General features: G+C 38.9%; 6 protein-coding genes across 6 annotated transcripts; 5 read left to right on the top strand and 1 right to left on the bottom strand.

The window, feature by feature from the left end:
* The first annotated feature begins 9,510 nt into the window (after positions 1-9,510).
* LOC120111915 (nudix hydrolase 17, mitochondrial-like) lies at positions 9,511-12,102 on the top strand. The gene is made up of 5 exons (XM_039130161.1): positions 9,511-9,897; positions 10,605-10,716; positions 11,302-11,385; positions 11,485-11,613; positions 11,710-12,102. The coding sequence occupies exons 1-5, from the start codon at positions 9,824-9,826 to the stop codon at positions 11,824-11,826; spliced, it is 516 nt and encodes a 171-aa protein (XP_038986089.1). The 5' UTR covers positions 9,511-9,823; the 3' UTR covers positions 11,827-12,102.
* Positions 12,103-15,766: 3,664 nt separating this feature from the next.
* On the top strand, positions 15,767-25,822 carry LOC103701087 (ubiquitin-conjugating enzyme E2 variant 1D-like). The gene is made up of 5 exons (XM_008783048.4): positions 15,767-16,015; positions 24,556-24,695; positions 24,819-24,944; positions 25,060-25,186; positions 25,295-25,822. Exons 1-5 carry the CDS (start codon positions 15,988-15,990, stop codon positions 25,351-25,353), a joined length of 480 nt encoding a protein of 159 aa, XP_008781270.1. The 5' UTR covers positions 15,767-15,987; the 3' UTR covers positions 25,354-25,822.
* Positions 25,823-26,102: 280 nt separating this feature from the next.
* On the top strand, positions 26,103-27,608 carry LOC103701093 (plasmodesmata-located protein 6-like). Its single transcript, XM_008783059.4, has one exon. It carries the CDS (start codon positions 26,620-26,622, stop codon positions 27,421-27,423), a length of 804 nt encoding a protein of 267 aa, XP_008781281.1. The 5' UTR covers positions 26,103-26,619; the 3' UTR covers positions 27,424-27,608.
* An 8,924-nt stretch (positions 27,609-36,532) lies between these two features.
* On the top strand, positions 36,533-39,773 carry LOC103701099 (probable inactive receptor kinase At1g48480). The gene is made up of 2 exons (XM_008783072.4): positions 36,533-38,029; positions 38,832-39,773. Exons 1-2 carry the CDS (start codon positions 36,706-36,708, stop codon positions 39,509-39,511), a joined length of 2,004 nt encoding a protein of 667 aa, XP_008781294.3. The 5' UTR covers positions 36,533-36,705; the 3' UTR covers positions 39,512-39,773.
* A 4,302-nt stretch (positions 39,774-44,075) lies between these two features.
* On the top strand, positions 44,076-62,278 carry LOC103701107 (phosphoglucomutase, cytoplasmic 2). Its single transcript, XM_039130160.1, has 18 exons — positions 44,076-44,287; positions 45,188-45,269; positions 48,876-48,931; positions 49,727-49,840; positions 49,964-50,026; positions 51,216-51,335; positions 51,418-51,518; positions 51,939-51,998; positions 52,095-52,194; positions 52,294-52,451; positions 52,532-52,627; positions 57,618-57,681; positions 57,759-57,840; positions 59,294-59,469; positions 59,581-59,657; positions 61,326-61,458; positions 61,679-61,795; positions 61,887-62,278. Exons 1-18 carry the CDS (start codon positions 44,207-44,209, stop codon positions 61,956-61,958), a joined length of 1,752 nt encoding a protein of 583 aa, XP_038986088.1. The 5' UTR covers positions 44,076-44,206; the 3' UTR covers positions 61,959-62,278.
* A 2,293-nt stretch (positions 62,279-64,571) lies between these two features.
* Positions 64,572-68,947, bottom strand: LOC103701116 (glutamine synthetase cytosolic isozyme 2-like). Its single transcript, XM_008783094.4, has 13 exons — positions 68,645-68,947; positions 67,860-67,899; positions 67,640-67,743; positions 67,508-67,556; positions 67,190-67,296; positions 66,970-67,057; positions 66,184-66,312; positions 66,013-66,087; positions 65,804-65,857; positions 65,582-65,619; positions 65,295-65,454; positions 65,139-65,199; positions 64,572-65,035 (listed from the first exon to the last, which is right to left on the bottom strand). The coding sequence occupies exons 1-13, from the start codon at positions 68,716-68,718 to the stop codon at positions 64,941-64,943; spliced, it is 1,074 nt and encodes a 357-aa protein (XP_008781316.1). The 5' UTR covers positions 68,719-68,947; the 3' UTR covers positions 64,572-64,940.
* Between the last annotated feature and the right edge of the window lie 1,660 nt (positions 68,948-70,607).

The following is a 70,607-nucleotide window of genomic DNA, read 5'->3' as shown; positions in this document are numbered from 1 at the left end:
TTTTTTACCATGCTTTATAGTTCAAAAATATTTTTTCCTTGCAAGTTCCGTCCAATCAGCCTTATAAATAAAAAATAGTTTGATATGAAATTTGGCTTGCAAACCGACTTAGCCCAAATCAGCCTTATAGATAAAAATTAGTTTAATATGAAATTTGGCTTGCAGACCGACTTAGTTGATTCCCGATTGAGTTAGGGATTTGGCATTGCGTTCCCATCTCCTCTCCTCTCCTCCACCTCCCGCCTCTCCTCTCCGGCTCCCTCTTGCCGACGATTTTTGCCTCCCCGTCGGCGGCGACCACGGCACATGACGCCTCCCGATCGCGGCTACATCACCTCGTCGACGCCCCCCTCCTTCTTGCTCGTCGGAACCGGTTCTTCCCGGAGGTAAACCCTATCCTACCGAGGGTTTCATTATTTCTTTGCTCGGCGGCGCCTGTGTTCATCTCCTTCTCAGCCAGGACCAAACGTGTGGCTACATCACCTCGTCGACGCCCCTCTCCTTCTTGCTCGTCGGAACCGGTTCTTCCCGGAGGTAAACCCTAACCTACCGAGGGTTTCCTTATTTCTTTGCTCGGCCAGGACATGGCGTTAATTGAGCTTTTAAAACTTGTTGACAATGTCCTTTAACTATATATGAGATATTCATGTTGATGCTAATGATGCTTATCATGTGTTTCTTCCTTTTTTTCTATTTTATTATTTCCTGTTTTTATTACTGTAATGCTTGCCCTTCTTTACAATCTACCTTGCTTCTATTTTTGTCAGTTACCATACAACATACCGACATGAGTCTTGAGGCCAGGGCATAATATTAAAGATTGTTTGGGAATTTGATTTCATTTTTTCCCCCCTTCTTCCTGCCAAAGAAATGGGAGCCACTTTATCATAACCAGCCAGTTAATCTTAAATGGTTCTGAGATACTATTTGAATATATCATATATAGGATCCTTTACACATTATTTTGCCTTTTTCTTTTTCTTAAGCTAGCTAATTTCTAATTTTGCCACATAAAATTGTCTTTCATGGGACATTTATTTGCAGACTGCTTCATATTATTGTATATCTGGTCCACATGATGCTAACTTTGTTTGCATCCTTAGTTTTCCCAGTCTAACTATAAAATGTATTCAGTCATTCACTTCTACACCATGCATTGTGTGGGGTATTAGTGGGTCTGCAACACATTGATGATGTTTGAGTTTTGTCAGGAGTGCTCATTGTGGCAAGTAATTGTCACTTACTCTAGAACTAATCCTCTCTCAAATGTCAGTGACGAAGCAATTGCTGCATTCTTGGAAGCATCTGGAGAGTCATTGACTGAACTTTCACTCAACAGTATTAAAAAGGTATGGCACAAACTTCCATTTTAGTGTCATTACATGGTTCTCTGTAGAAATTATTCTTTGCGATGCCAAAAAGAATAAAATGTCTTTCAATATATGTTTGCTTCAGAAATATTTAGGAATTCATTTTAAAAAGGCCTATTGACCCCTCACACACTACACATAAGTATTAACAGTTTTATACTAAACTTTGGTCACATCTCCGAAGCAATGCAAGAGTCTATTGTTAAGCACCCGATGTGGCTATTAAGGCTTTCAGGTTAAATTTGTCATGATGTTGCAATATGATGGATGAGTTCAAACACTCATAGTGGTTAAATCAGAAATCATCAGGCTGTCATGCAAAAATTTCTTTTACACTATTGCTATACATCCTTCTTAAATTTTTTCTGGACACCACAGCCTCCACACTCCACCATTTCCTTCATTAGTCAAGTTTATATATTTTACCCCTTGTGATGCCAATTTTGATGTCCGTATTCATAAATGGTATTGCCATTGTGACCTCAGGTTTCGCAGCAAACAGCCATATCTATTTCTCGCCGCTGTTATTTGAAGTTGCAGAGTCTGGATCTATCCTTTTGCCGGAACATTACGGATGAAGCACTTGGTTTGATTGTTGACAGCTGCGTCAATCTAAGGATCCTCAAACTATTTGGATGCAGACAGGTATATATGTCCATTTAAGAGCTTTTTTCCAGTTGGCAATCTATATCATGTAGTGTGGACATTTGCCTCCTAGTGAAATCATTGAATGAATGCCTTTTCTTTTCCCCCTGCTTAGGAAATACCTCCCATCAGTATCTGTTCAGAACGCATCCAAGTGCATTTGAATGTTGGCATCTGCTTGCCATAACTAGGTACTGGAGTCATTTCAAAACAGAAAACCCAGTGTATACAAAAATGTTTCAGGAGCCATATTAGGGAATAGGGATTCTATTAGCATCTGGTTATGTTCATACTTGAGTTCCTCATCCATGGGTATTATTTGGTAGATTCCCAGATACCATTTCAGATAAATGGATATATATATAATCCTTGTAGATCAAAGAATTTTGTTGATCCCTGATTATAACAATAAACATTATCACTTTACATTTCAATAATTGTCCATTCAGAGGACAAAAGTTTGTGGTTTCTAGGCATGATTTCAGGACACTTGGTTCTGTTAAGGGTTAAGTCTCTCTCTCTCTCTCTCTCTCTCTCTCTCTCTCTCACAGAGAGATTGAGAGAGAGAGAGAGAGAGAGAGAGAGATGTTTATGCTATTACAGTTTTACCTTTATGAATTTATTTATGAATTTTTAAGTTTGATTTGCAATGAAAATATCTGATAATAAGTTTCCCTGCAGATTACAGAGATGTTCCTGGATGGCCATTCCAATTCCCAAGTTATGATCATTTGACTGAAGGGGGCAATATTGGAGGAAATAGAGATGCCCAATTTCATATAAGTTTTCAAGTCCTTTTGTTCGATTCCTCATTCTTGTTCTGAACATAGCATTTGCATTGTCTATACTTCTTGTCCCCAAATTAGTCCAATAACATTCATATATTGAACCCTCATGAAGGTGATTGTTATTTGTAAGAAAGAACAAGGTATACTCAATAAAAAAAAAAAAAAGATCAAGTGATGATCTACAGTATTCCTTGTTTGTGTCTGTGGTCGATGTTTATATTTCAGGTTGCAGACCAGGGTGCACTTGGGTTTGGCTAGATCTATGCTGCCAGATCATTAATGGATTTAAGTTGGTTCCAGTCTAAAATGGATTTTGATTCTAGAATCATATGAACTAATAGTTTCAATTTGTAATTCGTTTATTACTTTGTTGAGTTTTGGTTGTGGTGGACCTACTGCCAGAGCCTGCTGGTTTGTTAGATAGCATATGCTGACCCTGCTTTGCTGAATCTGGGTGCCTAACCATACTTTAACATACCAGACATCGTGAATCTTGTGAAACGAATAAATTATGAAGGCCAGAACAAGTCTCACTGGAATTATTGGGCAATCATCATCCTCTTCCACCTCTACAAGTCAAGCTCCAGAGCTGTACACTCATGAAGACCTTCTACGTATTCTTGAGCAGGAAAAGAAAAAATGGCAAGAGGAGGTTCTTCAAAAGATGAGAGAAGAGATTGGCTTTGGACCAAGGCATGCAGATCGGGGGAGTAATGGTGATTCTGGTTCTGCTGATCATGCTTCATTATAATTGTTTTTGCCTTAGATGATAGGTCTTTGCATTCCTAGGAGGAATGAAATCTCTGTTGATCTTTATGACATATTTTTAGACTTTGATTTTGATGGATTCAGGACATGTTGATGCCAATTTTGAATGACATTTAAAATGACTTTTGCCTAATGTTGAATGCCTTTGCTATTAATGATATTATTATTATTATTATTATTATGAGCCAATCAATGTACCAAATGTACCAGGTTATTAGATTGTGATCGGTGACCAAATTTTGGTTACTAAATTGTTTACCAAGTATTGTGACGAGCAGTCATAAACTTAGTGACAGGATTTTGGTTAATAAAAATTGATTTTGCTCAGCGCGTTTGTAACCAATTAGTGACCGTAAACTTATCACTAGGTCAGTGACGGGATTAATGACAAATGTAGTGACAAAATGTGTGACCATGTCTGTGACGACTAAATCTGTCACTAAAGGTTGTGACAGATTAGTGACCAAACTTGTGACCGCATTCTGTGACAAAATCAGTGACCAAGTTACCTTCGTCACTAACTCCGCAACTGGATAGTGACGGGAAATACATAATTTCTTAAATATTTAATTCTTGAATTTGTAACGGCTTAGTGACAGCGGTTCTGTCACGGAGGTTAGTGACGGGAATCGCCGCCGTCACTGAGAATTTAGTGACGCGTGTTTTTGTAACGAAGTCAGTGACGGGAGCTCCGGTCACAAATTCCATATTAGTAACCGGAAACACGGTATAGTGACGGGAATCTCCGTCACTATACGCGTGTTTTCTGGTAGTGAATGTCATGCCATAATAGCTTTTATCAATTATCATAAAATTAAAGAAACAATAACAATAGCAAATAACAATGTAATTTGACTATTTTGGTATTGATCACCAAATTAAATGTTATGACTTGGGCTACATACTATTTTTTTTTTATTTTTTTGCTAAAAGTTTGATAATTCGAAACTCATTGATAGGTCATTTCGATATACATGGATCATTTAAATACGAAAAAAATCAAAAAAAAAACTATACATTTTAGTTGTCTCCTATCTATGCATCAAGAAGATGTAAGGACGCAGCTCTTATAAGCTTGAAGTCTGAATTCTAAATTTCAGAATTAGGTTAAGTCTATATATTCCAAATATTTGATCATTTTTTCCAAAGATTACAATTCTATATAATACGTTGGTTCTACTGAGAGAAACAATATTTGATCGATCATTAGGAATAATACAAATTTATTGCACAAGGGATGGTTAAATGTTACGTTAACCAGCTCCAGCACTAAATAGCTCCAGAAAACTTCTCTTGTATACTAATAGGCACCCTATGCATTTTCCTTCTTTTTATATATATCGGGTGTTGCTGCCCATCCTTCTGACAACAGGAACATTCATTGGGTGTTCCTGAAAAAACTAATTTTAATTTCATCCTCTCTCTAAACCTTTTTCAGCGGATATTTACATAGAATCAAACCTGACCCACAAACGAATCTGATCTGGTTTTGGCCCTTATCTTAACTCTTAAGTCCATGGTCTACCAGGGACCTAAACCCACATCTATGGCAATATGCATGATCCCGAGGGAATAGACCAAAGTAAAAACACATGCAAACTCCATCACCATGATATGTTCCAATTCCAGGCTTAGCCTCCTAAATCCAGCAAGCACCAGACACAGACCCCTTGAGCCAAACAGATCAAATCTTTGTTCACCATACACCAGGGGCGGCCCAATGCGTTTGGGGGCCTAAGGCGAACTCAGTAAGAGGGGCCTTTTTTTTTTTAATTATGAAATTTTTTTAATAAATGCAATGAAACCCAAAGACCTCAATCTTTGATCAAAAAAGTCAAATCTTTGAAGAAACTCATCAGGAGTAAGCAACAAAAATTGCAAGCAAAAATTGCTTGTTGGAACTTGGAAGTGCCCAATATGGTGTGGCTACATCCAGCAACTATGACTCCTTTGTCCACCTAATGATAGACTTCATAGTGAAGAGGCTCGAAGTCATCATGATGCAGAAAAGGTTTAGCCAGCTGGGTGGCCTTCAACACGATAGGGAGGTGAGGGCATTGGTCAATTATTTCTCTGAGATGTAGAGACCTGTGCGAGACAAATTTGCCCGGCCCTAGCTCTCTCAGATGACAACCATTCTAAACTTTGAAAGGACGTCTGAGAGTTTGGACTTCTGGGGAGAGAATGACTTTTAAAAAAAAGCCAGCCTCAACTCAATCCAAAGCGTGATCAAAACCGTGAAGAACCCCAAAACTCTCCAGAAAAAATCAGATACAGGAAAAAAGATTCAATCTTTATCAAATGAACGCCAAAAAGAAGAACAAAAAGATAACCCTAAATGTCAAAAACAAGGTATGAGAACTAAATGCTCTTACTGACCTCAAATGAAACTATTCTCTCCTTCAGCGGCCCCTGCCCTCTGGTATCTCATTCCTCCAAATCTAATATAGTTGAGAGAAGTCAGAGAAAGAAAGCATTAAAAAAATTAGATTTTTAAGACTCTCGCAGCAGAAAGAGGGGGATTTGATGGCTAAAAGATTAATGTGTGGACTGTGGACAACCCAAACAAAACCCGGATCAGAGACTTAGAGCGACGGGTATAAATTTCAATAAAGAAGGAAGGATTCAGTAGGATTAGCAAGCATAGGAAGAGGCGAAGAGCTCAACTATTTAACATTTAATAAGCACAAATTAGGGTCTCACGGTCTCACCTTCCCTGTCAAAATTGAAAATCCAGTGGAGTGGACTTTAGAGCGGAGCCGATGAGGCCGGAGCTGCGGAGCGGCGGAGCCGACGAGACCGGAAGCCGTGGAGCTCGGAGTCGGAAGTCGGGACTCGGAAGGCCTCGCCGCCTCGGTCGCCGCGGAGTTGGAGGTCGGAGGAGCCGAGGACGGCGACTCGGAGTCGGCGAGGAGAGGACGGGACTCTGCACGGACGCACGGTGGACTGGAGCTCGGAGCTCGGAGTCGGAGGCCGGAGCTCGGAGCCGAGGACGGCGACGTCGGTGAGGAGAGCTGGAGAGGGTTTTGCGCTCGCCGCTCTGCATCTTTGCAAGCCGATTCTGCCGACTGCCGAGTGCCAAGAATGAAGAACCGGAGAAGGTTCCGGCATTAAAAAGGCAGAGAAGGGGGGAGAGAAGAGGAGAGCCGGGGAGGAAATAGCCGTTCGCCCGTCGCCACGTCGCCCGTCGCCATCGCCCGTCGCCCGTCGCCAGTCCCCGTCGCTCGACCACGCCATCGCCCGTCGCCAGTCCCCGTCTGCCGACTGCCGTCGCCCATTGCTAGCTCAGTCTCAGCCTTTCATGTCGCCGCCCAAACCCACACCCCGTCTCATCTGCGGTCTGCCATAGCGCCATGGTGGAATAAAAAAAACAAATGGCTGGGTGGGGGCCTTTCCTGGGCCGGGGTCTTAGGCGACCGCCTCGGTCGCCTAAGGCTCGAGCCGGCACTGCCATAGACCTAGGCCTGACCCAACTCACTTGCAGCAACAGGACAAGGCCGTTGCCGACCATGAATGATAAATGATGACAGTTCTGTGGAGTCTCAGTTGGCTTCCCATGATCCCATCCCATTAGATTCCTTCTTCGTGAAAGACGACTACTAGACAACAAAAACAACGAGAAATCTTCTATATTACAACGAGTTTCCTGGAGAGTTGTTCAATTACTCTCTAACTTACTAAAGAACAGATGGGATCACACAAAAGAAAAACATCTTGGTGCCATCGTGCATTGTGCGGCTGGTTGCATCCTTATCAAACATGTCAACGACACGTGCGACGACGTGGAAACGTTCTAATGAAGTACGCAACGTAAAAGTAGTTATGTTTTCCCATGTCATCTTTTGACTATGAGATGACCAGCATCCAACTTGGATAGGGGAATCCGAGTCCCCATTTTCCTGTCATCCACTCCCTCATGCATATCATAATACTGCGGTAGGCCAAAAAGCATCCCACGTAAGCCATGTTCTTGAATAGACATTATGGCATTCAGAGGACGTCAACCTCCTCCTCATTAGAATACTCATAAAATGCAAACAAGAATCCATCAACCATCGAGAGCTTTTGATAAGGTTGAGGCATTGGCTGAGTGGATGTCTTTATATAAAAGCATCTCTCGCAATGGCCATACTGGCTCCCGGCCCACTTGAAAGTTACAGAATCAGAGGATGTTTATCTTTCTGCCTTTGATTCTTTGGAGACATTTAAACTTTTATGAAGGAAAGAAATCAAAGAACAAATGTTTTTAATTATGTGTAAGAACTTGTACAGACTGTATTTAGTTTCATATCGATTATTCGTTTGATAGATCTTAGGTACTTATACATATCAAGAAACTCATGTAATATTTTTTATCTAGCCTTTTTGGATGAGGTTCTAGAATGTTACAAATAGTTTCAGAGTGGATCCAACCAATAATCTATGTGGATTAGAGAACACTGCAGGATTAATCTATTAGGGCTGACCACGGGCCGATCGGGATCCTTGTGATTAAATTTGAAACTTGGGGAGAATGTCAGGACTTAAATAAAGATAAGGTCCTAGCTGTTACAAGTACCATCTATAAGTATGTGATCATATAGAAAAAATAAGAGACGGGGAGGTACCAAATAATATTAACCAAAATTTGTTTTGAAAACGTAATCTCTTTGCCTAAAGAAAAAGAGCTAAAATATGAACCGTGCCACCACTCAGGCATTAAAATTTCAAATTGGCAGACTTGAACAACAAAGATTGTTAAAATGAAAAATCGATGTTCCTTTGAGACATCACTTCGAGCCCGGATTTCTCATTTATCTATTTGTGCCCCTTATTATTTGCCTACGTAAGTAGAGTATGAGAAAAACCTGCGCTCGAAAAAAAACAAACGCAATGCTTTCTCTTTTTAACTACATTTTGAAATCTTATCTTTGTTTTATATATCACTGCTGTATATAAAATTGTAGAAAAAACAAACAAATAAAGTAAAGACAAACGGGCAATTTATCATGCCATGATGAAGGATGCAATCTCAAGAGCCAATAGCTAAAACTCAGCCGCAATACTTGTACTTTTACACTATCACTCCATCTTTGTACTAGTCATTCAGTATGTTACTTGGCCTGAGGTGCTAATAGGGCAAACGAGAATTAAAGCAATTTTTTTTGACCCTGCACTTTTCCCAACTTCTGCTCCTATTGACTGGTGTACCCCTTGATTTCCTCAGAGAGAGGAAGAAAGATAGAAGCATTGATTTATAACTTAGGGCACGTTTGGTTCGCGGAAAGCATTTTTTCTTTTAGAAATATGATTTCTAGAAAACAAATTTATAGAAAGAGGATGCCTGGAAAAGTACTTTTGGCATGTTTGGTTGACCATGAAAAAACGACAAATTTTCAAAGTGCTTATGTTTGGTTGGCTATCTACTTTTTTGGAAAAGTTATGTACAATTTCTATTATGCCTTTAATAAAAATTAGGTCTTTAATGTCTTTTTAATGCTTCTTTAATGCTGAAGAAATTTTTTGAGATAGTAACTTTTTCATGTTTCTCAGACTTTTTTATAAAATATAGAAATCATATTTTCATAAGAATACAGCTTTCTCTTTTCTCTCTTTTGAAAATTTTAACTAAATAAAAAATATTTTATTATTTTTTTATTGGTCATATTTTTTTTCTTCTTTTTATTTTCGCGAACCAAAGGAGTCCTTAGCATTTTTTGTGGAGCCCCTCCAAGCCAATCTCCATCGTCGTCATCATGATCACTACCAATCAACATCATCATCATCATTATCGCCCACCAACAAAAGCCCGTTCCAAAGTCATAACAGTCTTCCAATGAGACAGGGGCACGTGGCGGTGGTACCGTCAGCTGAGATTATTAAACCGTTTTCCCGTCCCGTCTCGCCCCAGAAGGAAAGAAGTGGGGGCTCCGCACGCGCCAACCCGACCCTACTCCCAAAGTGCCCCTGTTCTAATCTAATAATTCCCCACCTCCCTCTCTCTCTCTCTCTTCTCTCGCCCGTTCTATTTATATCCCGTTTCCGTTCGTCTCGAAAACCAGAACCGCGGCGCCGCTGGTTCCTCTCTCAAGGGATTCGACGAGATTTTGGAACGAGTCCGCGTGTTGGGTTCGGCTGGGCGCCCGCCTACTCTTGTCCTTCTTCCTCCGTTGTGCGTTTTAAATAAGGGATCGTTCGGGGGCTGGGCGAGAAGGGAGAGAGGAGAAGGGCATTTTGGGTGAGGATTTTTCTTCGGAGAAGGGAGAGAGGAAGATGGTGTCTTTGGTGTCGCGGCAGGGGAGGCAATTGCAGCGGTACAACAGGAGCGGGTGCCGGCTCGTTGTCGGGTTCGTTCCCATTCCCATGATTTCTGGAAGCCTTACGCGCTTGGTTTTGGCCTGGGTTCTCGTCTTTCGTGATTTTGAGGGAAAGATGGGATCTTGGGGTTGGTTTTGGTTATGGATTCCGGCGGCGTTTCGCTCTGTTTTTTTGCTTCTGTTCGCGTGCTGTGTGGTTTTTCGTTCTCTTGGGATCTTTGGCATGGGTTTTCTTCGTTTGCGGTGATTTTTGGGGAAAGGTGAAATCTTGGCGCGGTTTGTTCATGAATTTTTTCAGGCATGCTATTGATTTGGTTCTGGCCTCGTGCTTTGATTTGGTTTTTCTCTTCCGAATCCGATGCACTTGCCAGGAAGGGAAAAAAATATTGTTTGTTTCTTTCGAATTCCATGAGAAAATTAAAATAAAAATTTTGGAACGTTATTTGGGCTCTACCTTTTGTGTTTTCTTTTTAATCTTTTTTGATGATTTCTGTTTTAGAATCTCTTCTCCTTGAGGTTTTTGCTTTCGCCTTTCATTTTCTCACATTGTTTGGCCCACTTTTATTTTAAAACAAATTTTCCATCTTAACTTTACCCCAAGTTTTGGGATTTGACTACTTTAGTTTTCAAGCTCTCCATAATAAGATTCTTGTACGTTAAAAAGTTTTCTAGTTAACAGCAATTTCTATTAAGTTTGCTTCTTTATTTTTTTTTTACAGATTTTTTTTTTTTGACAGATGCATTCCTTACAAATTCATCATCGACAAGCCATGCAGTGATGATCTCGATCAAGCAGTCGAGGTCCTTGTCATTAGTTCTCAGAAAGGATATGGGATGATGTTCCCAAAGGTATAGACCATCTCCGAAGACAATCCGAGATCTCTCTTAACCCTCAAAACGGATAATATATTAACAAAATTCCAATTTTCCAAAGTTCATGATTACACTAGTAATTGGTATACAAACTTGAAATTTTTCACAACAGCAGGATTATCACCGCTCGTAGTTTGAAACTTAGGAAATTGCAGAAATATAATCAGTTTCCAGTATATCTACTTGACTAATGTCATATATTGGTATGATCCATTTTTAAGAATTAAGTTAGAAAAAGATTCTTCTCGTTTTGTAAGGAAAATAGATATGAATATTTTATGACTCATGGTCTTGAGACTTTCAGTGGCAAATATAACTTGTCAGAAATATTCCTGGTTTTGAGTGTTTCAGGGAAAAATCAGTAATTTTGTTTAATCTTCTATCGCTGTCTTCTGTCCACAAAGTGGCCCTAGGATTTTGTTTGTATACGACTTCAACTACTTTGTATTTGATTATTTGTTTGCAGCAGACATTCATCTGGTGCAGCAGAAGTGGAAAATTGTTTTCTTTGGTACTGTTTTTATGATTTTAATTCTGAATTATATGTTGTTTTTTTCGCAGGGAGGTTGGGAAACTGATGAAACAATCAAACAAGGAGCCTCAAGGGAGGCATTGGAGGAAGCTGGTGTCCAGGGAACTGTTGAGGTTAGCATGCAAACTTTCTAGTCTCATGTTCTGTTTCCCATGATAAACAATTGATTCCTGTGGCAACATTGCTAACTAAATTTTTATGCCTTTATACAGCGTAGACTTGGTAGATGGAAATACAAGAGCAAAACACATGATGCATTTTATGAGGGTATCATGTTCCCTTTGAATGTGACAGATGTACTAGTAGACTGGCCTGAGATGGATGTGCGCAAACGGAGATGGGTAAGTGGATCAAGAACATCATCGATGTAATAATGTTTAAGTGGTCTGATAGAGTTTAACGAGACTTAAATCTCTTATGATGATTTGGTCGTTCAGGTGACGGTGGCTGAAGCAAGAGAGGGATGCAAGCCCTTGTGGATGAAAGAAGCCTTGGAGAGGTTGGTAACACGGCTCGCAAATTCGAGCAGAAATAGGACAATTTCAGCGGCATAGCGTATCTGTTTCAGCAACAAGAACAAGATCTTTCATTTTGCTTGTATATAATTCATTTTTTTTTGCTGTTGTTTTACTGTTAGGATTCTTTTTTCTTTTTTTTTCCTTTTCTTTTCGGTAACAATTGGCAAATAGAGAACTTTGCCTTCAGTTAACTCCAAGTTAGCTACATCTGTTCATGTCCTCCATTTGCCTGAAAGTGGTCCAATAAAATTGAGGACAACTCATAGCACTGAAGTGTTGTAAGTATGAGCCTGTGCCTTCTTTTTCTACCAATGTTCTTTGTCAGAAATTCATATGTGTCTTCCATGTGGCATATGTTATGAAACTGGAACTCACCTTGGTATCTAACACATATTGACTGTTAGGGGGTTTGGCTGTTTGGTGAGCTATTGATATTGAGAGGTTGATATGGAGAGGTTGGGTTTAAGTTGTTTTGTTGGTCAGATGGTGGAACTACATGGGGAGTCCATAATTTTAAAGTGATGCAACTCTGTCACTTTGTTCGGCACTCAAATACTACTCCCAGGCAATTTCATGAATTCTTGTATTCCCATGCAATGGGCTGTGTCTGCATGAAGATTGTGTGATTTACCCATCTGTAAGGGGGGGAAGTGATGCAACCCTGTTTTGATTTCTCTGCTTTTGAGGTGTCTAATTTGGATCCTTCCTCCTACTTAGGTCTTTGATCTGGGTTCTCCTTTTATTTATCAATAAAATGAGGGGTGTGACAGTGTGATTTTGCTATTAACAAAAAAAAAAGAAGAAGACAGGGTATGTGATGCTTTAGAGCCCTTGTTCTCTAGCTTATGAATAACTTTCAGTTGTTTGTTGGTCTTGTATTAGCTTTCCTCAAGTTGTCAGATATTCTAACATTTCTGTTTATTTTGTGATGTAAAAATTACCTGTATCCAATGCCTGAGAAAATAACAAAAGTAGGAGCAAAAATGAACCAGATAGTATCATTTTAAGTCATTTTTTTGATAAATCTATCCAGATATTAATACAAATTTCAATATTCAACTAATATTTATAACTATATTTATATTCCTCAAAGAAAAAAAAAAAAGGCTATGAATACGGATAAGATACGACATTCTGTTTTGTTTACAATACTATTTGATGTTATATAGCTCAGATATTTTTCTTCAAAAAATAAATAATATTATTAATATGTCTTTAACTCGATCATCTTCTATACAATAATATTTTATTTTGAGGGTCTATAAAATTTAACTATCTGATTCATATATGTAATTAATCGTCAATATTTTATTTGTATCCATATAAGTTATAATGGCTATTGTCATTTGTTCAAGCAAGTACTTCACTGTCTCTATGAATGATAAGACACTTATTACCACATGTTTGAATTTAAAATATTAATTTAAAAAACTGAATAGTGAAGAGATCTCGGATAACTACCATTATATAATGTCCTAATAAAAAGTTTTATATAAGTTAACATGTAGGTCCACATGATTTGTTATAACAACTATCATTTTTACCCCCATAAAATGTGTGGCTATGCACTTTTTTTTTAAAAAAAATCTGTGAAATAATTTACTTTTAAACACCCCTCCGCCAACAATGTTGGAATTCCAAATAAGTTAAAAAAATGCGGGTCCTACATGACCGGCCAAATTTATCTAAGCCCAGAATTTTTTTTTTTTGGCATGTATATTCTTTTAAATATTCAAATTTGCATAAATATTTTTTTAAAATTTATATTTATTTTTTTATTCTCATAAAATACTGTTTTTGTACAAATATTCCAGATTTAACGGTTCTTCTAATACTGTTAATAGAAATCATATTCATGTTAAATAAAAAATAAAATAAAATTTAAAATTATTTTTTTGTCTTCCATCACGATCGCTTTATAAATATATTTTTTTAATCTACCTATTAAAGCTATTTTTTTTGTCTTCCATTCACACCTCCGTCCCAAAGAAGTAGCAGCACGGCGCAAAGCAGTGAGTTCCAACCCCCCGTAACTGAACGAAGTGGAAAACTTCACCGAAAATGCAAGCAGGGATGGCTGCGAAGCTTGACTTTACTTGTACGGGCGATATGCTTCTTGCTTCACGCGGCGGGAAGCACTAAATACGAAAAAAGACTTGGTTTGTTGGCTGTTAGCGCTTCCTTCCCCGCCTACCGCCCTTGCTTCGACCCATTTTTCTCAGCATTATTCGGTAGCGGTGACGACTGTACCCACGAGACGCGCTCCGCGTGTCAAGGAACCTACGAAATGGATGCCTCTCAATCGACGAGGGCTTGAGTCCCCTACGGCCAGTACAATGCGCTAGCAGCATCTTCTATAAAGAAAGCTGTCCTTGGGGACTCCGTCTCGTCTTTAGGGACTATATTCATTGTAATTAAGCAATCATTTCTTGCGTTATCCGCTTTTTGCGTATAATAATCGCTGAACGTACGGCTTGCGGTACGGACTGCTCTTCCTGCTGTTAACAGCGCTTTCCTTTTCTCTTTTGGAGGTTTCAGGCCTAGCTTGACGCGGCAGTAGGGACTGCTTTTCTTGCTGTTGCGGGCTGGGATTGCTGTTATGCTTTTAGCTGAGTGCTTTCCTTGCTTGGTGCTTTCCGACCGTTCTCTTCCCGAAGTCAGACTACTACCGAGCTCCGCACCAGGGCTCAAACCATGCCTCAAGGAAACAATAGCCCCACAACCCAAAGGCTTTCCGAGAGATCCGAGAGAGATGGTTCAACTAATGGTGCACTATCCTTCTCCCAAACATTTCTCAGCGAAAGCACTGAGTACAACTTTTTAAACGGAAACTACGAACAAGATCTTAGAGCTGTCTCAATCACACAGCTCCGGGATTAATGTCATTTTTTTTATGCTGGAGTCATGCATCGCCTCTTTGCACAATTTGTTTCTAATCAACCTTTTTCCGTGTTCCTCTTTTTAGTATAAAGCGAAATGAGAATAATGAGAATCGTAGTAGTAGTTCCACGCCCCCTCTCGCCCCTTAAACCAACCAAAAAGGGGAAGGCGCTTTCCGAAAACGATCAAGGCAGGGATTTCCGGTAGTCATCTATCGCGACAATGGATCAACCCGATTTCCAAGCTAGAATAAAGAAAAGAAAATCAAACGTCGGAAAGACAGATTTCGCTCAAAAAAGTAGAACTCCAACCATTCTCCTTATGGAAACCGCTTGCCACCGGGATCAGCCAGTTGCCCTTTCATTTTGCTTCGGCAATAGATCAAAATAGAGGCAACAAAGCCACCCTACTTAGATCCCCGGATTACGTTATTGGATTAGCGGACGCCACAAGAAAAAGTAGTCGTACAAGGACATTCGGCTTATCAGAGGCAATGGCCTTCGCCTACGTCAAAGACAGCCGATTCGTCCTACTAACATGTCTTCTGCTGGGATTGGGTGTCTGGTGGTACCTTCTGCCAGAGCCCCTATTGGTTCAACCAACGGCTTGCTGCTCACCTGAGTGCGCTAGTGCAATTAAGGAAGCCGCGCTTGAACCAGATAACAATCCCCAAGCTCCTGTTCTTCAACAACCGGAGTATTTAGCTATTGGAAAATCGCCTTCGGTTAACGCAGCCCCTAATACCGGCGGTAGCTCTGCCTCACGGGGACAGCAGGAATTTGAAACTATTAATTTTTTAACGATGTTAGATGATATATATATATATATACACACACACAAAAATAAGAATAAAAAAGATAAAATAGTAAAATAATATTTTATGAAGATATATATATATATATATATATATATATATATGTAAATATTAATTTTTTAAAAAAATATTTATGCAAAATTTAATATTTTAGAGAATATTTATGTTAAAAAAAAACTTCAAAAAAAAAACGTCTTGTTTTTTTCGCTTACATTATCCTCCGTTACCTGTTACACACTCTCAGTATTACTTTTCCGTTGTCACCAACTGTTCTACGCTCCAAGGCAACCTCGTGGGAGGACCTTTCCTTTTCCTCCTCCCCTTTCCTTTTCCCACTTTTTCTTCGGGACGGGAGAACACAAGCCCCGAATACCGTAACCCCCCGTGACGGTTTCCTGCCCTTATTTCCCCCACTCGCCGCAGTCCCTATCTATAAGAGAGAGAACCCCAGTGTCAGTCCCCTGACCCAAGCTACAGAAAAAGAAATAGAGAGAGAGGCCGCAATGGGTTCCGAGGGATCGCGGGTTGTCGGTGAGCTCTCATCATCAATTTCTTTCCATGCGCTTCGATTTTTCATTTCTTGATGTGCTCTTCGTCACGGGAATCGTGCTTGATTGCGGCGCTTTTAGGGTTTCTTCTCTGATTTGCCTAGGGTTTGCTTTTGCTTTTCCTTGGAAGGAAATAGGAAATGGTTGGGTTAATATTTCCTCTTTTCTGAGTTCTTTGATGTTGTTTTTGAGATGGTTGTCTTTCGCTCGTAATGATTTCGGAGTTGGGATGATGGTGGTGGTTGTGTTCAAAAAAAAAAAAAAAAAAAAAGAATTTTTGACCTGATGTGGTAGGTGCAGATAAAAATATTGTGCGAACTTCTGCGGCTTCTGAATTGTTTTTCTTTGCATTGATTTTTATTTCTGGAAATTAGATGCCGGTGTTTTGAAATGGGGCAGAATGCACTGATAAGAGTGCGGTGTATTATAAGGCAAGATCTAACCTGGTGTATACTTTGCTGGTGAACAAACGATATTGAAGAACTCATCATCGTTTAATGCTAGTTTCTTGGGATATTTGGCTACTCTTGAGGGTTCTAAGATGGGCATAAAGTTGATATTGGCTCTGCGAAGTTGAGTATTGTTGGCAGGGGTATGTCCAAGGACATAGCAATTTGATTATGAGCTCGGTGCCCGTTTCAAAACCAAAGTAGCAAAATTAAGAGGAAATAAGAAGGGGAAAACTCAGAAAAGCGGGTTCTTCTCATGTGATTGTCGATACAATGCACAATTATCTTCTTTTCTTTCCCTTTCTATTTAGATGTCTATTGTGTATGCATGTGCATTTGTGAAGGAAGAAATGGCAATTTTGGATATGTTGCCTATAGACTTTTACAGGCTCCAGTTCTCTCTTCCATCTCTTCTCATTGAAATACGATAAAATTGTAGATTAGCTAGGATTTAGATAATGTGGCTTCTGATTTTTACTCAAGGCAATTTAATATGGTACCCCCATTTTGTGATAATCCACTCTTCGGCCCTGCAAAAACAGGTTACTATTGTATATTGTTAACTAATTACTTCCAATTGGCCATCTGAATTAGCTATTGATGCATGAAGATGGAAAGAATGGTTAGATTTGGACATGTGTCGAAGTATCTAACTTGGCAAGATGCATACTTAGAAGAAAAATACAAGGTTATAACATGGAAAGATACCAAACATTGATTACTTAGATACATTAATTAGAAGATACAGGGATACTGGAAGAAACCCAATAACTTTAAGTAGGTTATAACATTAATTACTTAATGTTGCAGAATACAACACATTGAAAGGTTATATCTATTGAGTTGTTTCATCTATAAAATTGACAAATGCTTCTTTGATTTTAGTGATAGTATATTAGAAATTGATTGTCATTTAACCATGAGTCCATGATAATGCCACTCTAGTTGTCATACATAAAAAAGTAGTCAATAATATGTTAGGAAGGTGTTAGTGAGAATAATTTTGGTCATGATTAATACTTTGAGTTTAAAAAGTGGTCACCAATATAATCATGAACTCTTAAATTGATCATTTCTTATCTTTGTTTACTATCATTGTAAACATACATGTTCTTAAATAGAACCCCCAACCTTGCTCAAACACAAAACTGATATGACATTTCATGAGGTTTCAGTGCCTTCATTCTTAAAAAAAATGTAAAGAATCCAAACCCCAATTTTAATTATAACAAGATTTTTGTGAGAACCATTTTGGCCTTCATGTTGGAAGAATTTAACGCTCCATCAGCCTTAATGCCAATAATCCAAGAATGTGGTCCTTGTCTAACATGTCTGACATGTATTGTTGATGCATGTCAACACGGTCTTTCCAAGACAGAAGCAAGTGTCTAGGTGGGTGGTGACATTACAAGCTTCCTTAATATTATGGTTTGAGGTTTCATGGCAAAAGTAATAAATGGGGCTAAATTTGTTGTATAGATTTGTTATACTAACTTTTTTTGCAATTCCTTGATTTGTTTATATATAGGGAAGGACTTGTTGAAGGTTAAGCATATATATTGAGAGTTTTGGAAAAATTTGGAAGTATTGCAACCTTATCTTCCTAAAATATTTACATGAAAAGTAATTTTTTTTGTCAAAGTTTCAGCTATCATAGAACTAACATTTCATAGGCATTTAAATTATCGTATGTTGTATTGCCATAAGATGGAAGAACTATCTTCTGACTTTGAATAAAAATCTTTCGATATTCTTTTTAACAGATTTTCTTTTGGACTTTTGCTATTGTGATGCAAAATCACCAAAACTATATTTGGAAGTAGGTCTGAAACATTAACGAAAATTTGATGTGAAACAATTATGGATAATATGATCATTAAGGTCAATCATCTTATTGAAATAAAGAGTAACAATGTTACTAATGTTTATCCATCATAATATCCACTTTATGACTTGCGACATCTTGGAATGAATCTAGGTAATCAAGTCCAACAAGAAAGAAAGAGAGATTATTGGGTGAGGTGAGAAGGTGGCGTATATCATTTAAGGAGGTGCTAATGGGTAGTCTTGAGGGATTTTAGGGGTTGTGGCATGAAAGGATGCTAAGGTGTTTTTGAGCTACTTGGTGTCTTATAACAATCCAGAACCTCACCCAATAAGAGTAGCTAAAAGATATTCTTTGAGTTTCTTGACCCTGTATAAGTACCAAAGATCTTTCTAGCATATAGCTGATGTGGAACTAAACATATGCTCGCACGGATCCTCATATATTTTTTTAATTTAAACTTTGGAGTTCTTGTCAAGCTAAGGGTCCAAATTCAGTCAAATCCAATCACAAACATGACGATCAGCCAATAGTCAGCCTCAAATAATCTCATGCTGCAGTGTCTCTTAATCCATATGGACCATAGGTTGAACCCGTTTTGATACCATTTATGTTTGGACTTGTGTGAGAATGTGTTTAGTCCTGCATCGGCTATGCATTGAGGAGACTTTGGGTACTTATATAAAGTCAATGGATCGAAACAATACCTTTTAACTAGGGGGCATTACAATATGGGCTCTTTTGGGGCTGACCATAGATCGATCATATTGTTTGTCATTAGATTTGATGAAATTCATACACTTAGACTAGTGAAGATGCTAGGTCTTAAATAGGGAGAGTATATGAGAGATCGTGCAGGCGTATCTTTAGTTACACATCGTTTGTGTGCCGAGAGATTTTGGATATTTATATAGGACCAAGAAACCCAAGTAACACTTTCTAGCTAGCCTTTTTGGGTAAGGTCCTGAGTCGTCACAATGTCGCTTGGAGGAGAGGGAGGGGGGGGGGGCAGTGAGCATGGACATAGCGTCTGGCATCACCTTTTTAGCTCCTAAAATGGATGCATTAATTAATAACTTGCTACCATATTGGTCGAAATTTTTCTATATTGGTTCAAAAATATTAGCTGAGATCTCGAGAAAATCTTGGATCTCTCCAAAACTCCATGCTTTCCATCTCAGCCGAGATAAACCATGAGCTTGGTTCATCTCAGACTTGGACACTCATCTGAATTTCTTAGGTGTGTTAAAAGCAGGAAAAGATGCTTGCCTTACTTGGCTTTTTGGATTTTCTTATTCATGAATCGACCCACACTAAAAACAAATCTGTAAAAGATTCTATTTAGTACATGTAGTCAATAGAATGCTTGCTTTCTGTTTCCTTTCCATAGTAATATTTTGCCTTTGTTCTATGCTACTATATTTATAGTCCTCCTTAGCTGTCTACCCTCTTTATCGTTTACCACATGTTCCACACTTGCTTCCCAAAGCCCTCCCTTTCTCTTGTAGGCTTGCAGCTAATGTTACTGTTGCTAATATGACCCCTTTAGAAGCTATTCCAATCTAGATGATAATTACATTTTTCTTTTTTATTGTTGTTTGATTTTAAAATTGTAGCCACACATTTTCTTGGGACAACAATTAAGTTAAGGTTTGCTGTTACACTACAAGTAAACGTTAAATTGTAATATGCTTTCTAGTCGCCTTCTGTAGTTGGAATAAGGAAACTACTTACCTGTGCGACGCACACGATTGCTCTACATTTTGCTTGAAATCTCTGAGGTTACTTGCATTCTTTAACTAGCCAAGGAACTGGATGAAGGCTGATATTAATTGCAAATTCATAGAAAAATTATGGATGGACACAAATTATCAAGCATGTTTCAACAATTTATCCTTGTTTATGTCATATTAACGAGCTCTTAACTATTGATTTTTACATAATATTTTTTTAGGCCAAAATATATGCCACATTCTGGATAACATGCTTTCATTCTTTTCACTTTGTAATATAATTAACTTGAAGTTCTGTGGTATCTATGTAGAGGTCCTGGATGTATACTGATTATAGCACTCTTTTGGTGTTTCATATGGATGGAGTTGAATCATACTAGATGAAACTTGGTTTTATGTTGCTTTCATATTTCAGGTGGGCCGCTGTCTTCCTATAAAGTGGTCAAGAGATGTATGATTGTGGCAATTGAGAAATGATGAGTGCTAAACTGACATGCTTGATTAGGTTTCCCTCACCTGCACATGGCATGAACTGCACAACTCCACCCACTTTTGCAAAGTTTTCAGACAGGGGGCACACTTAGTGGGAGGAGGGTGTTCACAAGGCGTGGTTGATAAAATCCTACGTGCCATGTATTCAAAGCACATATCTTTGGTGGTGGTATAGGAATTGCATTAATATGGCTAAAGGCCAGTTATGAAGTCTTGCAACCATTAGATAATATGCTTCATGATAAATTGTTTCTTTAAGATGGACAATATGGTTACAAGCAAGAGTCAAAACATGCCCGTTGCTATTTTCTCGTGTTCTATCAACCACTAGGTCCTTTGGTGATCCATATAGTTATTTGCTGCTATATTTGCAGCAATGGGGCCTTAATTAACCCTTGCATGTTTCTAACGAAGATAATTCTGTGGATAATGGAGATCAAGAAAAAGACAGCAAAGAAAAGGATTGGTCTTCTTCTCAATTCTTGAAAGCACTCGGCCCTTCAAAAAGTGCAATTTTTCGGAGTCCTCTATAGATCCAATTTTTTGAAGATCTAGGTTTTTGTAGCATTTCTCCATTCTTGAGAACCTAAGAAATTAGGATTTAGAATGGTAGCAGGAGCTGGAGTGAGATATGTTGCAGGAATAATGAGTTCTTTACTGTTTATGGTTCAGAGTGCTACAGGGTGCAGGAGTTAGAGAGGTGGGGAGCAGGAGTATGGCTTAAGAACATGTTAAACACCTAATTTGCGGTCTTTTCTTTCAACTCCAAAATTAATGACCCGGGATGAGAATGAATTGTTGATTTCTTCATTGGAACGTGGCACTGATGTTCAAGCAAAGCAATTATGGCACAACGAACACTAGGGCTCACACCGTAAATAAAAAGTACAAGGGGAAGGTAAAATGAGAAGGGAGATGAAGAAGATTTGACATTTGGACTTTGATATGATCTGGATTTTCTTTCCAGTTCTCTGTTGCTGTCATGGTAAATTTTTCCCTTTGCTTTGGACAGGTTGGATACTTATACAGGGGAGTCAGAATAAAACATGCCATGCATTGTGTATGCATATAAGCTCAGCACTTTAAATGTTGTTACTTAAGCTTTTAGCCACGGAGTTGTAAGCACATATATCTATTATAATATATTAGATGACTGCCAAAAATTATTTATAGGAGCAATTTGCATTCTTTCCTTGTAAAACAAAAAAATTGTAGGTATAATTATACTTTTGGACCAGGAAAAAAAAGATTAACTTGCATTTTCAATGAAACTTTCTTTTGTCATTCTAAAGTGAGCCAAATTGATTAGCTTCTGGCTTTTGCTGATAATATACAAGAATTGGGTTCCCTCAATCTCAAATACAAGACACAATGTTTAGCTCCATCAAAATCATTAGATTGGTGATATGTTTTACGTGGAAAATTTTGAAAATTGAAGCTCAATTTGAAGCTTGTTCGGTTTTAATTTATTCAATGAATTCTTGAAATGGGTTATTGCTGAATTGTTGGAGTTAGTATCTTTATGCAAATTGTTAGAAAAAAGTGATGCACCAATCTGAATAATCACTGAATCAATTTTATAAGCTTTAGTGTGAGGTTTTGTGTGAGCACATTGGAACAAAGATGGAGACAAATGTTGACAATCTTGAAGAACCAAGTTGACTACACACTAGGAAGGCCAGTTACGGAGATTGTTTTCTTGTTGAAGGCAGATGGTGGAAATGTATAAAGAGGAGAGAATCCACACCTGTGTTCTTGCTAGCGGGAAAAGAATCGACAATCATGATTGATGCAAAGATAGCATGTGTATAAAGTGCGACAGGATAGTGGTTGTCAAGGTAGAAAGGTGCATATAATAAAGTATATCGAGTGTGACTAATGCTCAGACTAGCTATGATGAGACAAAATAGTTTATTACAATAGTGGTGTAGCCCTTGTTAATTGTAACCTGGGTCATAAGTTTATATTACTTCACAGATATCCCATTGATCGATCTTAATATATAGCGGTCAGACGTTGAAGCTAAAGTCTTATATTTTTTAGGGAAAGGAGGGGGTGCAAAACCCTACACTCTGTGGGACACTAGCTGATGATGATGAACTACCTCAATTTGATCCTTTTGCTGTTTTGATTTTATTGCATAGAAATTGAAGGGTGGGGTCCTAAGTGCCTTTGGATGTATTTGGTGCTCATTATGAAGAGTGTGGCAACATAAGTTAATTGTTAAATGATGAGAATGTGCAGGTGTATCTGTGATAAAAGCAGAAATATGAGTGCTTGAAGTGAGTATATTAGAGCTAGCATTGGTGATAAAGTTCAGGATAAAGTAATGAATTTCAGTCTTTGATTCTAGGGGGCATATATGTTACACAAATATGAATGAAACAGGCTTAATAAGGAGAGGAGCTGGTAAGGAGAGGATCTTGGATTACAAGTGGTGCCAAATTGCCAATGGTTCAAGACATGAAATTGAGGTAAAAGTTGTCAGGATTTGTTGAACTATGGTGGCATGTAACTGTGTCTGGATTTAATGACAAAGGAAGATTATGTAACAAGTTCCAACCATTGGGATTACAGTGTTGCTCTTACTTGGAACTTATCTATTCCATTCCTCTTGTCAACCTTTTGTGTAACTCTAGTTAATTTTCTTCAGTGAATTGATTATTAAAAATTTACTCATATCAGGGGGTTGTAAAATGTTGTGATTTTCCAGTGTAACCATCTAGATATCACCAATTTGTCAATCTTCTAATGAACTTGGTTCTTGTATAAAACAGATGGAGCAAAGTTAACATGTATCATCTGAAAATAAGAACAAATTGGGTGGAGCAATTTTCATGTTGCAACATGCTTGTTTTTCTATAAGCTGTTGTGAACATTAGGCCATTGGAATTGTATTTTACAATGTACAACACCAAATAGCATAACTAGAGCTGGCAATTGGTTGGTTTTGGTCAGTGTCAAGTTGGGTCAATCTCCATCATCAAAGCCCAACTGGCCTGAGCTGAATCTAGTACAGATTGCACTTCTGTCTAAAATCCTTTGACAGTCCAGCAAAAAAGATCCAGCCTAGGAGAAAAAGGAAAGAAAATGGAAAAGGAAAGGAAGGAGAGGACAGCAAGGGACTATAGCTGCTTGTTGGTCTTTGATGGTGCAAAGTCAACATATGGCAGCGAGATGGTGGCCTGTTGTGAGGCAATGGGAAGACAGTGATATGGGGACAGGGTGGTAGGGTGTGGCAGGGCTACAGGTGACGGTAGGACACTCTGGAGGTGAGAGGGATGGAACCAGTGGTTGGGATGACTGGATAGGTCAAGGAGGGGAGGATGAGGAAGATGGAAGCATAGAGAGAAAAGAAGTGCAGGAGAGCGAATGTAAGAGGGAAGGGGAGAGTGGAAATTTGGAAAGGAGAAAGAGAGTTATGGATTTACCATTTTTGAATTTGGTATCATATTATTAGTATCTCTATAAATATTCTTATTGAAATATTGTACATGCTGATTCCTGTGTCAGGCCATGTTAACTCAAATTTGATGTTACCTGATAAGTTCAGCCTCTGTTGATCCAGATCCAACACTATGGTTGCAAATGGGCTTGGTTAGGTGGATCAGGTTGGGTTAGATCTATTAATTGGGATCCAGATCACCAGCGTTAAGCATAACAAGGTAGCGTTAATAATTCTGTAGTCATATGTCCTTGTACTTAGGGCAATTGATAGCCTACTATCAATCATGAGTTTTCAGTGCGTTAATTAAGATTGACAGTCTATTCTCACAATATCTGGATCATTGATTTCTTGAAATTTTCCTATTGTTTATTTGTTTAGCTTTCAATTCAGGCTGTTTCGGAGCAGAACTGCAGCTCATTGTTTTACGTTGCATTATAATCAAATTATATGCTTAAAAAAAAAGCGCGTACAAGGTTATGTTTCTGAATTTTTTGATGCATGTGCCAGTGTATATTTCTGATAAGGTAATTGATTGTGCATATGTAATTATACCATTGCATTTGTTTTATTTTTCAGTTCCTAGGAACTTTAGATTGCTGGAAGAGCTTGAGAGAGGGGAGAAAGGTATTGGTGATGGAACCGTGAGCTATGGAATGGACGATCCTGATGATATCTATATGCGTTCCTGGACTGGGACAATTATTGGTCCACACAATGTATGTATTGTCCTTGCTACCTTGTTTAAACTAATAAAGATGTTAGCGGTCATGCTATCCTCTCTGCCTTAAATACACATCTCTGATGAAATCCAAATATTTATTGCTTCATTTAACATTCAGACTGTTCACGAGGGACGGATATATCAGTTGAAGCTATTCTGTGACAAAGACTATCCAGATAATCCACCAACTGTGCGATTCCAGACTCGTATAAACATGACATGTGTAAATCAGGAAACTGGAGTGGTAAATATTTTACGCTATCTAAGACTTTATCATATAGCATATGCTAGCTAAGATTTTATCATCTCTAATACTGATGAAATGTTGTACTTAGCTAGTTATAACTTAATTTTGCCAGGTTGAGCCAAGTCTTTTTCCGATGCTTGCACACTGGCAAAGGGAGTACGCCATGGAGGACATACTAGTCAATTTGAAGAAAGAAATGTCAGCTCCTCGGAACCGGAAGCTTTACCAGCCTCCAGAAGGTATGTCTGTCAGATTTTTAGCACCCAGCCGCTGGATATTTAGATCCCTTGTATATATGTTGCGGTAGCTTGAGTTGTACAGTTTAATAAATTAATAAACATTTGCAGGCAACGATGACCAGAGGATGGAGCAAAAGGGTTTGATTCTCAGGTGCTCTATCCTTTAAGTGAAAGAGATGAATGCAGTGATGTAAATATCATCTGGTTAAGATTGGTGGCGTCACTAAGAGGCACCCTGAATTGCAAGCCAATGCCCAACCTGTGAAGTTGGAGCTGTAATCTTGTTTCTATAACTAGTAAGCTACATGCACTCAGCTGTTATTAGCAATGATGCTTGTGTATATTGTACTTTTGAGTGCACAAGGCATTCGAGCTTTAAATTAGCCGTTAACGTATTCTCAAGTCTTCTTGACTTCAACCTTCATGAAAGAATAGCGCAGTGAAGGTGCAATAAAAAACAGTGCTAAGAGACCTATTTATTATGTTTTCTCCTTTTTCTTTCTTTTCTTTTAAATAAATGTCTGCCTCGAGTGATCAATTATACTGTTATTGAGAGAGAGAGAGAGAGATTCAACGACTTGTTGATTAAGCTCTAACAGTTTACATCCTTAAATCAAATTTACCCGCTTTAGTTCATTCTATATAATTTGTACTTGTAATAGTTGTGTAACTGTGTTTATTTAACGAGCTGTAGTGAAAATAATATTAGTTTACTCTGCTGTAATCCAGATTTGTCCTGCTTCAGATAAATGCTTGCTATGTCAATGATTGCATGTCAATGATTGCGGAATCTTACAAGCTATCACATCAATGTCGCTCACTTCTTTTATTATTGTTATTATTATTTTTTTTTGAGAGAAAAGATTAGGCAAGGGTAACTGCTTTTCATTAAGAATAATTTCTCATGTTAAGTCTAACATCTAGCCTATAAAAGTCCTTGTCAAAAGCTTCTGAGGAATCAACACTGGGCGAACACAATGCTCTTAAAGACTGCTATCAATTCGGCATCTTCATCCTCCTGGACACATCTTGGGGACCTCAGGCTACAATCTCACCATGCATCTTCATAGCTGGTCATATCCCCCTGGCTGCTTGTGCGTCATCAATACAATCAAAAATCCGCCTCTTTCCTCAACTAATAAAATTTTCTGCAAAGAAGATTGCAGAGATTGCACCTACGAGAATTTGTCCATCTAGTTGTTAAAAAAAGTTGATGCATCTTATACCTTGCACGTGCCTAACCAAAGGTATCAACCACTGATTTCGCCCAAAGATTCGAGCTGTCTCTACTCTCGAACCTCTCTGCCACCTTTACTTCCTCCCACTTCTCTCCCACGCCGGCTCGCTAATGTTACTTCCAAACTAAGTATCCATCACTTACATAAACCACAAGCAGACAAACCCAAAGAACGCAGCCACCACAAAAACCACAGATGGAAATAATATCTCCCCTCTCCTCCCCGTCACTCCTCCTCCTCTACTCCCTTCTTCTGTCCGCCGCCGCCGCCGCCGCCGCCTCCTCCGGCGACGACTCCACCTTGGTCTACGCCGCCTGCTCCAACCTCAAGTATGATCCGAACTCCCCCTACCAGTCCAACCTCAACTCCCTACTCGCCTCCTTCGCCAACGCCGCCGCCCTCTCCACTTACTCGAACTTCTCCTCCTCCTTCGCCGGCTCCGTCGCCCCCATCCTCGGCCTCTACCAGTGCCGCAGTGACCTATCTCTCCCCGACTGCGCCTCCTGCGTCCGCTCCGCCCTCCCCCAACTCTCCGCCCTCTGCCCCTCCGCCACCGCAGCCACCCTCCAGCTCCGCGCCTGCTTCCTCCGCTACGGCAACGACTCCTTCCTCGGCCGCCCCGACAACTCGCTCGCCTTCAAGCGCTGCGGCCCCGCCGCCACCTCGGACCACACCTCCACCATGAGCGACATGGCTCTCTCCTCCCTGGCCGCGCCGGGTGAGGCGGTGGGGCCGTTCCGTCTCGGCGTTGCCGGGCACGTGCGCGGGGCGGCGCAGTGCGTCGGGGACTTGAGCCCGGAGGACTGCGGCACGTGCCTCGCCGACGCCGTCGGGCAGCTGAGGGCGGACTGCGACGACGCCGAGTCAGGGGACCTGTACTTGGGGAAGTGTTACGCGAGGTTCTGGTCCGGAGAGGGTGATGACTCGTCTTCGGCTCACCGGCGGTGGCTGTACCGGGCTCTGTGGCTCCTTTCCGGTGTGGCGGTGGCGAACATCTAGTTTACTCGAGCGCTTTCTAAAGTTGAGATGGGCTCTTGCTAGCCGCTATTAAACGACGAGCTTGAGGTGGCTTTGTGTGGTTTGGTTGTGTTTGGTCTTGCGATTGTACACTTCTCCTTTTTGGACCTTTGCTTGTGTGCTATGCTGTACATAATACGAAATCGGTGTCTCCTTTGATGGGTTCATCTACGATTGCCAGATGATTTCTTCCATCAACCTTGCGGTGTGATGGAGATTGAATTTCTTTTCCAAAATGGACTCGTCGGGGTTGACTTGCTGCCCAAGACTTCATAGTATGATTTGACACTTGTTCAAGTTAAGCTTGGGATAGCCAAACCAAAAAGTGGGACGGTTCGGATGCTTATTAATTGAACCATGGTTTGGATTGGCCTACGAAAGCCAATCTGATTTCAAGTTAGTTTGAGCTAGGGTTGAAGGCTTGCAAAATCTTATTTAATTAAAATGAAATCTAAATTGATATGGTTTAACTTGTACATCAATCGAACGCAATCTTAGTTGGAGGTGTTTCTAGTACCCGTAAAACCGGTATAAACAGAATCCAAAATTATTGAAGGCATGGCTACGCGTCAAATGTGCCACATGTAGATGTGCATGATTTAGTGTATATACATATATTACATATATATGTATGTATGTATGTATGTATGTTCGGGTATGTGTAGCTTGCACTATATGTTATACTACAAAGGTCATTTAAACAAGGGAAAAGTAGATGGACTTTAAGGGTTCCATTTATGCATCCAATATTGAATTTAGCGTTGTCTTACATGCTCACAGTTGCGTTCCACTTCCCTTTGCACAATAGCATGAAATTAGATCCACACATACAGGTCATATATTCCAGCCATGCTGCATGGACCAAGCGATGCATACACAATAATATTTCTCTCGTTTAACTTGTTGTGGTGATCAAAGCCATAAAAAAAGTTTGAGGAAACCAAATACTAGGGGCTTATTTATCTTTAAAATAGTAAAAAAAAAAAATCCCAGGTTTAGTTATTTAAGTGCATTTCAATTCAACGGGAATTCAGGTTGTATTTTGCCAAATTCTACCATACTGGTTCGAGCCTGGAGTACAAACCATCTAAGTTAGTTAATATTTAAGCTCTGGGAGTTCTCAAATGCAATGAGATTGTTGATCAAGCCCTGAAATAAAACTAGGCCTAATCTTGTTTTCAAAGTTCAATTAGTTCTATTGATTCAGGATTTGTTACGATTGTTCTATAATAGTAGAAATATTGTTTGATACAACATATATACATTAATCAAAACTTTTAATTATTTTTTGAAATGATTAGATTATTTTTGACAAATAGAATTTTACATAACACCTTCTATTGTTGCATAATTTTTTAAAAAAAGACTCCTTCATTAGTATCGATCAAATGACCCAGAGAACCTATAATATTCCAGCTGGCTGTTCTAACTTCTGGTAACATGGAATTTATATGTGGATCTTATTTCAACTCACTATTAGTTATATAAAAACTTTTTTCTAGATTGAACCTCGGCATTAGCTCTCGAGCCTTGGATATTTCCTTGGGAAACTCATGGCAAGATCAAAAAATGTTTTAAGGATGGTGCCTTTCAAGACACAAGCCCTTGACCCTATGACCGTCAAGCTAATGCTCATGTTATGAATCATACATTTTCATGTAGTTTCATATATTGGGTTGAAATATTAAGTTTACATAAATAACATAGAAAATGAATTACTTCACATAACCTGATAACCAAGAGAAGAGGTCAAACTTTTTTCTACAGGACTCTGCATTTTAAAATTTCTAAGTCCCTGAGATGATTTTAACGCTCTTATAGAAAAATTGGCTTCCTTATGGTGATATAAATTGTCGTATCTGCCTGCCATGTATATCAAGTTGTTTGGGAGGGATAAGTACAAATTGGTTTTCTGGTATTATGGTCCTTGGTTTTTAATGGAAACTATTTAATATCCAAAAATGGAAGACGAACATTGCATTGATCCTATGTTTCTATCTAGTTCCATAAATTTGTCGAATTTCCTTCACTCATCCCCATTAAGTTCTTAAAGATATATATTTTTCATGAGTTCGGATCCTTTACAATGCAACAGAAAAGTCCGACGCTATCACAAATAGCCCCTACATCATCTATCTCGAAGATGGATGGTTCTCATTTATTTTTGGAATACTGCGAGGCACCATTAGTGCGATACACTCGCGGTGATGAAGGAGAGCTGTCTGTCTCCGAGGTGGATGATATGGCGGCCATCCACGGTGGTGAAGGACTTTATGGTACAAAAACCTCATTGCAAAGGATCCTCATCCTACTCTTCATTTATATGCTTCTAAGCCTGCCCTAACTAGGCAAGACTGATAGCAACCAATAATGCAGAGCACTCAAACATGTGTATGGAAGGTGATTGTGATACTGCAACTGCGTACCTAAGAAAACTATCCTTAGCTGGAACTCTGAAAAGTTTCTGGCATGGTCTCTAAATGGCTTTAATGCAAAGCAAATAAGATTCCTTACCATCTGCTTAGGATGATTAGAAACATGTACCAAAATCCGAACTTAGAAGGGGGGAAGGATTTTCACTTGTAATTATGAGACTTATCCTATTGACACAATCTTAATATGCAAATATGTAAGATCTTAGAAATATAGATCTGTGTTATTTAGCCACTAAAATATTGTGCCAGTGTAGCATTCCAGGCATGGCAATGAACAGAGGGAATAGGATCTCTAGCTATGTTGATTGATGCTACAATTTACAGTTGTCTACTTCCATGAATTAAGAAACTATATTCACTGTCCACAGCTTTTCATGTTCATGGAGTTGCTGATGAGTGAAAATAAAATGTATGGGATGACAATTCATAACTCTGCATCTTTCTGAGCTAGTTGCTTCCGGTGCTGATCCTTCGCACTTCTTTTTCACATGATGTTGCGATCGAAAGAAAAGAAGGAAAGAAAATAAGGAAACAACATGAATAATCTACATGCATGATTCATTTTGATCCTTGTTTATTGCAGGATATTATTGCTAGGAGAAAGCCTGGAAGGTGTAAGCGTGGCCTTCGATTATTCATGTAATTTGAAAAAAAACTACTTCAACATATCAAATGCTGTGACTTGAGAGGCTGGTCTAGGATGCCCTGCCATTACATTTTCTTCTGTGTTCCATTTTGTTAAGTGGTTGTTTTAGACTTGAGTTGAAGGCCTGCGTGCTGCAAGCCTAGTTAAGATGCACAGGGCTCTACGTAGAGATCACAGTGATCGATCAGCTAATTGGTTTGGATATCAGCGAACAAATACTAAATATACCCACGCCTATCTGAGAATGGGGCTTCTTCCCTGAGTGTATTTGCTGGCTTGTTAAATCTTGACCTCTAATTAATAGGTGATGTCTCTCGGTTGACACAATGATGGAATCATTCACTCCACAAGCAAAATAAGTGACATACAGAAAAAGTTCTATATTAATATGGAGGTTGATGCTATATTACTATTACAATGTTCGCTTGATGAGTTCTTTCATTACCTAATCTCAACCCAAAGATATAATCTTCTATGAATAATAATGACTGTTTAGATGATTTGTAATCAATCATACGGCTATCTAAAGAAGTATCCCATAGGTAATAACTAAGCAGCTACTTTCGTTAGGCTGCCATCCTTGCTTGTGGACCATATTTCGCGTCTTTCTATATGGCAGCTTTTATGTGGATTAGTTACAGTTGTTTTATAACTTCCTTTCCCATGGGAGCCATTGATCTGTGTAACTTGGGATGTGAAACCCCTTGGGCTGCGTGAATGGTGACGAATCATTGCGTGCTCGCGGTCCAAAATGGCCTCTCGGTATCCACCCTCTCCCTTAACTTTGTTGGCCTATACCAATTTTTGAATTAAACAAAAAAAAAAAAAAATTAAGGGCTCGTTTGGTTCGCGAAAAAGAAAGAGAAAGTATGGTCAATAAAAAAGTAACGAGATTCCTCTTATTTGGTTAAAGTTTTTAAAGAAGAGAAATGGAAAAGTTGTATTCCTATTGAAATATGATTCCCACATTTCATGGAAAAATTTTTTATATAAAAAACATGGAAAAATTACTTTTCCAGAGAATCACTCCATTTTTATTTTTTTTTCAAAAAAGTCCTTCAGCATTAAAGAGGTATTAAAAACCTAATTTTTATTAAGGGTACAATAGAAATTATAAATAACTTTCTCAGAATAGTGGATGGTCAACCAAACATAAGCACTCTGAAAATCTGTCACTTTCTCGTTGTCAACCAAACATGCCAAAAGTACTTTTTTAGGCATCCTCTTTCTAAAAATCTGCTTTTTATAAATTATATTTGTAGGAGGAAAAATACTTTCCGCGAACCAAACGAGCCCTAAAAAAATGAGGGAGAATACCCGAAGTCCTACAACTTTTGTCTTGCCTTGGAACTTCAAAGGAGAAGGGCCATTCTTTTTGGTAAGAAGAAGGGCTACTGGAAGGTCCCAAAGTGACGGAGATAAGGTGAAACATGCTTCGCTAGAGGAAAGTAGTCTCTTATCTTTCCATTGTTCACCTCCTGAGTGTGACCTTTCCTTCCATGCATGAGTTGAGCAAGCTGAAAACTCACCCATCACAAGGTTTCTGTGGAGAAGTTAAAGCGACATGCAAGCTGTATTATGCCTTTTTATGTGGCTTTTTGCCTCACGTGAGTTGCGGCCTTACAAGACGGGCACCAGTAGATATGAGAACCCAAAACCAAGGATGATGTGAAAGAAGATGACGGAATCACTCTGTTTAGTTGCACTTCAATAATCTTATATGGCAGTGATCCTAAATCACCTCCACTCTTAAAGTCACTGTCCAAACTAGTGATCTTTAAATCAGTCATTGAGTGCATATAGAATAAACTCGAGCATGTTTAGATGACTACTATTGCCATTGCAAAAAATCAACATATCATCAGCAAACTGTAGGCACTGGAACTAACCAGTGACTTCAAACAATCTAGTACTAGAGATAAGGCCTTCAGAACCTGCAATCTTAAAGATTCTATTGCCACGAGAATCAAGAGCAGGGGGGATGGTGGGTTACCTTGTTTTAGCCCTTTTTAGTTTCGAAACCATCTTCCACGTGAGTTATTAATGATAAGGGATGAGCTCGAAGAACAGAGAAGAAAGAATATCAAAGCAACCCATTGCTGGTCGAATCTTCTCTTGTTGAGAAGCTTAAAAAGAAAGTCCCAAAAAATGCTTCCAAATGCCTTCGCAAAATAACCTCATCTAAAAAAAAGCTAATCGAAAAGTAATTTTTAGATTCCTTAATCCTATATAAATATCCAAAATCTTCTTGACGAATAACCGATATGGTACTAAACACACGCTTACACAGGTACTGTTGGGCAAGTATGAGTTTGAGTGTGCGATTCTTCCATATCCCTTCTTCGTATACACACCGCATGCACCGAGGCAGGCATGTTGTGGGCCTCGCGTTTGTCATGTGAGAATCAAAAGGAGGCTGGTGGATGGAATTAGAGTGAAGTGAGAACTCTATTTCCGCTACGTACATCATGATCTATTTCTAAACAGGATGATCAAAATTCACCCAGGTCTCCAACTTCATTTCTTCTTCCATCCATTTTACTGTCTTCAGTATCTCCTCTACAATATCTAGCTATCATGTTCCTTCTTATGCTTCTTTGATCTTAAAATATATAGGTGGTTGGATTAATCTTGTTGTAACAACAACTCAACTCTGCTGACTTTTTTTGATCTTGTAATTTTTTTATCTACATTAATAAAAGCCGGGCGGCTCTTTCCGGCCTCCTTTCTCTCTCAAAAAAAAAAAAATCTCCTACATACCGGAAGCATGAGGACTCACAGTAGCTGCATGAGGGGAGCTGCTACTTCTTGTGATCCCCTCTAATAAGTTCGCCCCCACCACTTGTCGATACCCTGCCCAAATTTTAGACTTTTTTATATTAAAAGCAAGATGTGCATAAATAGCTTTTCTAAAATAATTTGCATTATATACCTACTGCCGGCCAACTTGTTGAGTCAACGAAACCAGCATGTGCAAGAGGGTTAGATTATTTGGATCGTCGAAAGATAAAATACCTACACCTCCATAGTGATATACATCTCAGCAATTAGAAGGTGGTGCACAAAAATGGTAATTTATGACCTACTCCGACTCGGCTCGCTTAAAATGATTTCAGATTAGGATAAATGAGTTTGAGTCATAACTAGATCGACCTAACCTAACTTATTTGTTAGACAAATAATGTTCGGATTTAGAGCCCTAACATATTTCTATCTATTCAATAGTTGTGTCAAATTTTGATTGGACCCATTTAACACCCAACTAATACATTTAATTTATTTAAGACCTAATTAATCCAATTAAATTCTATTTAACATGATTTGGCCTCTTTATTGATAAAATTGTATAAATCAGATCAGATTACTTATTTAATAAAAAAACAAATTATAAAATTTTTTTAATTACAATTACATCTAATAATTTAAAAAATCTATATTTATCCTCTCTAACATTTATTTTCATTCAACATTTTAATCCATAATTTAACAAAATATTGGTCAAACTATTAGTCTTTAATAGAACTCAAATAACATGCCAGAAAAAATTTTAAAATAATCAAAATAATCTTAAGTGGCATAACAGCCATATGAGGATGTAAGAAAAATGTGTATTCTCTTCTAATTTTTTTTAAAAAAATTGATCTTTTTATTTCATTAAGGCTATTAATTTAAATGAGTGTATGCGTATATTTTAAGTATAAAAAATATATTTTTTTAAAAAATATAATCTATATTTTATATTATATATATATATATGTTGGATTTTTGATCCTGACATGTATTAAATTTGACCCATGTTCCACCCGACCCTTGCGGTACCCGCAAAAAGGCGCGAGGTAATGGTTTTTAGGACTGTTTGTACCCGACCAAGAGAATTTATGATCTCTAATCACGTGCGTAGATGCTACAGAGCGGTGGTGGACCCTACTGCATCATTAAGGGCATCCTATGTTCCATTTCTATATTCACGTCTCCTTTGGGAACAACGGCGGAAAGTAGAGTTAAAATAAAGTTACCGACCGCTTGCTTTAATTCCCCCAACTGCGAGTTCCCTCTAAAAACGGGGAAAAGATTTTTTCAAAAAAGGGCTACGAGTAGGATGACGGGCTTGAATTCTACCCACATTTTACCATCACTTTCCAGTATGAAGCCGATCAATTCTTACCGCAGCTAATCCTGCAGTCACGCTTAAGACGTGATCGTGCGGTAGATGTTACCGCCATCATGGCCGTCCAACGGGATTTGGAACAGCTGTTCTCTGTGTCCCTTCCACATGGCTTGTGCACCCCACCCCCCAAAAAAAACAGCCATGGTTGGTTGGCTGTCAGGCGTGGTGGCCCACCTCGTCTCCTCGTCATCCCGGGTTCTTCGCGTGTCCCACGTCATCCCCCACCCACGTTCCTCCGGTCCCTCGGGTCTCCGTCAGGCGGCGCATCTCTCGAGAGACATGTACTCCTGCTCCCACGGATGCAACGGCCATGGTAGCATCACGTCCCAAAGAACGGTCCTGATCAACAACCTCCTTCTTGTCTTTTCTTTTTTTTTTAAAAAAAAAAAAAGAGCAAGATGCTTCTAGAAGTCCCACGGCACAATGCAGCGGCGATTCCTTCGCCATGGTCGCGGTCGGAGCGTGGACTACTACCGCCAACTCCGACGTCTGCCCTCGAACCGCCGTCCCATTCCCATCAGCCGCGAGGAAAAGAACAGCGACAGCCTCCCGTATCTCTGAGGCCAATAATTTTCTGACACGTCGTTTTGCGAAACGACAAGGGACACGGACGCCGTTTCGTCAGTCCGTGACGCATCGTGATCGGGCGGTTATAATTGGAACGTGAAATTACCCCGCGCCTCGGCGAGACAAATTCTAGGCGGTAATTCTTTATCCTTTTAACCGTTGGGGCACGTGAAAAGGAGACCGAAACTTGGAACTTCGTTGCACTAAGGGCCAGACTATCGCTTTAATCCACAAAGCCTCCTCATTATATGACGAACCCCTACATTGTTACAACATCATTTTAATTAATATTCATACCTAAGACACATCATCCACGTTTTTGTTATGCAAATGGATATACCCTTCTTGAAACGTGCCATCTTTTAGTTTTCGAATTTTCTTGTTGTTCTCAAAAATTTATTTCCTTCACATGGAGTGTTTCAAGTTCCATTTTGATTTCATCACTGACCATTGATTCAATATCTAAATGTTCTCAAGTTTCTTTATCTCGCATAATCGAAGTTTGTTCGATTTAAGCTAAAAAATCTATTTCGCTCAATAAATTTGAGATAAAATTATTGTTTTTGGAAATGATATAAAAATACTTAAGTAATTTTTATAAAATTAATATTATTTTCAAAAAGCTATAAATAAATAATTTGCCATTAGACCTAATTTAGTTCTTCAATGATAAATCCACTGTACATGTAAAGTTGTAGCTGATAAAGAAACCTTAAATCTGTGGTACTCAAGGCACAGAAACAATATTTGGTTGTTGAACGATTGTAATAAGAATTTGTTGGAGGACAAAAATGTCATCCCATCTCTCTCTCTCTTAACAATTTTTTCAGTCAATAAAAGAGAAATCTTACAAAAGAAAGCATAGGTGGTGATCCTCACGTGTTCCATTGCATACCTTATGGTCCTTATCTAGCTGACTAAGAATAACCATATCTTCCAAAAATATCTTGCAAAGCTCTAAACTAAAAAAGCCTCTCTTTAGCTCTCTGAGTTCATCTAGGCTTCTCTTTGAGAGTTCCATAAAAAAAAATCCTTGCCTTTTTTTTTTTTTGGGGGGGGGGGGGGGGGGGGGGGGGGGGGGGGGGGGGGGGGTTCCTTAGGCTCTTTTGAGGTAGCTTACATTTACGTAGAGGCAACAATATAGTTGATTAGATGGTAACCTATGCGGCTTTTTATTTGCAGGTTGTTTATGGGTGTATTTACGCTAGAAATATATAATATATCTTGCTGGCCAAAAAAACCTTAAACTATCTCCGCTTAGCAAACTTTACTTTTTCAAGCGACTAATCGATTGGTCAAGGAGCCAAGCTGGAGTTCTATAGTACCGGGGCAAGCCCTCCAAACTTGGCTACTCTGTCCTCTGTCTCCCTCTCTCTCTCCTCTTCTCCAAGTGGGTGAGTGCTCCATGAGCTAGTCTCAAGTGACCCCGGAGTCCGGTCACCGCCCCCATGGCTTCCCCTCTCTTCTTCCTCTTCTTTCTTCTCTCCTCCATCCCTGGCGGAGCACCGGATCTGGTCTCCGACCGGGCCGCCCTCCTCGCCTTCCGCTCTTCCGTTGGCCGGGCGGTGCTCCCGTGGAATGACTCCACGACGCCGTGCTCGTGGCTGGGCGTAGCCTGCGTCGCCGGCCGCGTGGCCGTCCTCCGCCTCCCTGCCGTCGGCCTTATGGGTCAGATTCCGGTGGGCACCGTCGGCAACCTGACGGCGCTCCGGACGCTGAGCCTCCGCTACAATGCCCTCTCCGGCGGCCTCCCGGCGGACCTCGCCAAGTGTTCCCAGCTTCGGAACCTCTACCTCCAGGGCAACCGCTTCTCCGGCGAGATCCCGGCATTCCTGTTCTCGCTTCAGAACCTCGTCCGCCTTAACCTCGCGGGGAACGACTTCTCCGGCGGCGTCACGCAGGAGTTCAACAACCTCACCCGCCTCGGCACGCTCTACCTCGAGAGCAACCGGCTTTCGGGCGAGATCCCGGAGCTGAACCTCCCGAATCTGGCCTGGTTTAACGTATCATTCAACCAGCTCAACGGATCTATCCCGTCCAAGCTCCGGAAAATGCCGGCAGAGGCGTTCATGAAGACAGGGCTCTGCGGCGGGCCGCTGGGCCCCTGCCCGGGCGAGATCCCGCCGTCGCCGTCGCCGTCGCCGGCGGCGGAGGGCCCGGCGGGCGTCGAGGGCGAGGCGAAGCACGACAAGAAGAAACTCTCCGGCGGAGCGATAGCCGGAATCGCGATCGGAGCCGCCGCCGGAGTTTTAATCATTCTCATCCTGGTGGTCCTTCTCTGTTGGAAGAGGAGCAGCAGCGCGGGTAAGACGAGGTCGCTGGAAGCTGTGCCGGTGGGCGCGAAGCCGCCGGAAGTGGCGGCGGCGGGGGGGGATGGGGGGGCAGGGGAGGGAGGGAATGGGAACGGGGCCAGCTCGTATACGGCCGCGGCGTCGGCGAAGGGGGAAGCGGCGGGGAAGAAGCTAGTGTTTTTCGGGAGCGGGGAGAGGCCGTTCGATCTGGAAGATCTATTAAGAGCTTCAGCGGAAGTACTGGGGAAGGGAACGTCCGGGACGGCGTACAAGGCGGTGCTGGAGATGGGGACGACGGTGGCGGTGAAGAGGCTCAAGGACGTCAATCTTGCGGAGAAGGAGTTCCGGGAGAGGATCGAGGCCGTCGGCGCGATGAACCACCCCAATCTGGTGCCCCTCCGGGCCTACTACTACAGCAAGGACGAGAAGCTTCTTGTCTATGATTACATGCCCATGGGCAGCCTCTCCGCCCTCTTGCACGGTGAGCTCCACCTTCTAGCTTTCTTTTCTTTTATTACAATTCTGCTGACCACTTATGTCCTCCTTTTCTGGGCAAGGGGGTGTGACCTTTGCCTGGGTTTTTTATTTTGATTTTTTTTTTTTTGCCATTCAAATGGATAATGTAGATCTATTGTTGGATATGGTGCGTTAATTCGAGTGATTATAAGTTTTTTATTGACAAGGTGTTGCTTTAGATGTTTGTTTTGCTTAGTTCATGTGTCCAAAAACTGTTTGTGTATGCGAAGGATTTTTAGTAATATCACTGCAATTCTTCTTGTATTCATGTTGTGAATGGAAAATGGTGACAAGATTTGAGTTTGGATCTTCTCTTAAATTCGCACGGCTGAACTGAATTGCTTGGTTCTCTCCTTGGATATTATGTCATATGTTGTGTTCTTCTTCTTTATCAATATACTCCGGTCATGATTTTTGAAGATGTGCATGCATGAAAATATATGCTGGACAGTATGGAGGCGTTACTGATTACATTATTCTGTCATTAGGAGCTTGTATGTATTCGAAGATCGTAGGTGACTTGTTTTATTAATCCTTCTTATTTGCTGATGCGAATTCATGGAATGAGAATCTCGAAACATTGTTCTTGGTGCGACATTTTACAGGCAAATCTATTGGTCTTTGCATAATTTAAGATTCATTTCTCAAACCGCACAATTCTGTGTTCGTATCTGCTTGCAGTATGTCATGCATGAGATTGCTTCATGCATTCGCAGGATTTTTTCAGGTTATCTATCTTATCTCCATTTCATTCAACAATCATGCAGGGAACAGAGGATCTGGTCGGACCCCTCTCAACTGGGACACACGATCCAGCATTGCTCTTGCCGCAGCCCGTGGCATTGAGTACATCCACTCGACGGGCCCTTCAGCCTCTCACGCCAACATCAAGTCATCCAACATTTTGCTGACAAAGTCATATGAAGCCCGGGTGTCGGACCACGGGCTTGCCCTCCTTGTAGGTCCAGCCTCGGCTCCTACCCGCGTTGCTGGATACCGGGCTCCAGAGGTCACCGATGCGCAGAAGGTCTCCCAGAAGGCCGATGTGTACAGCTTTGGAGTGCTTCTGTTGGAGCTGCTCACTGGCAAGGCCCCAGCACAAGCCCTCCTCAATGATGAGGGCGTCGACCTCCCGAGGTGGGTGCAATCGGTTGTTCAGGAGGAGTGGACATCGGAGGTGTTTGATCTGGAGCTGCTGCGGTATCAGAATGTCGAGGAGGAGATGGTGCAGCTCCTGCAGCTTGCTATAGACTGTGCTGCTCAGTATCCAGATAGGCGGCCTACGATATCGGAGGTGGTGGTCCGGATTGAGGAGATCCGCAATTCCAGCATTGGAGCTGCAGACCGAGGCCAGCAGCAAGACCAGAGCATGGATGATGGTGATGACCAGTCCTCAAGGAGAACCAATTCCATCGAGGGGACCAAGCCCTCTGGGTCTGAGACTTGAGTTACGACCGATCGCGGCCGGCATGGACTCATGGGCGAATGAATCTGGTGTCTAATTGTCTGGTTGTGAGATGGGAGGTGTTTATTTTTCTTTCATTTCTTATGATTAAGCAAACTGTGCATGCTGTATTTTTTTTTTCTCCATAGCACATGTAATTGTTTTTCTTTCTGTTTTTCAGAAGGGGATTGGCGTTTGTGTCTAGGATGAATACCTTATGTTGATGTTATTGATAGCTTAAGGAATCCTTTTCCTTCTTCTCTTATCTTTTGTGTGGGTATTTTTTATTTCTTGGAGGTTCTTCTTGTGTTGGAAATTTGAGTTGGCTGCTCACTGGTTAGGTAGCAATTGGACTGAGGGGGACCTCTCTTTGTTCTGTTTGGTGAACAGGCATGGTCGGGGTGCAGCTTGTTGGAGACATTAATGGTGTCGATTATATCTGATAACGAGGCTGGTGACTGACCCCATGCTTTTGTACCTCATAGAATCAAATTTAGGTGATTTCAACATTTTAGTTTGAGGAAGTTATTTGATATAAGAGATCCTTTGTCTTGTATATTTCATTCGTTTATATATACTTTGAGTTCTTTATAATCTCACGGGTTTCATGCTACCTAGTCTTAAAAGAACCTGAGCCTATCTTATGCCTTTCAAGAGACTAAGCAAAGAATAAAGTCGAAAAGGGATGGAGTTATATAATTCTGGCGACAGAGAAAAAATACTGGAATGAAGACAAACCGGCCATTCAATCATTCGAGTAGCTTTGGATTTCAGCTAGGCCTGGTCCAGTGGTCGATCCATCACCATCCCATCGAACTTTAATGTTCGCGCCTGATAGGTTTGTGTCTTGTAAATTGTTACTAGCATCCTGACGTTAGAAAGGGAAACAATTCGTGGATTCTACGTCAAATACGACCACTAGTTTGGAGTGGAGGTGAAGTTTATCGCGAAGAAAAGATTTGAGTGTGATGTGGTTAATGTAGTAGTTAAGAAATGTATTAGGCCCTGTTTGGGGGAGCTTTTGGAGGGTCAGAAAGTACTTTCTGGCCCTCCAAAAGTATTTTTAGATGGAAAACTGTGTTTGGTAAATTTTTCAAAAAGCTGTTTCAGCTTTTGCGGGAAGCTGAAAACAGCTTTTGGGAGGAAGCTCCAATTTGGAGCTTTTGGGAGGAAGCTGTTTCAGCATTTTTGGAAAGCTGTATTTTTGACAAAAATGCCCATATTAAAATAACATAATTACATAGTTTGTCCCTTTATAAACCTAAAAATCTGCTGGAGCCAAGAACCCTAGCCGTCAGACTCCCTTTCGTAAGAAAATGTATTTTTCTTTTCAATTTTTGTATGCATCTCTTCAACCACATTTTAGAAGAAAAAAATTTTAATCCTTTTCCATACCTTCCAAAATCAATCTATTGTTTTTTTTTATCATCAACCTCGCGGCCCACGCTGAGGTCCTCCTCGAGCGTGGACCACAAAGAAGAGCCCCTGGACCGCGGAAAATTATTTTATGAAAAATTATGAAAAATTATTATGGGAAATTATTTTATACTAATAATTATAATATTTTATACCTTTATTTTTGTGTGATACTATAAATATAATATCATATTATATTATATCATAATACATTAATATGCTATGTTAAATAATTTAATATTATGTTATATTATGAAAAATTAATTTATACTAATAATTATAATATTTTATACCTTTATTTTTGTATTATACTATAAATATAATATCATATTATATTATATCATAATACATTAATATGTTATGTTAAATAATTTAATATTATGTTATATTATGAAAAATTAATTTATACTAATAATTATAATATTTATAACTTTATTATTGTATTATACTATAAATATTATATTATATTACATTACATTATAATACATTAATATGTTATTTTAAATAATTTAATATTATGTTATATTATGAAAATTAATTTATAATAATAATTATAATTTTTTATACCTTTATTATTGTATTATATTATAAATATTGTATTATATTACATTACATTATAATACATTAATATATTATTTTAAATAATTTAATATTATGTTATATTATGAGAAATTAATTTATACTAACAATTATAATATTTTATACTTTTATTATTGTATTATACTATAAATATAATATATATTACATTATATCATAATACATTAATATGTTATGTTAAATAATTTAATATTATGTTAAATTACCAAATATTAATTTACTCTAATAATTATATTACTATTATGCTATATTAACATAATATTATTTTATATTACAATAATATTATACTATATCGTATATTTATGTATTAATTTATGTTATGTTTTATTATGTTCTGTTGTATAATACTATGCAATGTCCTTTATGGTAATTTTGTCATACAAAATACTTTCTCAGTTTGTTTACCAAACACAAAACAAAGTACCACAACACTTTACGAATGTAGTTACCAAACAGCAAACAGCTTTTTATAACAGCTCTACTTCAGACAGCTCTACTTCCAACAGCTCTACTTCTAACAGCTCTACTGCCAACAGCTCCCCCAAACAGGGCCTTAGTGGGAAGTGGAAACAAGGCTGTTTCTTTTTTGTGAAGGAAAGCCGAAAACAAAGCAAAAGAGATAGAAAGACTGTGAAGGGTCAGCTGAGATGCGGAGCAACAGTGACATGCCATGGAGAGAGTTTAATGGAAAAGAGAATTCGGTCTGCCATCCTTTCATCAAAAAGGAATAAAGAAGACGATTCCATCTATAGTTTGGAAATCAATCAAAGAAAAAAAAAGAAAAAGTAACCGACCCACAGGTGCTTCTTTTGTTGCTGACCACTTAGGAGATCATTTATGGATGGGCGAGGCGAAGTTGCTTAGTGCTTTCCATGATGTATTACTTTTTGACTTTCTTAGATGTATCAATTCAATGTTGGGAATACCCATGTATATGCAGGAACTTGATCACTTCAAAATCTTCCGGTAGACATAGTCTTTCAATTAAGAGGTCCAATTCAAACAGTGATAATTACCAAACTCCAAAATATATCAACGATGACGGAAAGACTGAGCTAGCTCACAAGTTTTCTTTACACATAGGGTTTATTTGGTTGGGGTTTGTCAGATTATAAAGTAATCTAACTATTTTTAAAAATTATTTATTTCAAAAAATAATTGTAAAAAAATAAATTTTACTATGTTTGATTGGAAATAATCTTATATGAAAATATTATAAAATTTTTAACTATACTTTTAAATAAATAATTCAAGTAATAATATTTTTTCTCAGTCTACTTGTCGGCTATTTATAGCCTACTTACGTTAATACTATCAATATTGACTATTTCAAATATTAAAATATATTTACATGAGTCGTACAATAGTTACATAAACACTATTTAATTTAGATATTCTTAAACTAATTATACATATATTACAAAATATTTTTTTATTATAAATAAATTTTAGTATGTTTTTGGTGTATAAATAAATATATTAGTTATTAATAAATCTTGATGTTAAAATTATTGATAAGTAATAAGTATTTATTAAAAAATATAATATATATTATTATTTATAAAAATTACTAATCAATATATTGATATTATAGTATAATTAATATAATATTAACATAATTTAAATGAGGGTATTTCCATCAAAAAATGATATTTTAAGATTTCCTCTATTTGGTAATCTGGCATGCGAAAATAAAAACCACCTTTTGGTAGCATTTTTTTATTCTCTCTCAGAAAAATAAACAAAAAGTCTACTATTTATTTTATCATTTCTCTAATCTAATTTTTATAACAAATATAGTAATTCGGTATGAGATTTATTTTCTCATACTAGATTATCTCCAACCAAAGAGACCCTTAGGGCAAGATTTAATGCAATGTTAAGATTGCTCAGTTGTATTCCGGAGCTTCTAGTTTAGAAACATAGAAATAATATTTCCACATAGTATATGTGAACCTTTCAGCAATAATGAGAGTTGTCCTTTTAAGATTTTTTCAACAAAAACATGATTAAATTTTATATTTTTTTGATAATTTCTGTTCCAAAAAAATTAATTAATTAAATTATAAATTAATTTTTTTTCTCCCTTGCATTTCATTTCATGAAAAAGTACACTCTTGAATACGCCTGACACAACAACACAACAATATATGCTAGTAGTTATTCCTTGTGTTATTTAGACACTCTATGGGTTCCAAAAATGCACGGTGATTTCACCATCTCTATCCAGATTACAGATTACTCTTGATATCATCCGGTATCAAACACCTCCTCTTTTTTTTTCCTTTATTCTCTTTTATTCTGAATTTTCCCTTGTACCGGAAAAAACACTGCGTACTTACGAAATTCTATTGATGCGAGTAGTGGAGCATTAAACTCTTCCAGAAGACCGTGCTCTTCTGGGTCGGTCATCCAGGATCAGGCCTTTTTGATGGCCCAAGCCGAGTTTGGGACCGAAGGCAGGCCGGCCCCGACCGCGGAACCGACATCTTACCGGCCCACAGAACCCGCCGCGGCTTTCGATAACCATGCGGCTTCTAGAAGCAGCGCCGTCCGCCGTATAACGCTCGCTTCTCGTCACCACACTACCTCCGTCGTTGCTCCCGTGTCTATCTTTCCTTTCTTTCCCCACCTCTCGCCCGCTCTGTCGATCTTGATCTCAATCTCGACAGAAAGAAGGAGAAAATGGTGATGTTTACGGTGACTCGGAAGGAGACGTCTCCTTTTGAGGGGCAGAAGCCCGGGACTTCAGGCCTCAGAAAGAAGGTAATGATCGCCTATCGTAGATCTAGGGTTTCTTTGTTCATTTTTCTTTTTCCCTTGTAGATCTTGAGATCAATGGTTTCGCGGTCCTGGTAGAGTTGGCGATGGGATCTTTCTATCTTTCTTTCTTTTTTTAGTGCTGAATTTGGACACTATTCGTATTGGTCACGTTCCAGCTGATCTTGCGTCGATCTTTTTGCTATTTTTTCGATATCAGTTTTTCCCTAATTGAGGAATCTTTCAGCTCGTGAATCAGATCGGCTTAGTTTGATTGATCGATAGGTGTTATGCCCATATTTTGGTTCTTGTTGGGTTGTATTGGCCATCTCGTTTTGCATTGCAACGACTGTTGAGATTTGGTTGGTTATTTTAAAAGAAATCGAGGGATTGTAGAAAATCAGGAGAATTTACTGTGGTAGTGAAAATTTAGAATTGCTCAAGAAACAGGGCAACAGTCAAAATTTGAATTCGGTCAGATTTATAAGTTTGTTTTGCACCTTCTGTTTAGTTGTTTAGTATTGATTATAAAATCAAACAAGTAATAACATTAACACTGCTTCCTGTTCCTATGGGAGAGACAACAACAAGCATCGAGGCTTATCTCAATTCTCTACTATTTCGGTTTAATATACTAAAACTAATCAGTTACTCTTAAAATCTTTATTTCCTGAAAGATGAAGCCTCTGTCTGCTTTAAAAAGGGAGATTATAGAGCATGTTAGCCTCCGTCTGGTTAACATTAATATGCCACAAGAATTCTTTTAGTGTCTGTCTTGGACTTGTGGTCCTTTTTTTCCCCCTCTTATTGGTTGGGGTTGATAAGCATTGTAATGTTTATTATTCAACCCTTTTGACAATGTTTGTGTTTTGTGCTGTCAATCTAAATGGACATGTTTTTTCTCAGGTGACTTTATTTAAGCAACCTAATTACCTGCATAACTTTGTTCAGTCAACCTTTGATGCACTTTCTGCCGGCAAAGTGACAGGTGAGTTTTTTTTACCTGTTTCAGCATTACTTAATGCTAGTGAGACAATGGTCTATAAGAAGTTATTGGGTTGCTGTCCTTTTAGACGATAATAACTAGATCTGTCACAAATCCGTAGTTCAATTTAAGATTTTAAATCCTATGGGACCAGAGTATCCCGGTTTCTCCATGGAACGGGATACTCCGCTGTCTCGCCCCGTCCTGAAGGCGGTCCCGATCATGCATTCCAGTCGATATCCTCCATCTCTCTCCCCTTCTTCTGTCCTTTCTTTCTTTCTTTCTTTTTCTTCCTTTTTTCCTTTCTTTCTTTCCTTTTCTTCTACCTTTCTTTCCTTTTCTTCTATCGTCCTTTATTTCTTTGTTCCTTGTTTCTTCTTCTTTCCATTTCTTTTCTTTCTCTCTTTCCTTTTTCTTCTTTTCTTCTTTCACTTTTTCTTTTTCTTTATCTTTCCTTCCTTTCTTTCTTTCCTCTTTCTTCTTTTCTCCTCGTATAGATGGGTTTCGGTGTCCTGACCCCATCCCGGTCTCGTTAACTCACATGAACATAATGAGACAGTTGCAATGCCCGTCGTTCTGCCGGGAGTTAAAACTTTGGTTCAATCATTATACACCTAGAACCTTTTTTTATGAATCAAACACTAAGGGCTCGTTTGGTTCGCGGGAAGCATTTTCCTTCCTAGGAATATGATTCCTGGAAAACAAATTCTTAGGAAGATGATGCCTAGGAAAGTACTTTTGGCATGTTTGGTTGACCATGGAAAAGTGACAAATTTCCAAAGTGCTTATGTTTGGTTGGCCATCCACTTTCCTAGGAAAGTTATGTATAATTTCTATTATATCCTTAATAAAAATTAGATCTTTAATGCCTCTTTAATGCTTCTTTAATGCTGAAGGGCCTTCTTGGGAAAAAATAAAAATGGGGTGATTCCCGCCTCATGGAAAAGTAACTTTCCCATATTTCTCATGGGAAAGACTTTTCCAAGAAATGTGGGAATCATATTCCCATGGGAATACAACTTTCACATCTTTCTCCTTTGAAAACTCCAACCAAACAAGAGGCATCTCATTACTTTTCCGTTGACCACACTTTCCCTCCTTTTTTTCCCGCGAACCAAACGAGCCCTAAGAACCAGTGAATATGATCAGTAAATTGGTTTCTTTTGCTACTAACTTAGTTCAGACTGTGTTTGTGATATATTAATGAAAGGGAGAAGCTCCCAGCTTTGATGATGCAATGATTATAGTGTTATATCTTAGAGTGGAAGAGAAAGCACCTAGTTTTTCTCATTTTTTAAAGACCTCAATAATATAGGAAGCGGGTAAATATGGAACTTCCAAAGAAATAGGATTTTCTTGTATAAAGTTTATTCATAGTTAAGGATTTGGTTATGAATATAAGGAATTTTAAAGTTTACATTATAGGATGCAAAGTACAATTTATTTGAGATTGTGTTCATACTGGTATCAGTGAAAAGGTTTTTTCAGTTGACTAAATCCCACAGAATATCATAACTCTCTTTTAGGGGGAAACCTCTAATATGATGAACTTGAATGCAAATAGGTGACTTTGGGTGTAAAACAAAATGCTCATGGCTAAACAAAACAATCTTAAAGAAAGCCTGCTGTTAATAAAACTGAAATTAAAGGAAAACAGATAGGGAGGAACAGAGTGCCTATAATAACAACTGAGCTTGGGAATTGAAGGCCGCCATTTGAGAGAGGGACCATTGCTTTGTTGCCATGAGAGAAAAAGGTGGAGGAAGGTATAAACCAAATCCCACCAATTCCAGGAGAGGGAGGGGAGGGGAGGAACTATTTAACTATTAAACATTAATTATTAATTGAACTATGTAACTATTAAATGATCCTTTATCATTTAAAAAGCCCTACCAAGTCCAGGAGAGAGGGAGGGGGGAGGGAGGAAGAGAGTTTGATGTTTAAACATTAATTATTAATTGAACTATTTAACTATGATATTTTGTCATTTAAAAAAACATTTTCTTTCTATTTACATAGATTATAACAGATTCTAAGATCTACTACTTTGAAATTAGTCCAGGCAAGTGGATTTCCATGCAAATGTCTTGATGTGAAGAGTTTGTACTGTTCCTTGTATCACTTTCTGAAAATTCTTGTTCAAATATTGAAATGTTTAATGGACTCCCCACATAGATTTATCCTCTATTCATTCCTATGATGGTCTTCCCTTCTGTTTTGCTCTAAAATCTATATGTTTTACTCCCTACACAACATATACATACGGTTTGATTTGATTACAACACTCATTATGACTTCGACTTGGTCTAGAAGTTGAGATGGCAGATTTTCAATTAGCAAGTTTGATGACATAGACCAGTTTAAAAATGAAATTAGACATTATCTAAGAAAAAAATGGCATACTGTCTGAGATGGTGGTAATGTCACTTCGACATTTTAGTAACAAGAAGCTAATGGTGATTGATCAAGAAAAAAGATGGCTACCCTATATCTTTATCGAGTTCCTTTTGTTGCATCCTTTCTAATAGTCCAGTTACTTAGGGCTTTAATTTTCTATCTTTTCTTTCATTTATCTTACCAGACCTTACAATCATCTGATGACCCTTGCTTGCTTATATATAACTGGACTCTCGAAGGAAGTTGATAGATACCACTCTTGATCCTCTTTACTGTCTGGAAAATATGACCAGTATCTGGGTCTCAACTTATTTTTTTATGTTGCATGCTTTCCTATGTATTTCTTGTTGACATCGCTCGTGATTATTCAAAAATTATCACCACACAATAGTCATGAACAATTAGCTTTATCCTGATGATTCTGGATTGTCACAAACCATTTAAACTGTTGGTTATTGATGCAATTTTTGCTATTTTGTTGTATCAAACATATTCTGCTTAAAGCTGCCCTGTCCACTAAAATGACGATATCTGACATCTACAAACATATAATAGGAAAAGGCTTCTTTTAGCCTAAAGCCTCATCATAGGCCCCATCTCCCCCCCCCCCCCCCCCCCCCCCCCCCCCCCCCCCCCCCCCCCCCCAAAAAAAAAAAAAGAAGAAAAGGAAAAAAAAAGATATATGGCTCCGGTGACCTCGCTGCCTTATTCTTTACATAATTATGCATCCTATGATCAGATACATGACAATTTGGACTTTACAATTTCCTCTAGAGTCTAGAGACTTCTGTCTTCCATATTTTCCTTAATTACTGGATCCAAAAAGTTTAAAAACTATATATTTACTAAAAAGTTGGCCAGACTCTTTACTAGGGAGATTCCTTGTGCATTCATTGCGTCTGCTGGGCTCCAGTTAATATAAAATGGAAAAGGCTCTAAGGTTGGCCTTATGCGGCTGGTTCCAGAGCCTGGAGCCTCAATATAGGTCCTTTCACATGCATTGCAAGTGATGGACTCTAGTCCCACATAATCCTTTTTTTCCTTCACCTATTATTTACCACGTGCTTTTCCACAAGAGTATAATATGCATATGGGATTGCATTTCACATATATTTTTAACCTATTATTTACTGTTTTGCTGTTTTGGTAGCATTATAACATCTTTGTAAGTTTTCTCCTCTAGTATATCATAGCATAAGCTTCATAATGCAGGTGCTACAATTGTTGTTTCTGGTGATGGCCGTTATTTCTCAAAGGATGCTATTCAGGTACTTTTAATGCAAGAACTTGTGAAATCTACTTCTTTATGCCTTCTGATGTTACATGTAATCCCTTGGTGAGAATCATGATTTTCTCAGGTCATAAATTGGAGTGTAATGACAAATCTTAGTTGTTCATCATTAGTTCATATATTTAGATCAGTTAAAAAAAAGATCATTAAGTTATTTGTCTGCATTTGTTGCCTTCCTTTGCCATCAACTTTATGTCCCACCTGTCAATACAAGACATATAGGAAATCCATCAGTTTTTATAATCACTCTCCGTGGTGATGGCTGGTGGTTGTGGAAGAGGGAGGTGGAAGAGGATGTTGGTAGGTAGCCAGTTGTGGAGTAAGAGGGAGGTGGAAATGGGCGAGAGAGGAGGAGGTGAGGGGAGTTTGTAGCCTGTTTTTTTTCCCGGCAACTGAAAGGCCTCTGAATGGCTAAACACCATTTGGGTTTCTTATTATATGAATAAATCTAAAGTGTGTATCAATCATTTAACTATTGGCTAGAATTCCCAATGGACACTCTGTAACACAAGCATGCATGAGCTTCATGCTAAAAGTACATGCAAGCATAGCCTGTCGAACAACCCTTCATAATTTGGAGGGTTAAAATGATTTCTCCTTGTATGCACTCATAGATGTATGATGATGCAAGTGTTTCCAAACCTAATGTCTGGTTGGTGTTTGTTTGTTCAATAAGCTGATTAGTGGTTTTTAAATCTATTTGAAAATGATATTGGTTTTCTTTCTGATATAGTTTAGTTTGAGTTCTCAGCTTTTGTTTTAAATCTGGCAGGTTATTATCAAAATGGCAGCTGCTAATGGAGTAAGACGTATTTGGGTGGGACAAAATGGTTTACTGTCAACACCAGCAGTTTCAGCTGTTATACGTGAAAGAGTTGGTGCAGATGTGAGTTTGAATTTTTATTAGATATGGTCCTGTGTACCCCTGATATTTGTGAATGGATTGTTTCTGTGGCACGGATAATTCAACGAAATCTAACAGTGGTCCCTATTATGCTTTCAACCACAGGGATCTAAGGCAACAGGAGCTTTTATATTGACAGCAAGTCACAACCCTGGTGGTCCGCATGAGGTATTTTTTTTATGCTGTTAATTTTTCACCACTGCAGTTCTGTTAAATTTTTTTCTTTTTTTTTTCTTAACAGAAGATTGAAAAGTTTTCAGAAGATAAGTGGGAGATCTAAAATGTTCTCAACTAGAGAGAGAAGAACCATATTGTTTGTTTGGTGACCATGGTATTGAAGAATAAAAAACTACTGCTGTCTTTATTTTTTAAAAATTTGAGATACCACAGAAATATGGTTATACAATTTATATAGGAATTGAGTTATGTAGCTCAACCTATTCTGTTGCACTAGTGTACTGATGTTACTTGTCATTTTACATAAGGATGGCTCCACTGATGCTCTTTATATTTTTCCCAACCTTCTGGCATGTAAGCTGGATTTCCAAAACCTTATTCACATCTGAAGTGATTCAATTCTGGTTCTAAAACAGGCTTGGCACCCTAGACAGAACATTCCATTTCCTAAGAACACAACATAAACAAAAATTATACAAGGATTATTTTTCTTCATAAAGGGCTTAGTATCGAGTTCTCATTGTCAATTGTCCATGACGAAATTAGCATTCATTATGGGCTAGAATGTAAAAAAAGGTTGATTATAAATTAAATTAAGCATTGTGCTTCATCACTAGGTAAGCTTGTCAAATCAAATTTTATGTCGGGATTTTACTTCTTTGATCTAACTTACAAACATATGTTAGCCCCATTCAGTACTTTTACCTTCAAAACTTTCTTTATTTTATTATCTCTTGCTTTTACAGTTCCAAAAACCATGCATCATTGCATGAAGGTGAGTGGGATTCTTAGAAATTGTTCACACATTAAATTAAGTACCCTTCCTGGCTCTTTATTTTTCCCATGAAAGAAAGATAGTTGTTTTGTTGTTTAACTGCAAGCAGGAATATCTAAACTTTGAAATGTCTTATTTCTTGACCTCAATATATCCATCATGTGTCAGATCAAAGGGGATTTTGTGCTCATTGATAGTAACATGTTCATGCACTGTAGATATATCAACATCCATTCTATCCTTGTCTGGGTTCAATTAAATTTTGAACCAAACTTTCATCTTGATATGGTGAAAAATTTTCGCTTGTAACATTTTTTATACATGCATTCATGACTAAAATTCTGTTTTCTTTTATAGTCTTTGATTCTTTTGTTGTTATGTTTATCAGATTTTTGCTTCTGGCAGGATTTTGGAATCAAGTACAACATGGAAAATGGAGGGCCTGCTCCAGAGGCTATTACTGATAAGATCTTTGCAAATACTAAAATTATAAAAGAATACTTAATTGCAGAAGATCTTCCAGATGTATAATCTATGTTAAGAGCTTGCATTTGTCTCATAATGCTTCATTTGTGCACCTGATGTTTAATTCATTTTTTAATTGCAGGTAGATATTTCTGTTTTAGGTGTAAGTAGCTTCGGTGGGCCTGAAGGACCTTTTGATGTGGAGGTCTTTGATTCAACCAGTGATTATGTAACATTGATGAAGTACTCTTCTTTTCCTTGTGCATATGTATGGTTCCTTGATGTCAAATCTTCATATTCTTTTTTTTTTTTTTTGATCTGGCTTTAACTTCTAATATTTTCATTATGATTAAGATTGTAGAGGGGCCGATTCTGTCATTCTGGGAGTATCATACTATCTAACCATGAGATTGATGCAATCCTAGTTCATATAAAAATGATTTAGCAGAAACAATTGGATTTGATTTTTTTAATGGTAAAAACCCTAATAAAAGTGTCTAGAATTATCCAATGAAATGGTTGGTGTGATCCCATCATTTGCTTAGAAAAAAGAAAATAAAAAACCATGTTTAGAATTATCTGATGAATGGCACCTCTTAAACAAAAAAAAAAGAGTACTCTTCCATTTTTGCAAAGTTAATATGCTTCTCCTTTTCCCATCAGGACAATTTTTGACTTCAAGTCCATTCAAAAGCTGCTTGCATGTCCAAAGTTCACATTCTGGTATGTATCTCGTGCCTAGCTAGCATCTCCTTGTTTTTCTTGTTATACTATCTGTTGTCAATGAGTCTGAAGGCAGTTCTTTTTGGTCACTCTCAGTTATGATGCACTTCATGGTGTTGCTGGAATTTATGCGAAACACATTTTTGTTGAAGAGCTTGGTGCAAATGAAAGTTCACTTATAAATTGCACACCTAAGGTATCTCTGAACCTTGGTTAATTTCTCTAGTCTTAGGAGATTGTTGAGTTGAATATCTCTTCTGAGGTTGCATATATTGTTTCCATGCTTTGACCTCAGGAAGACTTTGGAGGTGGTCACCCAGATCCTAATCTGACATATGCAAAGGAATTAGTTGCACGAATGGGACTGGGTAAATCAGGCCCTCAAGGTGAACCACCTGAGTTTGGTGCTGCAGCTGATGGTGATGCGGATCGTAACATGATCCTTGGCAAAAGGTATTCATGCACTGAGATTATCTATATAATGATAGATATATTGTACATAGTACTTACGAATGCTTTTCTTGTGTAATCAGATTTTTTGTAACTCCATCGGATTCTGTTGCCATAATTGCTGCAAATGCTGTTCAAGCCATTCCATATTTCACCTCTGGTTTGAAGGGGGTTGCCAGGTATCTTTCGAAGCTTTCTCAATTAACTGATGTAAATAAAATGATCTTCACATACTTTTAGTTCTATTCATAGGTTCCTAATTGTTATGAAAATTTGGATGTGAAGTCCAAAGGGTGACCTTTTATCGGATTTACGAGTCTCCTCGATCTGTAATAAGAGGTTAAGGCTTAAGATTAGGCTATTCACCCATTAGCTAAGTCATGCAGTTAGACCAATGATGGATTTAGATAGCACTAGGGAGTGGATGATATGGTGAATAGCATCGAAGGGGATATGTGTGATGTAATGGGCTAGATTAAGAGCTCTTGGATGAAAATATATGGACACCACTCTATGAAGGTTCCTTAATGTACATTGTATGAGGTCACAAACCTCGAAGTTTTTGTCTAGGAGTCAAGATTCACTAGTAAGAGTAAAAAGGGAAGGAGGAAAGACATACTCTTATCCTGGCTTTTACTAATTAATATTTCAATAATTTTTTCTTCCAAATAATTTTTGAGGAATGACTTATTCAAGAGCAATTCAAGATTAAGAAAAGTAAAAAAAATGTAATATGAAATTTCATTTGATTTCGTGTATTTGGTTATTTTTTTGAAGATATCCCAAGTTCGAACATGATTCTTTTTGTTTTCTCCTTGACAAGTTGGATACTTCAAAGGTAGGTAGAGAATGAGTCCTTATTTAGGTGGTTTTGGTCCATCATGGTTGGTTTTATAGCGTTTACTCTTTATCAGCTTATCAGTAGAACGAAGATACTTCCTGATTTTTTGGGTTTTGGCCAAGTTGATACATTATCAATAAAATTAGCTGACTGGATAGATGGAATGCATAATGTAACAACCCAAGACCTCACCCAAAACGGCTAGCAGGTAGGTACTATTTGGATTCCTTAGCCTTACATAAGTATCCAAGATCTTTCAAGCACGTGACCAGTGTGGGACTAAACACATGCCTACAATGCTTCTAAAATACTTTGCCCGTTTAAGCCATAGTGTCTTTGCTAGACTAAGGGTCCAAATCTAATTAAATCAAATCCAATCACGAATACTATGATTGGCCCATGGTTAAGTGAGGCCGTGTTGCAGTGTCCCCTAGTCTACATGAACCATATGTTGGGTTTGCTTTGATATCATTTGTAATAATCTAAGACCTCACTCAAAAAGGCTAGCCAGAAAGTGTTATTTGGATTCTTTAGTCTTGCATAACTATCCAAGATCTCTCTAGTGCATAATTGATGTTGGACCAAGCATGCATTTGTACGGGTGATCATACACTTGTTTGTTTAAGCTCTGGCATCCTTGCTAGGCTAAGGATTTAGTCTAATCAAATCCTAATACAAGCACGATGATTGGTCCATGGTTAGTCCCAAATGAGCCCGTGTTGCAATTTTTCTTAGTCCACATCTACTCATAACACCATTCGCAGCAATCCAGGACCTCATCCAAAAAAGCTAGCAGGAAGGTATTATTTGGGTTCCTTGGTGATGTATAAATACCAAAGATTTGCAATGGATAGTTGATGTGAGACTAAACACATGCTCGCACAGGTCCTCTAATGTATTCAGGATTTGGAGTAATACATTTAAAATAAGTGGATAGCCAAGGTCTATTATTCACTTGGAATGATATCTTTAGGAGTAGAGTTGAGATATCAAGATTGTTGATATGGTTGAGTCTAATTTTCAGGTCAAACCTTGTAAAATTTAACATCTTTTATTTTCTTAGATTTGTTCTGGTGAAGGATCATTAAAAATTTTGAACTTAGAATTAGAGTACTACCATGAAAGGGAAGAAAATTTTGTAATTGTATTTCACTTCCCATTAGTATGTTACCATAAAACATAAAGATAAGGAGCCCGGAGCAATCTCTAAGCTTAATATAGAGGTGTATAGTTATATGGAATGGAGTTTGTTGATGAAGATTCTAGAACTGCCGAGCTTTACCCTGGAGATGCAGTTTTTGGATTATGAGTTGTATCATTTTTATGAGGTTTCACTTCTCATATTATATCAATATCTTCAAATTGGAGGAAGGACTTCACCAAAGCAATATTTGTATTCTTATTCGTGTATGATATTTGCAGATGTCACGACCATATTTTCAATTAATAAGGAATAGCAATTGCTGAAATCTCAGGTGTCACCTGGTCTATTTGAGATGTTTTGGGGCCTCAAATATTCCCTTTTTTCACGAGCTTGTTTGGAGGTAGATTGCTTAGTGACTAGTTTGCCTAAAATAAGAATTGTAGAACAAAATTTTCTTCCTGAGAGTTCTCTCAGCTTTTTATGGTTCTCTAAGGTTGATCAGAATGCCATGGTTGGCCCAAAAAAACTGGTTGGTTTGAATTTTGTCTCTTTGCTCACAGCTCTGAAAAGACACCTTTTAAGTGACATAAAAAGTAGTGAAAAGAATATATCTGTTAAAAAAATCTTTTGTTAGGGAAGGCAACATCGAATTGAACCACCATTTTTCCATAGAGTCTTCTTGCCCCCTATTTGATGAAAATACAATAGATGAATAGTCATTCCATGCGCATACAACCAATGAGAAGGTGGTCCACATTTTAAAGTGGGGTTGAGTATGCAATAGCTGGAAACAAGTCATGTTAGTTTAAATTGCTAGTAGCATATGTGTAAAGGTGGTTATGGAGTTGGTGACTTAAATATTGTTGAATTTTGAAAGTAATCATAAGGAACCAGCTGTAGAAGTTCTAGGATTTGATATCTAAAGCCTTTGTTGTTGATCCCTCTATTGTTTGGACAGACATGGCATAGGATGCTATTAAAGCAAGTGAGATAGGTAAGTTAATTGTTGGAAAAAGGATGTCTTACTTCCTCTTATGGAGGTAAGGGTTATTCTTTGGTCCATTTGCTATTTTGTTTCCAGGAATTTCGATAAATACAGAAGAGGACTTGCTGTATGACTGTTTGGTTCCAGGGTTTTGATGGTAATTGACATTGATCACTTGGTGAAACAATTGGAGCTTATGAATTAGGCTGCAATATGGTGACTTAAAAGGGGTGCAGCATTTTGATAAACATGAAACAAGGACTCTTACAGTCAAAATGTTCAAATTCTGTAATTCATTACTTTGTATCAAGGTTTGAAATTCTGGTATCAGCACCCAAACTGATTGAGGATTGGCATAATAGATTCTGCTATCTACTGTATTATACAGATACATGGTATCGTAGTTAGTGTTGGCGAAGTAAGGGTGATGCTACCCACCATTTTTGGTACAGCACAGTATTGAGCAACATACTGAGTACTGGTTCCCTGCAACATACAGTACGGTAGTACGAGACACCCAATGCTAACACTTGTTTTGAATGGAGAAACCTTCCTGTTTATGGCATCTATCCAAGTTAATATTGTGCCAAAAACTGTTCAACCTTTGACATATACATCTGTGCAATTGTCTGTCCTGAGTCTTCAAGATGTATGAAATTATGATTGATGTATGGATGTTTTAGTTGCATAGAGAGTTAATTAAAAAGGAAACATCTATCTTGCAGTTTCTCAATTGGAATTAGAACGCATACCCTTACCTTGGCCAGAAATGCTATTTAGATGGAAAAGCCAGATTGCTGTGTTGGCTGACCTCCTATAGGCAAGATTTTTATACTAAAGTTTTGTTTCCCTCTGGGTAAGAGTAGAATTCTAACATGCAGAGGAGGAAAAAAAATTAGGGCCATGATTGTACGGGAAAATATTTTTTACCACTAAAACCTAAAATGTTGGTTGAAAACATAAAATTTTTAAATATAAAGAAAACAAGTGATCTTTTCAACCCTTTTTTTCATTATTGCTAGCATTCTTTAGGAATTTATTTCATACATTTCTATCATAATACAGAAGTAGTTTTTACTTTTTACATTGTGAAAGCCCCAATAGTTTGGGATGCTGATATGTTGCAACTTTAGGATACATGTTGGCTGATCTCTCTCTCTCTCTCTCTCTATGTCGCTCCCTCCCTCCCTCCCTCTGTGTGTGTGTGTGTGGACGGTGAGGTGATGGATGAGAATGCAACAAATTCTAGGAATTCTGCAATACCAAAATGGCCGTTGATCAGTATTGTTCTTGTAACATGCCTCCCCTCACTCTTACTTCGCTTTTGATGCTAGTGTGGCTTTGGCTTCCAATTTTCTGATCTCCTAACAGCAGACTTGTGCCCTCTCCTGTAGTGTGCCACTTATGAACAAGCTTAATGATATTATCCACTTTCTGTGATTAAATGGATGGGATCACAAGAAAAGCATATCACTAATTTCTTCTGGAAGTTTATGTGATTTAATCTGAATTAGGTAAGTTTTTGTCTCGGTTCCCTGATATGATAATTTAAATGGGTCATTTTGTGGTAACATATTGATGTTAAGCCTATGTTTTCTCTAATGGCTGCTCATATTCATCCGTAAATAATGAGATTACAGGAGAATGAGGTGTGACTTCATGCAGGGAGTACTACTTTTTTCTGCGTGATTCAGTGACAGGTGAAACCTAAAATATGTAATGTCTTTATTTCTCATTATTCTTGGAGAAATTTTGGAGGGTTTTCAGGGGTGTTTATTGCATTGGTTGTTAGTGCTGAGGTCTGGATTCAAGACGTGAAAATCCTTGTCACTTTTAACAATCACTTCTAATTTTAAGTCTTTTGGCAAGGATTAGCTGTGATATTACAAATTTTGTCTTCATTTGATGTGTTCTCTGTAATTGGAACTTACTGAAAAATAAATAAAGAGAAAGCCAATTATATTAACTTTAAATTGGACCATAACCAATACAAGCAAATTTACAATTGATCACTTAAATACTGGCTATGCCAGTCGTAATAGATCATATAACTCACATCCAATGCATCATAGTTGTGTTGATTTTCTTTAACAGGTTGGACACTGCTTACTAATCTTTGTTAAGAAAGTCTTAAATAAAAGTTCCTAGCTCTTTAATGTGAATAATCTTCACTGAACATATTGTCCATGGTACCTGCAGGAGCATGCCAACATCAGCTGCCCTTGATATTGTGGCAAAAAATCTAAATCTTAAATTTTTTGAGGTATTTATTAATCATAAGGAGCACCGATGCTTTCAATTCTATGGCTTCGACAGAATTAGATTAATGGCATTTTTCAGGTACCAACTGGTTGGAAATTTTTTGGGAACTTGATGGATGCTGGCCTTTGTTCAATCTGTGGTGAAGAGAGCTTTGGAACAGGTTGGTGATATTTATTTACTTCATGCATCTTGCAGTGTTAATCTTCTGGAGTTCTATATTATGTTAAAAGGAAAGACGTGAAAATTTTGGTTGGAATGGAATCAAAAGACCTACAATGTAATATAAAATGCTTTTGAGCATGTGAACATGTGTGCGTATCCCTGTTTCTGCAAAGTTATGAGGAAAAGCAAGCATTCCACTAGTCCTTTCTTACTTGTTTCTCTTGTATAATCCTTGCCCCAGCAGCCTTGTTCATGGCCACTCGCCTACATCATGGCTTCTCTTACATGTTAGACTTACTGCATCTATAACTCCTTCAGTTACACAATTGACCATTCATTGAACTCTCCCCAGCCCTCTTCCTTTTCCAAACCATCTTTAGCTTTTCCATTCTTTTCTTGTTTCTCTTTCATCAAATCATGCCACCTTCTATGTGCAAGGAAAGTGTGAGGTAGACTAGGAAACCAAGTGATCATGATGGTTGTGACTTAGAGAATGGGCCTAACTATTGGATTAGGTAAAAGGGGAGGGATGGGGGTGTTATTCATAGGTGGGAAGAAGGGAAGAAGTTGGACTGAGAGATTGGGTCCTTAGTAGCAGGAGAGTTCTACATAGGGTGCTGTCCACTTTGAAAACTTGTTCCGCACCCACACATTCTTCAGCTTCACAAAACTAAGGCAATACCATTGATAATGTTAGGAATTTGAGGAATTTTTGGATGGAAAGGAAGAGACTGGTGTACTGAGAGACTGTTGAGGCAAATAGTTTGTTTCTTGTTCTCCTGTTATGGATTCAGAACTGATTGCGAAAATGGTGCTGTGATGTTTTATTTACCTCTATATTATTATCATGGATCAATTAGTAAATCAAATCAGAGCAAAGGCATAAAACAAGTGGTTTTCATCTGTATAATTGCTATTAATTGTTAGGAAAAAAATCCAACAGTGAACAAAATATAATTGTGCAAACCCATATATATGCACATACATAAACATTTATAATTTATGCATGTCTGTGGAGACATTTGTAGTATATATGTATGTATGAGTACATACATACCAATATGTACATATATTTTATATATGCATGTACTTTGTATGTTTGTATATCTGTTTGTCTGTGTGCACATAATATGTAGGTACTTGCATGCAGGGCATGCATGTATTCTGTGCTTTATCTCTGTGTGCACACATTCTTGTAGTGTCTGCATGGGAAATCCTGCCTTCAATGTATATACATATTCAGCATCATCTGGAATGTATTTTGAATGATAAAGTTAAAAATTAAATTTAGATAATAAGTGAATCAGGATTCATATTCAAAGTGTTTTTATTCCTGTTTATGCATGTTGCAGTAAGTTTACTTATCAGTCTCTCAACTCTGGACAAAATTATTATATGCAAGAATAGGTATGCAAGGAGCTTACATGCATTCTCATTGGCTATTATTACAGGTTCGGATCATATTCGTGAAAAGGATGGTATCTGGGCAGTTCTAGCTTGGCTTTCTATTCTTGCTTATAGAAACAAGGACAAACTTGATGGGGAGAAGCTGGTCATGGTTGAAGATATAGTTCTTCAGCATTGGGCCACTTATGGTCGTCACTATTATACTCGATATGACTACGAGGTAGACTAAAGTGCATGCTCATATTACTCTCAAAAGATAATTGTAGCTGACTGCTCATCCTCCTAATATGCTTGCTAGTTCTTCTTAACTGGTTCATATTGTTTGGTGCAGAATGTTGATGCTGGTGCGGCTAAGGAACTTATGGAACATTTGGTCAACCTGCAATCATCTCTTCCTGATGTCAACAAGTACATTTCTGCTAGCATATTTCCCAGCCTACTTTATCATCGATACCCACTAGACTTTGATAAGACTGCCACTACATATGATATTTTTCATGCATTAAGATATCTAAGCAATTTTAATTCTTCTTGGAATGAGTGGGATTGAACCTTAAACCATGAGACTTATCATTTTGTGCTCCTCAATGGTACATGGACTATTGAGTTTAGATAGTAAATTTCCCATTTTTTCTGCATCGTATACTTGTGAACCCAGCATTCTGATAGTTCTGTCATTTCAGTTAAAACATTTCATCAAATACATTATGATATCCATGAACAAAGAGTTTTTGGAGATCATATGATTGATCTTACGGAGGGAACTTGACTTCTTGACAGCTGAGATAAATCTTGTTCCCATTATTCAACTATTTCTAACAATGTAGGGATAGGGTTGATGGTTGCTTCTAGCTGATTGGAATTGGAGTAGCCTTGATACAATTGAAGGAAATCTGGGGTCTTTATTGCAGATCTTCAGGATGTCTGTAATCTATTTTTAATGTTCAATGAATTTCCAATTACTGAGAATTATTTCTGGTGGTTCATTGTACAATGAGTGTTAGAGTGCTGTGGTAATTAGATGGGCTTGGATTTATGTAGGAGGTTTTATTAGCATGAGTGTCTTGGTTAATTGGGAGACATGGATTATACCATAGATACATGAATGGAGGCATGAAAACATGTCAAAATACATCCATTTATGTGATAAAATATGGTGAATAATTTTTTGTTCAGCATATTTGCACTTTTATTTTTCTTCTCTACTATCTTATGACATGTTTTGAATTTCAAAGGAACAAAATTTTGTTACAGTGCTTGTGGAGAATAATAAAAGTAGCTCTTGTTTAGGGGATATTTCCTTGATTCAAATGAATAGGGAATAGGATAATAAAATGAGCCTAGTAGATGGGACGAGACTTATTCATCAGGGCTGTGATTCTGGAATTTATCTATATACAGTGCTAATTTAGCACTAATGTGTTCATTATGAAGTTCTTATGGTGATCAATTGTTCATGCACCTCAATTATGAAATACAAATTGCCTTTGTAAATATATTAGGTGTTACTATAGAAGAAGCATTTTTATTATTTGCTTTAATTGTTTTTCTTTGGGAGCCATTGCTTGGTGCAATGGTAAAGTCTTGGGCTGACAAGCTCAATGGCGTGGGTTCAAGTCTTGGGGTAGTCACTTTGTTTAAAAACAAGGTCAAAGATTGTCCCCAGTTCACCCCTCCAAGGATCCTGGATTGTCGGGACCATAACTAGATAATAAAGCTTCATTTGTTTTACTCTACTGTCAATTATGGGCTCGCATGTTCATCATTTTGTTTATTTTCAAAATAAATGAATGTAGAAAATTTCGGTGATAGAATCAAAAAGAAGGGGTCAATCTTATTCATCTTATTGTCCATAGTCCTTAAAGAGTTCCTTCCTTGAGGATTGAATACTGTTTATGATTTAGTAGGGATGATTCAACTGTATCATGCACATGCATAATGAAAGGCTCACAAATAATATGTGATTATTAGCTTGACTTGTGTAAACATATATTAATCTGTCTTCCTTTATTGATTGAATGTAGTTGTTAGGCAGGCGTTTGTTAAGAGATACATATGTTTGCTTGCTTTCTTCAGGATTATCAGGGAGGTAAGACCAAATGTCTCAAATGTGGTCCAAGCGGATGAATTTGAATACAAGGATCCTGTGGATGACTCTATCTCAAAGCATCAGGGAATCCGATATCTCTTTGAGGATGGATCACGACTGGTAAATAGTTTCCCTTGTTGTTTTTCTTGTATCTCCCATGTCATGGACTGCACGATCTATCCCCTTTCTCGTCTCCCATGTCATAGACTGCACGATCTATCCCCTTTCTCATCTCCCATGTCATAGACTGCACGATCTATGCTTAATGTTAGATGACATGCTCTATAGGACTTCCCCTTATGTGCAGTATTTTGTTAACTTCCAAAATCATGCACTTCAGGTTTTCCGCCTCTCTGGGACTGGCTCCGAAGGTGCAACCATTCGAGTCTACATTGAGCAATATGAGAAGGACCCTATGAAGACTGGGAGGGATTCACAAGAAGCACTTGCTCCACTTGTAAGGAGCTCATGCCTTCAGCTTTATCACATTGTTTGATGCCAATGATTTGATCTTCTAGGGTTGTGACTTCTGATACTTCTTGCTATAGGTGGGCGTGGCGCTTAAGCTTTCAAAGATGCAAGAGTTCACAGGCCGATCTGCTCCCACTGTTATCACATAAATCGAAGTAGATTAACTAATAAAATAGGGGTCGAGCTTCCTTGGTTTTGTGTGACTGTGGTACGAGACTAGGGCATCCTACGAAGATTTGACTTGAAAGTTTACCACATACAATCCGGTCTTATCTGTGGTGCTGTCATCAAGGGCAAAAGAACAGTGTAATAAGATTTATCTTATATTGCTCTCTTTCAAACACTGAATCTTTTTTGGATAACCAGTGATCTGGATTTCACAAAACAGATTTGTGAATTCTTACTTCCAGGACGGGAACTAAGACTTTCTTCCTTAAGAAATAATAGGAGTGCATTGATGCTTCATTTAGAGGAAAGAGGGTGCTGCTCGTTTGCTGATGGTCTGATGGTCAGAGATCTTTGTAATTGTGAAAATGAAATTGAGAAAAGATTTTCTTGCAATGTGGTACTTATATCAGGCATGGTGATAAGGCGAGGAAACAAGGATTAGACCATAAGATAAATTTGTTAGATGGTCCAATAAGAAAAAATAAGTCTCAGTCTTACACCCTATTATTGAAGAAAAATGGTTACAGCAAAAGAGCAAGCCACATCATTGAGATGAGGGAATAAGCAAAGAGACAGCAGAAGGTTTCATAAGTGGGGGCTTGCCAGCTATGATCAAGGAAGCTTGTGGTTGCACGAAAGTGGGAGTAGAAGGTGATCCCTTTTTGAAAGTCTTTTTTTTTTTTTATAAAAGTGAAGTTTTGCCATGAATGCTTAAAAGTATTTTTTTTGAATAAAATAATGTTATTTTATTATCAATTTTTTTAAGTATTTCTAGTAATAAATAAATATTATTAGTCATAAATAAAATACTAAATTATTTTAGTAATTATTAATAGTTGAATTTAGCAAAAGTGGATCGGTCTTGATTTCCGCATCTTCTGTTTGTGATTCTTAAGATGAGTCCCGAGGTTAGGAGGACTAGAATAATAGAGTAGCATAAGAGGATTTTATTTTTCTCCGCCATAGTAGAATGTAGATGGTTTCCTGATGAATTATTATTGTCAGAAACAAGTTTTCTTGCTAGTTAAAAAGTTCAATCTAAATCATTGATACAGCTGCCAATTATCCTCTTGTCAGCTGATTAGGATCCTTCTCGCCTTGGACCAGGTTCAAATCTGGTTGTAGTCTCTCGCTAGGTTAAAACTGTGGAAAGTAGCGATGATATGTATCTCTTGGAAGAATTTTAGCCGTCACAAGGGTGAAAAAAAACAAGTGGAGGCTGTTGGACGGTGGCACAATACTACGAGCACACCCGTATCTTTTGTTGTTGCCAAAATCCGCCCCGGCCGAATTTGATGAGCTAGTGAACGGCGACCGGTCGATTCTGCTTGAATTGCATTGCTCGGACTAAGGGATCTGCTCGAAATCTGACCTAAAAATAAGAGGAAAAAAAACCGAAGGTTGCCAGATTTTGTCCGGTAGAAAATTTTCCGATGCAAAGACAAAAATTATGGGAACAATAGACATTTGAAAAAGAGTTTTGAGAGCAAGAGTAGCATAGTGCTTGGATCCTTCAGGTGCAGCTTATATAGAATAAGGGCCGGAGCCAGCGACCTGAAAATTTTGTTACATCGCGGGATTTAGCTGCATGGGACGAGCCATAACCATCCCTCGTTGCATAAACTTAAGTGGCTTTATGGTGCCTCTAGTGGAGGTCACATGGCGGACCTCCATCGATCGACTTCGATTAGATCAGCAACGGTCGATCCGAGGTGTATATCTCTGATCTCCTTTCGGTTTACAACTGAGAAGTCCGGCAATCTCAAGTCTCATGTCTCCGGGTGGTCCGTAGATCCGTATTGGCTTTGTAATCGACAACGTTCTCTTTGGTTCTCGTACCCAGTACTGAGCATATTAGTCATATGTGATTAGGCTATGTATAATAAAATGAAAGGCAATTTATTGCCACATGCGATTAAAAGAAGAATAATTTATAACTTTCTATCCATGAAAAAATGTGTACAGGCTGCCATCGGCCTCATGCAATTTTCCAACGTAGTAATCACGCACGACAGAGAGGTCCTACCATCTGAGATAAAAGCAACAATAGATCCTAGTTATCATTTTTTTTTTTCCTTTCTTTAAAGCCATTCATGCAAACAAATACCTTCCCATATGCTACCACATAACTAATCAGATAAATTCGTGTGCAAAAATATTTTTTTAATCATTCATGCCTTGCTTCATATGAAAATTTGATTTGGATAAAATAAAAAAAAATCCAAATTTTTCTGCCTACTAGATTAAAATAACAGCCATAAAAATTGTTATTATTATTTTTTCTGATCAGTACGATAAAGTAAAATCCATTGGAAATAAAAAAAAAAAGAATAGAAAAACCTTTTATGATCATAAATTTATTTATCTTAGTTACTTCTGAAGAGAAAAAATCAGTAAAAAAATTTCTTGATGGTCATTTAAATTGAGCAATGTTGAAAAAAATAAAGAAGAAAAAAAATTGCAAAAGGACAATGCAGATCAGTTCAAAGGAGAGTCATCATTACATTAATTATATAAAAAGTTGCCTTTGTCATTGGATAGCAGCAAGCAAAACTAAAATGCAGGGATCCAACTACTAAGTTCCATCGAACGACTTCCCAACTCAACAACCAAAAATCAAGATTACCACAAATAATTTCATGGATGCATTTAGCTGCAAGTCATTCGCAGCAAATTTTAAAGTATTACACTGCAAGCAAACAATTAGGATCTGCTTTGGGACTTGAGAGAGAACATTTATGCTATTAAGACACACTACTTCCTGCTATTACTGACATTACTATAGGCAAAACTATTTGCCTGCCTGCTCTCTCCCAGTATAGAGCAATGACTCCAAACTACCACCACAACAAGAACAGCAACTGAAGACATATGAAGAGATAAAGAGCTCCCATTGCCTCAGAACCCCTGAAGACTGAGATGGAAGGATCCAACAGAAGGTGCAAGTGGCAGGCCTCTCGTGATTAATTTGGTTTCCAGAGGATGGTAGTCTCTGCAATCATTGATGTGACCACATAGGGGTCCATGTTGGAAGAAGGCCTTCTATCTTCAAAATATCCTGATGATAGAAGAACAAGGGAACTTACTAGCCTGAGATCTGAAAGCAAAACAGCTAGCAAAAAGAAAGAAGACTATAGATTTAATTGAGCAACATTGTTAACCTTTGCCACTCTTCTCAGTGTCGCGGCCAACACGAATGGATGCCCCGCGGTTCGCAACTCCCTGCCAACCATGAGACAGATGATGAACGCACTCAATTGAAATTCATGCTCTTCTGAAGTATGTCTCTGAACAGGAGAGTTGTAAGACATGCATACCCAGACGAAGGTGTTGATATCAGCAGTCTCATGCCGCCCGGTAAGCCGGCGCTCATTACCTTCTCCATAGGCAGCAATGTGCTCTTTGTGCCGCAGGCCAAGCTTTTCGATTGCCTTCTTTATGACTTCATACCCTCCATCACTTCTCATGGACTTGGTGCTGATAGCCACAGACAGAATAAGGAATACATCAACATAACCTTCAGATATGGAAAAGGTTGTTCCTTCCTTTCCTTTAAAAAGAACTGAAGTGGTAGCAACATATCATTCACTGTGAATTGTATTACCTGTAATTTGTGTGAGCACCAGCACCATTCCAATCACCCTAGCAGCACCACACATTCAAGAAGCAACTTAGAGCATCAGAAAAGCACAATGACATTGATATAAACTGGAAAAACTTCTATTTCTTTTTACAAGATTCCTTTTTCAATGTCCGGAAAATAAAAAACACAGCACAAAGTCAGAAGAACAAGATCTGGCAGAGAAAAGAAGAAAGCCAATCTTACCTGAATTGGCTTTGGATCAAAAGAGAGCACCACGCCTGCAATTTCAGCAATTCGCTGTGTACATCGAAGAAGCGATATACAATTAGAATTTCAGTATCTCGATAGCTATAGTTTCTTCAGATTCAAAACTAGCATATGCCTGTCCCTCATCCATATGAGATGCCATGAGTGAGGAATATATATATATATGATTGAACATCCACATTTACCTCCAGTATGTAGCGAGCAACCCATAATTGATCAGCAGCAGAGATTCCAACAGCGGGACCGACTTGAAATTCCCACTGTACGGATAGAAATGTCCCAAAGTGGCGTCGAACAATGACTAAAGATCAGCTTTTCGAACTGAAGAGCGTGAAAGAAAATAACAAAAACCTTACCTGTCCAGGCATGACTTCTCCATTGATGCCACTTATGTTAATCCCTGCGTAAAGACAGGCTTTGTAATGGGAATCGACTATGTCGCGCCCGAAAGATTTCTCTGCGCCAACACCACAATAATATGGGCCCTGATGATACAAATCATCCTTACTCATTAGAACAAGTTGATAAGGTTGAGCGTATCGGAGAAACACTCTCTGTGTGATCCCCTATATTGCAAGACTTATACATGATCTTACTTTGGTGCAAGGAGGAAGCATCAGGTCAAGAAAACTGATCTATACATTCAATAATGATGAGAATGATGTTAAAATTTACGAGCAAATGTTAACAACAGCAACGAACTAAAGAAAGCCGCTGCAAGATATGCAACATCAGCCAACAGAAGAAAATTTGAAAAACATGGCACAGGAAAAAAAAAAGCAATTCAGAAGCAGTTATTATATCTGCAATAAAGATAACCTGAAATGACGAGCTTCAACATATAGGACATGAACATCAAAAATTTAACAACAAAACAAAAGAATCAATAGGATAGAAGTGCTTACTACACAATTTTTGTCGTTCTTCTCTCAATAACAATCGAAACATTTTCGATAAATTCTTATGTGTAAAGCAAAGAAATGCAGAAGGCGCGAATATAAGCTTCTAGCAATTCTCTAAGAGAACAGCAGAGCATATATCAAGCATAAACAAAAACCATATCAAAGATTAAAAGCAACATAAAGATAAGAAAGTCAAAGGAATCCATCATGTAGCACCTCAGGTTTGTAGCAAATAATTACCTGAGGACCAGGATAGCCTCCGACAGGCCACCCAATAGGCCATTTCACATCTTTCTGAAGAAGAGTATACTCTTGCTCTATTCCATACCTGTTCCAGTTGAAAGAGAGGAACAAAAAATGAAAGATCCCATTAACATAAAATACAAATCATCAGAAGAGAAGAAAAGGAGGTTAAAGATAATTAAACAGCACAAACAGTAAGAAGACATAAAAGTAATACCAAGGTTCTTCAGCAGAAACATCAGGATGGCTGAAAATTTTAGCAGCATTGGATCTCTTGTTGCTGGGTATCGGCTCGCCATCAGGTGTGCGACAATCACACATGACCTACTTATGAAAAAGGGAAATGGTAATCTAAATAAAAGAAAGAAATGCACATAAGAAGAATCCAAACAACTTATAACCATTAAAAAATCATGTCATACAGCAAGTATGAAAAATTCCATGAGAAAACTAATATCATAAAGTTCAACAGAAACAAGATTACTAATAATGATAAGTTCCAAGTAGATCAATATAAAAATAAAATAATTCTTACAAGAATGTTGTTTCCCCGCCTGAAAGGGTCCTTGAAAATGGCTTGAGGACTGCAAGAACCCATCGACAGAATTAATGCAAACGCAGAGAGGATATAAGTACCAAAACAGTATGGAGGAATATGGAAACATACCATAGAATCACTTCGCTGTCTTCCCCAGGAGCTTGGCCAGTGCTCGAACCATCGTAATTCCACCTTGGAAGCCTGCTGGGATCACTGACAAGCCCTGAGAGCGTCTGTTAAATGAAATTGTATATATCAAATGGACTGAGCAAATCAAACCCACAAAAAAAAAACATATTAAGTGGTAAAAAATTAAAGCTAAATAAAATTTAAGGACTGAAAAAGATACCCTTGCTTTGCTCCGGATGTCCATACCGGATCCTCCAACCCTGTTGGATATAATATTAGCTAGATTAAACATCAGATGCGCGATATATCCAGTGAAGAAATGACCAAAGAAAATGGAGCAGTTGATCACTCCATTGGACTGGTGAATTTCTACCCAACAGAGCTTAAAATAGGGCATGCGTAATAAAGATTACAAAAAAAAGAAAAAAGAAACAGCCTGCCACCCTAAAGAGAATAAGAGAACAAAAGGAAAACAGGGATCACAAGAGCACGCCAAGGAAGGGACGAACCAAACCAAACTTGACGTACATATCCATTTACTAGAAATCTATGCAAAGACAAAACGTAAGAAATCAGAGCGACAGCGCATTACCCAGACAACCAAAGGAGAAGAGATAAAAACAGAGTAAAACAGCACAGAGCAGAGAGGGGAAGAACCAAACCAGATTGCTTACCTACTACGTAAAAAAAATTGTAATAAAGAAAACTCAACTATAAGGAAAGTAAGAACTATTAGAAAAGTAACAAAACCAGCTCAAAGAGCCAACAGAGAAAATGCAAACGAGGGATAAGACAAGAGAACAAAACGGAAGAAACCCATAGCGGATATCGATACTGTTTATTAGATATCCATAGCAAAACAAAGTGCGATAATGGAAAGGAACAACAGAGCACCATCCGAAAGAAAACAATCAGATAGAAAACCAAACGAGGGAGAGAGAGAAAGAGAAACAACAGAGGAGAAGAGAGAGCGAGAGACAGAGAGTGGGGGGGGGGAGGGCAAACCAGATGTATTCGGCAATGACCTTCTCCATGCAGTCGGAGAGGTTGAGGTTGAGGAGATCTGAGAGTAGAGACATGGCTGCTAGGAGAAAAGGAGAGGAGAAGAAGAAGAAGAAGAAAGAGAACCTCCCCTGTCTCAGAGATATTGAGAGAACGGAATATTGTGTGAGGAGGGGAATGGGGGGCGGGGGAGGGGGGTTTATATAGCGAAGGAGGTGGCGGTGGGAATTTGCATACCGGGGAGGCTATCGGAAATAGAGAAGATGACGAAATGCTCGTATAATATGGGTGCGGATTCGATGGACGACGCGCGATCTCTCTTTTAACTCGGCAAACGGAGAGAAACCTCCGTTTTCTCACGGCTCCTCTCGGAAATAAATATGAAATAATACCGAATGCTTTGCTTCTCCCTTCTTCTTTCTTCTTTCTTCTTTCTTTTTTCTTTTTTTCTTTTTTTTTTTTTTGCTGCGGAAAAAGGGAAAGGGGGAGGAAGAGACAAACCCACCCCCACATAGCAGCCCCCACTGGTCCCCAAACCCGCCAGAAGAATATTCGATGCGGGCAGAAATGACCGTGTATTGGGTATCCCGGCCGGTTTTACTCATACCCTCTTCATCCATGAGCCTGGCTCGGTTACTCCTCTGGGCTTCGGCATGAATACTGTTACGGGGGAACTTAGCCACCATGCCCCACGTGACCGGCACGCGCGCCCAGGAAGACTACGGCTGCCCCTTGATCCAGCAATCCGACCTCGGGTCGGATATCTTCGGCTCCGCAGCCCGACCCCGAGTCAGCTGCCCCTTGATCCAGCAATCCGACCTCGGGTCGGATATCTTCGGCTCCGCAGTCCGACCCCGAGTCGGCTGCCCCTTGATCCAGCAATCCGACCTCGGGTCGGATATCTTCGGCTCCGCAGTCCGACCCCGAGTCGGCTGCCCCCTGGATCCAGCAATCCGACCTCGGGTCGGCAATCTCTTGACAACAACAGACTGTTCTCCTGAGACACGCCGCGGCCCCCTGCTCCACTACTCCCTGCAACGGCCGAATTCGGCGCTGCCCCACGATCCCCTGTAACAACCGTACAAAGCGGAGCTCCACTACGCCCTGCCATGGCCGTACCCGGCGCTGCCCCACGACGCCCTGTAACGGCCACGTCAGTGGCAACCCCATCGTGCCACACGATGACCAATCCCCAGAAAAACCCCCCCAGCCTGATATATATGGGGCTGAGGGGGGAAGGGGGAGGGTAAGCAAGATTCTCCATAGCATCATCTTACCTGCTACCTCTCCTTCTCCTTCGATTCCCTCTAACTTGATCGTCGGAGGGCCCCCACTACCCAAGTGGTGGTGCAAGGCTTGCTTGCAGGTTTCCCGGCGGAAGGTGGAGCGCAACCAAAGCAATTCAAAGGGAACCCTGTTCACACCGCTGTGCCAATCGTTCTCGGTTTGGACCCTCAGCAACAGTTGGCGCTAGAGGAAGGGACCGGATCTCAGAGCGATCGTAATGGCACGGCGAGGTGGTCGTGGAGCTTCCAATGCTTCCGGTCGCGGGGCCTCTCGCGCCACTGGCCGGGAGGCCGCTGCATCTCCAACACGCTCTCAGCAACACTCCACCGCCCCACCGCCTATTCAGATGGTCGAAGCCGCCCAGTTCGACCAGCTAACCCAGCAGGTTCGCACCCTCGCGGAAGCGGTGCAGAATCTGCAGGGTGCGATGTCCCGGGCGCCGCAGCGGGCTCAGGAGCCGCCGCTGCCTGAGCGTTCGCCTGTCCTCCTCAACCCGCGCTCCTTCCTCTCCCATGGGGAGGAGCGCCGGCGCGAGGAGGATTCTCGAGCACGCTCCATTCTGCCGGGACCTTCCCACCGGAGCTGCGCGGGGTACGAGAGGCGGGCCCGGGCGCGTTCCCAGACCCCCCAGTCCTCGAGGAACCCGCGCTCCAGTCGGTCCCCCTCTCGCCGCTCCTTG

Source organism: Phoenix dactylifera, chromosome 9 (genome assembly GCF_009389715.1).
Source record: "Phoenix dactylifera cultivar Barhee BC4 chromosome 9, palm_55x_up_171113_PBpolish2nd_filt_p, whole genome shotgun sequence".
In the NCBI taxonomy this organism is placed as follows: Eukaryota; Viridiplantae; Streptophyta; class Magnoliopsida; order Arecales; family Arecaceae; genus Phoenix; species Phoenix dactylifera.
This window is presented reverse-complemented; position numbering and strand designations above follow the sequence as displayed.

Excerpts from the sequence above, each read along its gene's own strand:
- LOC120111915 (XM_039130161.1), top strand. The coding sequence starts at position 9,824 with ATGGTGTCTTTGGTGTCGCGGCAGGGGAGGCAATTGCAGCGGTACAAC. Across the intron at positions 11,386-11,484 it reads GTGTCCAGGGAACTGTTGAG|CGTAGACTTGGTAGATGGAA; the intron begins GTTAGCATGCAA and ends GCCTTTATACAG. Across the intron at positions 11,614-11,709 it reads ATGTGCGCAAACGGAGATGG|GTGACGGTGGCTGAAGCAAG; the intron begins GTAAGTGGATCA and ends TTGGTCGTTCAG.
- LOC103701087 (XM_008783048.4), top strand. The coding sequence starts at position 15,988 with ATGGGTTCCGAGGGATCGCGGGTTGTCG. Across the intron at positions 16,016-24,555 it reads CGAGGGATCGCGGGTTGTCG|TTCCTAGGAACTTTAGATTG; the intron begins GTGAGCTCTCAT and ends TTTATTTTTCAG. Across the intron at positions 25,187-25,294 it reads GCTTTACCAGCCTCCAGAAG|GCAACGATGACCAGAGGATG; the intron begins GTATGTCTGTCA and ends AAACATTTGCAG.
- LOC103701093 (XM_008783059.4), top strand. The coding sequence starts at position 26,620 with ATGGAAATAATATCTCCCCTCTCCTCCCCGTCACTCCTCCTCCTCTAC.
- LOC103701099 (XM_008783072.4), top strand. The coding sequence starts at position 36,706 with ATGGCTTCCCCTCTCTTCTTCCTCTTCTTTCTTCTCTCCTCCATCCCT. Across the intron at positions 38,030-38,831 it reads CCTCTCCGCCCTCTTGCACG|GGAACAGAGGATCTGGTCGG; the intron begins GTGAGCTCCACC and ends ACAATCATGCAG.
- LOC103701107 (XM_039130160.1), top strand. The coding sequence starts at position 44,207 with ATGGTGATGTTTACGGTGACTCGGAAGGAGACGTCTCCTTTTGAGGGG. Across the intron at positions 48,932-49,726 it reads TCTCAAAGGATGCTATTCAG|GTTATTATCAAAATGGCAGC; the intron begins GTACTTTTAATG and ends TAAATCTGGCAG. Across the intron at positions 59,658-61,325 it reads TCTCTTCCTGATGTCAACAA|GATTATCAGGGAGGTAAGAC; the intron begins GTACATTTCTGC and ends TGCTTTCTTCAG.
- LOC103701116 (XM_008783094.4), bottom strand. The coding sequence starts at position 68,718 with ATGTCTCTACTCTCAGATCTCCTCAACCTCAACCTCTCCGACTGCATG. Across the intron at positions 67,557-67,639 it reads GACAGCGAAGTGATTCTATG|TCCTCAAGCCATTTTCAAGG; the intron begins GTATGTTTCCAT and ends GGGTTCTTGCAG. Across the intron at positions 67,058-67,189 it reads GTTTCTGCTGAAGAACCTTG|GTATGGAATAGAGCAAGAGT; the intron begins GTATTACTTTTA and ends CAACTGGAACAG.